This window comes from Mesocricetus auratus, unplaced genomic scaffold (assembly GCF_017639785.1).
Source record: "Mesocricetus auratus isolate SY011 unplaced genomic scaffold, BCM_Maur_2.0 Super-Scaffold_100676, whole genome shotgun sequence".
NCBI classification, from domain to species: Eukaryota; Metazoa; Chordata; class Mammalia; order Rodentia; family Cricetidae; genus Mesocricetus; species Mesocricetus auratus.
Window position 1 is genome coordinate 68,342,124 of NW_024429266.1, and position 72,089 is coordinate 68,414,212.

Below are 72,089 nucleotides of genomic sequence, written 5' to 3' on the forward strand. Positions count from 1 at the left end.
AATAGCTAAGCAGGAAGAGGTTAGGCAGGACTTCCAGGCAGAGAGAGTAAGCAAAGATTAATCTAGTTGCAGGAGAGATGCCAGAATACACAGAGAGGAAATGGGAGGTGCAAGACAGAAGAGCCATGAGGCAAAACATAGACTAATATAAATGGGTTAAGTATAAGAGCTGGTGGAACAAGCCTTAGCTATAGACGAAGCTTTCATGGTTAATAATAAGTCTCCATGTCATTTTTTTGTGAGCTGGCAGCTGAAAGAAAAATCATTCTACACATGGTTCCAACGTGGGGTTTCGAATATCCAAACATACTGCTTGAGAAAGCTAAGAAAAGTTCTGGACAAGGAGCTGGATGTAGCTTCCTAGTGCTGCAGTCTCTCAGGCAGGCTGGTGCTCAGTGACATACAGAGCATGTCATACCAACTGATGTCTGCAGGCTGGAGCCAGCCACCGGCACCATGTGCCAGTGCCATTGGCTAAACTGAGCCACATGATGGCTGACGTGGCAGGTTAAGATTTGTCTCACATGGTCAGAGAACACTGCAGGTCCTTAGCTAAGTGGTCAAGACCAAGGAAACCTTTAAACAGATATAGTAAAAAATGGGTATAGGCAACCATAGAAAAATTAAATAGTTCAAACATTTAAAAAATAATAGTAACGTTTTAAAGAAAGCAAGGTAATAAAAATAAGTCATGTAAATATGGGAAACACACAGGGAGTCTGGGTCCTATATGGTGTTTTGTTGATTTTGATTTTTTGAATGCTAATGAACATATGGCAGGGACTGAGAGACATTGGATTATGGAAGGGACTGCTGAATTAAACCAGCCAATATGCTATAGAGATTCCTTGTCTTCAAAATGCAAGTCAAAAAATGTGTTACACTTAGGAAGAGGTTGTGCTTTTGTTTATACAGAAAATGGAAAGCTATGGACTCCTTCAAAGTGAATCCAGATTAGATTTGACTGACTGAGACCACCTAAAAATCTTGGCTACACACATTAAAGGAAGAAAGAAAGGAAGGAAGGAAGGAAGGAAGGAAGGAAGAAAGAAAGAAAGAAAGAAAGGAAGGAAGAAAGAAAGGAAGAAGGAAAGAAAAGCTGCAAGACAGGTCATGTATATTTTATCTGCTCAAACATAACATAAAAAATCATTTTTGGCTTGACTGTGTGTATTGTTTAGTACATACTTGTGTTAATGCAGATATGAAAGTTTGGGTGTTTTCAGAGCAAGGGGACCAGACACCAATAAAAATGGGTGGCCCAAGTAATCCAGCCTCTCAGAGTGTCTCTGTTGCTGTTTCCTCGGAGTTCTACATCCAAAACAGCTTCAAGACTGCTGGGTGAGACTATTTTAGCCAGGACTTCAGAAAAGACTTGTGCTTTCCCATTGCACAGAGACTGAACAACAAATATTATGGCTAGCTCCCCCAGGACTTGACCATTATCCTTATTTTTTCAGGGTCCCCCAAAGATGTCATCACCCACCCTCAGACAACAGGAAGCAGTCTAGAGAACATGATGCCCACATTCCCAAGAGGTGGGGTAGGTGGTTTTGAGTCATTCAGTGGGTAATAGATATTTGTTATCATTTTGGGTGGGTTGGTTACAAATTGTTACTGGCCATGGTCAGGGAGAAAGCTGAACGGAAGATATTAAATTCAGGGATCTCTTTTAGAAGGGAAAAACAGAGAATATAGTATAGAAATGATGGGATAGAGGAGTGGATTGTTGAGTCTACTTTTGAACAACAGCTAGTCTCAAATATTTTACATTGGTATGGATTTTTGTATATTAATACAAATTTAAGGTTATTTTTGTTACACTGTAGATATGTTTCTACTCTTCTTTAAGGCATTGTATCTATACAGCTCATTAAAAAATGTAATGTGCGGGACATTGGTGGCACATGCCTTTAATCCCAGCACTTGGGAGGCAGAGTCAGGTGGATCTCTGTGAGTTCAAGGCCAGCCTGGTCTACAGATTGAGTTCCAGGACAGCCTCCAAAACAATACAGGGAAACCCTGTCTCAAAAAAATAAAATAAAATAAAATAAAAATGTAATGTATAATTAAGAAATAAAGATTAGTAATCAATCATCTATAATAATCAAGCTTGTAGTCATTGTAGGTATGTTTTCATGGTCAAATAGATATATTTTAAATAGAGAGATGGTCTTCGAACACTTCAAAGACCTGCAGAATGCAGCATTTAAAATATCTTAATAACGTAAGGCTTTTCTTGACAGTGAGACACATCTGCTCCTGGAAGCACCAATTTACTTCAAAAAAGAATGGTGGGCATCAAAGAACCCCCATAAGTAGTTTACTTTCCTTGTGGTAAAGTTAGCCACTGGGCAAAGAAACTGCCCTTGCCTCAACTGCTTACAGTATGCTGTCCAAATTGTACAAGTAGGACACACAAAAAAGTGACTGCTGAACTTGGCCTAGGCAAGGTAGGACGTCCTTCAGAATTCTTGCTTTCAGAAAAGGTTGTCATATAGTCTAAGCCAAATATGAATGTCCTAATGTTGCAGAGAAACCTTGGGTGACTGTCCAGGCAGCAAGATGTTTCTGTCATTTCTCAGTTTTGGAAGTTGTTTGCTCTATACTTCCTGTTAACTCAGCTAATATTATTTTCTTCCCTGGTCTCTGATGGAGTTGTAGATGAGACAGTTATAGTTACAGTCTTCCTTGTTGCCAAGTTCAAAAAAGAAACTCACAAAAGAGGCATAAAATGTATAAGGTTGAAAGACATAGAAGCTTAATTTTGTTCATCTAGAAAATGTTTTGAGGTCAAAAAAGATAGTTTTGGGTTGGTAACACAAGTTATGATAAAAATGTTTTACATATAAAACTTTGAACTCATCAAGATAAGACAGATAATAGAGTAACTTCTCAAAAAGTGTCAAATACAAATGGACTGGATATTGTAAATGTAATTCTCACCTGATAATTGGTTCTAATTATATACAGTTTTACTATGTTAGAGTTAAAACTCTTTCCATTTTATTTAGACAAAGGGGGGAATGTTGGGAGATATTTCATTACACTGTGTAAAGATATGTCACTGTGATTGGTTTAATAAAGAGCTGAATGACCAATAGCTAAGCAGGAGGTATAGGTGGGACTTCCTGGCAGAGAGAAAAGGAGATGAGTCTAGGCACAGGAAAGATGCCAGAGGACAGGGAGAGGAAACAGGAGGTGCAAGAAGAAAGAGAGATTAAAAAAAATCACAAGGCAAAATATAGATTAATATAAATGGGTTATTTTAAGTTATTAGAGCTAGTGGGATAAGCCTAAGTTATAGACTGAGGTTTCACAAATCTCTGTTATTTTTTGTGAGCTGGTGATCCAGAGAAAAATCCATCTACACCCATCTCCTCTCCTCTCCTCTCCCTTTCCCTCCTCTCTTCTCATCTCCCCTCCCCTCCCTTTCTCTCCCCTCCTCTCCCTTTCTCTCCCCTCCCCTCCTCTCCTCTCTTCTCCTCTCCCCTCCTCTCCTCACTTCTCCTCTCCCCTCCCCTCCTCTCCCCCTCCTCTCCTCTTCCTTCTCCCCTCTACTCCCCTCCCCTCCTCTCTTCTCCTCTCCCCTCCTCTCCCCTCCCCTCCCTTCCTCTCCTCGCCCCTCTTCTCCTCTCTTCTTCCTTCTCCCCTCCATTCCCCTCCCCTCCATCCCCCTCTCCACCTCTCCTCTCTCCTTGCCTTTTCCTTTGTGCAGTGCCAGAGATGGAAGTGAGGTTCTCACTTGCTATGGGCAAGCACTCTCCCTACTACTGTACTATACCTTCCAGCCTTACTCACTGTAGCTCTCATTTGCTTGTCTGAAATACATTGTGACTAACTTCTACAGGAATTCGGTTAGTTTAAGATGAGAAGGAAATGACCAGAAGATCAGAATTTCCAGTCAGATGTAGGAGACAGGCATGGGAAAGGGAGATCCACAGTCGGTGGCTGCCATTCCTCCTGCCTCTGCCTGAGAGGTGGATGGGACCGCCTGAGGGGTACATGGGACCAGCTGCTGCCCCCTTTCTTGGTTATGGCAATTCCTGCTTCTCCTTTAAGGGAGTGTGGTGTTTCCAGTGACCACAGGCACCACCAATAACAAGGGATTTTGGGACCTTCACTCCCTAGCTTTCAGTATTAATACAGCATTAATTCTGCTTCTATTGGCCTTCCAGCGGGGAGGAATATCCCAGGCATAAGAATGGGGCTTAAATATTTATTTGTATTTATTTATTTATTTATTTATTTATTTATGTGAGAGCACTATCTGCATGTCTTCATGCATGCCAGAAGAAGGAATCAGATCCCATTATAGACAGTTGTGAATCATCATTTGGTTTCTGGGAACTGAACTTAGGACCTTTGGAAGAACTGTCAGTTCTCTTAACCACTGAGTCATCTCTCCAGCCCCAGGAATGGGACTTAAATCCCAGTCAGTCACCTCCAACGTCTGCCCATTGTGGAAACAAGCAGAAAAAATACCTCCTTATTGGGGATCTTTGGAGTGTTCTTGACTTGACAAGTCCCTGAAGAGAGAAAGAGGGCTGTATCTGAAGCTTGTGGTGACACGTTATCATTCCCCTTGACATTTGTTCCTGATAGTGGAGTCTTATTAAAAGGTTTATGTTGTTGTTGTTAACTAGTCTACTATTAAAACAAATCACAAAACCTTACTAGGCTAAGAAGATGGCTCAGCTGATAAAGTGCTTGCCTTGCAAACATGAGGACCTGAGTTCAGTTCCCCAGAATCCATATTCTGAAGGCGGCCCATGCTTGTAACCCTGTTGCTGAGGAAACAAACAAGCAGTCCCCTGGGGCTTGCTGACCAGCCAGCCTAGCCCTTGTGGTAAGTTCCAAGCCAGTGGGGGATGCTGTCTTTAAAAAGAACATGGGTAGTACCTAAGAACTGACACCCAAGGCTATTCTCTGCCTTCCACACACAAACACATATTTATCTAACTAAAGACACATGAACATCCAAACACACACACACACATTTATTCTTTCAAAAATTGGGAACTGTTAGCAAATGATCAATAATTTGGGGCTTTGAACTGAGTGGTTAATGATATTCTTGGAGAGTGAGTCAACATACTTGTTCGTACTCCCTGGTGAGTCTCCACTACCTTGATGGGAGGCTGCTGCAGGGGTTTCCTTAGACAAAGCCAAGGGACATCCACAGTCACCAGGCACATGGACCTAAGAGGTGAGCAGGAAAAGAGAGGGCCCACTATCCTGGGAGCCCCTCAACACATGCAATAGAAGTGAAATTCAGCCAGCTTGACAAAAGGAAATTACTGCAATCATTTTGGGAACTTCCACATGACAGAAAGAACCGAGCTTAGGAAGGAAAGAAGGAGGTCACAGCAGAGGGCAGGAAGTTAGGCAGCCCAAGGTCGGGTAGCAGGAATGACCTGATCAGCACAAGCTGCTCTGAAGGAAGGCTTTTAGACTGGAGGGGATTAACACCAGCAAGGAGGCACACCATTAGCACAGCTCTGCTTGCAGGGCCAGCTCCAATTCCTTGTAGAACTGTCATAGACTGGTTGACAGTAAGGACAATGGGTTGACTCTCTCTCTCCCTCTCTCTCCCTCCCTCCCTTCCTGCCTCCCTGCCTCCCTGCCTCCCTCCCTTCCTCCCTCCCTCCCTGCATTGCTTTCTTAAAATAGAGTTTCATATAATCAAGGCTATTCTTGCTATGTGGGAGTACAGGCATGCATGCCCAAGCGCATCCAGTTTATGCAGTGCTGACTTGACCTGAGGACCTTGTACATGCTAGGCAAGCACTATACCCACAAAGCTATATCCCCAGTCAAGAAGAGGCTATTCTGATCAAGGAAACTAGGAGATTCTTAGAAGGGAAGTTGATGCTGGGAAGCTCCCAGACCTGTGGTGTCAGCTGGCTGTAGCAGCCCCAAGCAAGGATGCAGCCCATCTTCATCTGTATTGGAAGCTCGAGCTCTTCTCCATCCACCTCTGAGCTCAGCTCAGGTCAACTGCCCAGTGAGCGCTGATCTCTTGACTTCAGTTGGTCTCATCCCTGGATCTCCCAGAGCCACCCTGGCCCCTGCTTCAGCCAACATGAAGACAGTGTGACCTCAGGCTTCTCTTTACCATAACACTGATCACAAAGCTGTATTAACTCTTGGTCGCATGAAGTACAGCTGGCCCTGCTTCTCCTTGCTTCCCCAGGGCTCCCTAGGGGCCCTTGCTTCATTTCTCTTGCTCTGAGAAGTGATCCTGCCTGAAAGCAACTTAGGAGAAAAGAGGATTTACTTGGTCTGTGATTCTAAGACATAGTGCATCATTGTGGGGAAGTCAAGGCAGGAACTCAAGCAGCTAGTCCCATTATATCCGCGGTCAAGTGCAGGAAGAAATCAATGCACCCATGCCACCTGCCTGCTTGGTCCCAGGCAACTTTCTCTTCTCTTACACAGCCAATCGGGGGTTGAAGAGATGGCTCAGTGGTTGAGAAAGCTTGTTGCTTTTCAGGAGGATCTGAGTTCAGTTCCCAGCACCAACATTGGGCTGTTCACAACTGTAATTCCAACCTCAGGGGATCCAACACCCTCTTCTGGCCTTCTTGGGCGCACGCACACACACACACACACACACACACACACACACACACACACACACACACACAAAGTTTTACATAGTACAGGACCTAGCCCGTGAAATGTTGCCATCCACCTTCAGGGTGAGTTTTCTCACCTCAGTTAACCCAAATGAGAAATCCCCTCTCAGTCATGCCACAGGCCAACCTGATCTAGATAATTCTGCTAGTGAGAGAGTCTCTGCTCAGTTGATTCTAGCTTATGGAGAGCTGACTCATGAAGGTAACCAGCACATGAGCCTGCAGTGAACTCTTACCCAGAGCGCCTCTGCTCACACTACCCCAGCCCACAATGTTGGGCGCCTGATAGCAGTGTCCATAAACGAAAGGAGAAGCAACCCTGGGCAAGGCTCGCATCCCGGGTCCGCTTTCGCAAGTACCAACTTCCATTTTTGAGGTTAGGACTACTCTGTTCATCCCTAGAGTCATATGACACCAAATATCTAGTGAAAGAACTCTGCTCTTCCCCCGAGGGAGTGTCCCTCCGAACCCAGACTTCCTGGAGATAAGGGCAGAGAAAAGAGGAAGACAGATTCTCACCCTCCATATTATCTAGGGTTAAAGACCTGCTACTCAGTAAGGAATGGTAAGAGGCCATATTGGTCAATGTCACGTGTGTGGTGTGTTTGTGTGCAGAGCTGGGTAAAGTACTTGCTGCCCAGGCATGGACACCTGAGTTCAGATAGCCTCAGGATATGCTAAAGGATGAATGAGGCAGCACACACGTACAATCCTGGCACTGGGGAGATGGAGACAAGAAAATCCTTGCAGCTTTCTGACCAGCCAGTCTAACTGAATTACTGAGGCCTAGGTTCACTGAGGGACCCTCTCTCAATAATCAATGTGGAAAGTGGTTGAAGAAGATGGCTGACATTTCTCTCTCTCTCTCTCTCTCTCTCTCTCTCTCTCACACACACACACACACACACACACACACACACACGCATAATTATAGTCATCCCCCTTCTGCACAAACACCCCATCCCTACACACATACATATAATTGTAGTCATTCCCTTTCTACATACATATATGTTTATACATAGGTGTATGTATGTATTCTATATATAATTGCAGCAGAATAGACGTGATGTCGTAGGTGAACTCTAAACACTTGTAAGTGTGTATAAGTTTTGTTTTATTCCCCCTTCGATTTTTCGAGACAGGGTTTCTCTATAGCTTTGGAGCCTGTCCTGTAACTCCCTTTTTGACCAGGCTCGGCTGGAACTCACAGAGATCTACCTACCTCTGCTTCCCCAGAGCTAGAATTACCACCACCCAGAAGATTTATTTTGTTTTGTTTGGTGTGTTGTGTTTTGTCTTCATTCACCTCTTGGTGTTTTCTAGTATCTCATGTAATTTTTTTCTTCAGGGTAATTCTTTAAGAGTATGTCATTTAATTTCCACACACTTGGGAATTTTACAGTTTCCATTTAGCTACTGGCTTCTGAATCATCTTGTGATTAGAGATCGTTGGCTTATCTGCCTTGTAAAATTAATTGAGACAGAGTTTGTGACCTAACATGACCTCTCTTGGGAATGTCCCTTACTGTGTGTAGAGCCACTGTGTGGTTATGGTAAGCCTATGGTAAGCCTCGTTGGTTGCCTGTGTTGTTCAAACCCTTAATTTCCTTATTTGCTGTGCTCGTTAGCTTTAACCGTCAAAGTGATACAACCCAGAATCACCTAGGAAGAGTCTCGACGAGGCAGTGTCTACACAGGGCCGTCCTGTGGGTGCATCTGAGGAAAGATCCTGCCCATGTGGGAGGTGCCATTCCCTAGGTCAGAACGGATAAATGTTGCTGAGCACAAGCCTGCACACCCCGCCTCCCACCCCATCTCTGTACTCTCGACCCTGGATCTGATGTGGCTCCTGTCATTATGACTTCGCCACAATGATGGGCTATAACTTGGACTCATGAGCTAAAATAAACCCTTTCTCCCTTAATTTTTTTTGTCAGGGTATTTTATCACAACAGAAATGAAACCAGAATACTCGCCGCCTATCTGATTGATGGTTATTGAAAGTGGTGTGCTGAAGGACCCATTTTTTCCTTCAGTTCTGTCAGATTTTGCTTCACACACATAAATATATTTCTTTTTAAAAATAACGAATTAATTTTACAGCCTTCCCTCCCTCCTGTCCTCCCAGTCACTCCCCTTCTCCCCTCCCCCTTGCCCCCTCATCCCCCCCAATCCACCCCTCCTCTGTAATAGCTTAGAAAGGAGCAGGCCTCTCATGGACCCCAGCAAACCATGGCTTACCCAGTTGCCTTAAGACCAAGCACTTCCACCTGCCTTCAGGCTCCCTGGTTGTTTGTTCAGACTCTGTGAGTACCCATGAGGTAGTCTATCCATTTCTGTAGCTTTTCCTTCGATGTCCATGACCTACCTGCTTCCTACACTCCCTCCTTCCTCGTCTCAGCAGGACCGCCAGGGTGCAGCCCAGCGTTTGGCCATGGGTCTCTGAATCTGCCTCCATCAGTCACTGGATGAAGGCTCTCAGATGACAACTGGGTAGTCCCCAATCCCATCGCAGGGGATGACCCGTTCAGGCTATGCATCCCCTGCTGCCAGGAGTCTTAGCTGTGGCCGTGTAGACTCATGGAAGTTTCCCGTGTAGCAGGTTTCCACCTGACTCAATAAAGCCCTCACCCCACTTCCAGTCATTTGTCTCAGCACTGTCCCCTCTACCCACCCAGTCATCCTGAACGAGCTAGCCCAGACCAGAAAGGCAAACTTTCTATCTACTCTTTCCTAAGTGGATAGTAACTCTAAAGGTAAGGATAACCAGGCTGCAATCCTCAGGCCCAGGGAGGCTCGATAACAAGGACAACCCCAAGGGGAATACACAGATCTCCCTGGGAAGAGGAAATAGAGAAGATCACATACATATTTTTAAAACATAATTTTCTATATATGTGAGTGTACACATGTATTTGTGTGTGTGTGTGTGTGGTGTGGGTGTGCATACAAACATGCCTGTGCATGTGCCACTCCCCCCACCTGGTCTGTTGTTTTTAGTGCAGTTTCAGAGGGTCAAATGCAGGTGCTTGTGACTGCAAGGCACACTTTTCTGACTGAGCCCTCTCCTCAGCCCTCATCCTGACTCCCCGTGTATGTGTGACATATGTAAGAATGTAGGTGGGTGCACCCACCCTTTCCTGTGCATGCAGAGACAGAGGGTGGCACCAGGTGTCCTGCATGTCATTCCACCTTTTACATGGACATTACGGCCACAGCAGCTGGCTGTAAAGAAACGCGGCGCCACCCACAGAGGGTCTTCCTGTGTCTCCTGACTCCAGGTCCTGGATTTCACTTCTTCAAGGTCATTCGCAGGTCTCAGGTTGCCAGACTCCCGGGGTTCCATCCCCAGTACCGCATAAACCAGGCATGATGGATGACCCAGTGCCTACACTCTCAGGACTCAAGAGATGATGCAGGAGGATCAGGATCTTCTGGTCATCCTCACTTCCATAGCAAGTTCAAGGCTAACCTAGGATGTATGAGACGCTGTCCCCCAAATCATGATAACATAAAATATAATATAGTAATTAATTAATTAATAATAATAATTAATTAATATAATTTCAAGTAAGGTTGGAAGACTGTCAAAAAGTACTGTCTCTGGAAGTGACTAAAGAGATTACTTCAAGAAAGAAAGTGACCACCTGCACACAGTGCCCCTGATGAGGCGTGGTTCGAGAATGCTGCCTGAAGAGTCCGTTTATAACGCCAAAGGCAGTTTCAGCTGAATGGCGGGGAGAAGCCCTACTGCAGTAGTACAGGAGCAGAGGAGCTGACCCAGTGGGGCAGATGACTTTTGAGGGACATTTACTAGAAAGGGGAGCAAAAATGGGTGTTAGGTTATAGGGAAGTAGGCCAGAGGCTAATGCGTTAGGCTGAAAGAAACAGCAGGGTCTGTGCTCTGAGGTGGGGAGTGCCCCACCTGAGATCAGAAACCCAAGTAGAGAAGAGAAAAGCCTGTGCACTGAGGTGATGGGGACCATTGCTGAGAGCACACTGAGGACTTGGTCTTGACAGGACCAGTGCAGAGAGCACACTGATCGCTAAGATAGGAGCCTGGGCATTTTCGGGAAATTTTAGCACAGTAGGCAGGACCCTTGGACCAGATGCCAGTGGAGAGAGTGTGGAGAAGTTCTTCCCCTGGTGCCTGGGACTGTCCCAGTAAAGGAGGGCATGCATGTGTGCCACAGAGAGAGAAGAGTATTCAGAGGAGAGCACAGGGGCTGGAGGACAGCTCAGTCAGCAGAGTGCTGGCCTGGCAAGCATGTCTTGGTTCCAGCCCGGAATCTGTTTTAAAAAGACACGTGTGGTGGAGTGTCCTGGGGAAGGGGTGACATGAGGATCCCTGGGGCTCACTGGCAGCCAGTCTAGCCTAGTCAGTAGCTTCTGGACTAAACAGAAAACCTGTCTCAGAAGAGATAGATGTTGCCAGAGGAATAGCACCCTAACTTGTCCTCTGGGTTCACACAACACACACACACACACACACACATGCACGCACGTGTGCACAGTTTTCAGGTGAGCGTGAAGATGAGGGATTTAATGAAGTCAGGCCTGGAAGGCTTGCTAGGAGAGTGAGCTGAATGAGAAACTGTTATACAATTACCAGAAGGCTTAAGACTCGTTTGCAGTTTGTGTCACGCAATTAAACAAGACCATCAGACCATCTGTGTAATCTCGTCAGCTTCATTTCTCCCCCATTTACGTCCAGTTGTTGAAGGACTGGGCCTAACCAGGGTCGTGGCATTTGTCAAATGGAATGAAGACAGAGGGAGAAGGCAGCTGAGGCCGTGTACAGGGGGGGTAATTAGAAGCACAACAGTAGTACAAGCAGAGAAGGCAGGAGACAGAACATGACGTGGGCAGAGGGCAGTGGGCAGTGGGCCATGGGAGAACGGCAGAATCAGAGATCAGAGGTCAGAGGTCCTGAGACAAGCTGGTATTGGAATCAAGATGTCAAAGCAACAGAGTATTAGTAAATCCATGGCAGAGTGTCCTTGGAGTGGACAGGAGGGACAACTGGAAAAGATGTTACTGAGATGACAGGACAGGTGCTGGGGAGACAGCTCAGTCACAAGACCATTTGCCTTGTAAGCATGGGGACCTCAGTTTGACCCTCAGAACTCATGTGGATTTCTTTTAAGGCCGGAGACCCGTGGGATGGTTCATTTGGTAAAGTCCCTGCTACACAAGCATGGGGACCTGAGTCTGGATCTCTAGACCTCATGTAAAAGCTGGATGTTGACTGCATATCTGTACCTTAGTATTGTGTGTGGGGTGGGAGGGGCAGGCAGATACCCACTGCTCACTGGTCAGCCGGTGTAGATAGTTGACAAGTTCTAGAACCAATGAGAGATCCTGTCTCAAAAGATAAGGGAAAAAAACAATAGTGGAAGCTCACAGTGTTGACATCTGGCCTCTACACATATGTGCACACACATATAGCACATATGTAAACCAATGAGCAGATGGTATGGTGGTATGTGCTGATGACCCTAATACTGGGGAGACGGAGACAAGCAGATCTTTGGGCTTGTTGTTCAAGCAGCCTTACCCTTGGTGAGCACCAGGCCACCGAGAGAAGCCATCTCAGAAATAAGTGAGGAACAACCCAAAGATGTCATCTGACTTCCATATGCCAGTGCATGGGCATGCGCATGCCTGCCTGTGCACACAGACGCACAGACATGCACACATACAGACAGACACACACACACACACAGAAAATGATAGAGGATTGTGAGACTCTGAACGTGTGACTGATAACCACTGCTTCCCACCCCATGTTTTCTACAATTTGCTAAACCAGCTCCAGGAAAGGGTCAATATGGCTCATGGAATTACATGTTGGTGTCTCATAGAGACGAAAATGAATTTTTTTTTTTATTTTCCAGTTTAAATTTAGATAAGAAACGAGGTTGCTTCACAAGTCAGCTCCAGGTCCCTCTCCCATTCCCTCCCCTCCTCCCATGCCCTCCCCCCAACCCCCCCCCCCCCGTTATCCCCTCATTCCCCCAGGGAGGGTGAGGCCCTCCATGGGGGTGTCCATAGTCTGTCATTTCATATAGGGCAGGGCCTAGACCCTTCCCCAAGAGTTCAGGGTGAGAGTGCACCTCACATTGTTCTATGGGACGAAAATGAATTTTGACACCCCCTTTCTAAGTGGTGTGGTGAAAAGTGTGGTCACCCATGAAGACACTGAGGGTTCCAGTAATGAAGGGTGTGGTGTGTGGGCTCAGGAGAACTTATGTCTCTGAAACCAGCGTGGGAAGAGCTGCCTTCCTGACTATTCTAGTTTCATTTCTGTTGCTGTTATAAGATGTTGTGACCAAACGCAACCTAATGGAGAAAGAGTTTAATTGGCTTATAGTTTTGGGTTACAGCCCATTATGGTAGGGAAGTCAAAGCAGGAATCAGAAGCACCCGTCACATCACACCCGCAGTCAAGAAAAGAGATAACAAATGCATGCAGGCTTACTCGTAGTCAGCCCTCTCTGCACTTACACAGTTCAGGATCCCTGCCTAGAGAATGGTGACGCCCACAGTGGACTGAGTCAGTCCACATCAATTAACTATTAAAGTAATCACCCACAGACTTGCCCATAGACCAACCAGATCTAGGTGATCCCTCACTGAAATTCTCTTCCCTGGTGACTCCAGGTTTTATAAAGTTAATAGAAACATCACACCGGCCATGCCCTGCGTCAGCTCTAGTTGGAAGCTCTGTGCAGGGAGAGTCTCAACAGAGACTAGTTAATTCACTTAAGACAGTTGCCTCTCAGTCCATCCATTTTCTTGCAAGGGGCCTGGCTTCACTCTTTTTGACTGGACACACTCCACTGTATATATAAACATTTTCTTCATCCATCCCATGGTTGCTGGATCCTCAGGTTGAATCTGTAACCTAACTGTTGTGAATGTTGATGAGCAATGATCCTTATGACTGTTAACTTCAGGTGTTCCTGGCAGAGACCAGGGAATGGTAGAACTGGGCAGTAGCTTCTCTGTCACTTCCTCTGGTCTCTGAGCACAGCGGTGGCCCAGACCCTGCTCCCCTGTGTATGGAGGATTTTAGATTCCTACAATGTTGTCTGTAACCCAAAACAACAGGCAGAATGATCCAGGATGCCAAGGTTCACCCATCACCTTCCCATCCCAGTGGTCCAGAAGACAAACTTCAGTTGCACTAGTGTAGAGAGAAGGATTCCAAAATCTGCTGCTGCTCCTCCTCCTCCTCCTCTTCCTCCTCCTCTTCTCCCCCTCCCCTTCCTCTTCTTTTCCCCTCCCCCTCCTCCTCTTCCTCATCCTCCTCCTTCTTCTTTTTGGGTTTTCAAGACGGGGTTTCTCCGTATTGCTTTGGAGAACACACTCTGTAGACCAGGCTGGCCTCAAACTCACAGAGATCCACCTGCCTCAGCCTCCCGAGTGCTGGGACTAAAGGTACACACCATCAATGCCAGGCCAGAATCTCCTTTTTAATTTCTGTTTTAATTAACTTCCAAGGTAAACAGGAAAATGCATGAAGTTCAGTGTATTTTAAAACTAACACCTTAATCATACAGAATATTGTGATCACATCAGACACTCTCTTTGTGAGTCAGCATTCCACCAAAAGCAGGGCTCTGTTTTCAGATACGGAAAATGAGTTTTGCTTGTTCATGGAATCATACCCCATGTCCCCTTTGAAGTCTAGCTCCTTTCACAGAACATGGCAGGGTTGGAGGTTTATCCTTGTTGGGTTTTATGGTACGATGAGTAATGTTTGGACTGGATACAACTCGTGTATTCACTGTTCATGGTTGTTTGTGTTGCTGGTTTCTTTCTCATATTTTTAAAGACAGGATATCATACAGCCCTGGTAGCCTGGAACCCACTGTGTAGGCCAGAATGGCTTCGAATTTCTGGTTCTTATGCCTCCACCTCCTGAGCACTAGGATTAAAGGCGTGGGCCACCATACTCAATATTATGCTGGAATAGGGACAGAACCCGGGCTTTCCACCTGCTAGGCAGGCAGGCACTGTAGCAGCAGAGCTACACCCTTCGCCTCTGGGCAGAAGTTCTGAACATGTATTTCCTGTCTACGTTTCTCATCCAAGCAGGTCCTGCCATTTGCTCCATTGGTGGCCTGAGACAGATGACAGAACACGTGGGCTGACAGTGGGGAGGAGATGAAGGATTTTGGGTTCAATGTAAATATGTGGTGTGCCCACCTGCTGAATGAAGGTCTGGATCGCTTGGACCATTAGTTGGGTGGGATGATTATTTACACTGAAGTAATCCACTCAAGAAAGATGCAGACTCCCACGATAACTAAGCCAACTAATAGTTCAAGAGTCCCTTAATTTTGGCCAGTGATCAAGTGTGGGCTGATGCCTGAGAGTTGCTTTGTGTCAAAGCTCAGGGGACAGTGCTTTTAAAGGCAAAAGTCACAATCCCATCAACATCAGATGAGAGTCAGAGTAACCTTGTGACATTTGTTTAGGCAGAACATAGTTATTTCAGACACAGCATGACAGTCAATTTAGATTTAAATTTTCGGTTGTGCTTAGTTCATATAAACATTACATAGGGGACTGTGGTCAGGGTCATGGGAATCCCAAACATGTTGCCAAGGCAGGTGTGGCTATTGGGTGGTAGAAGGCTGAGGGGGGTCCAAGCAGACACCGAATGCAATCAGGACAAATGCTGCTACCTTAGCTACTTGCCCATCACACCATCGCTTCATTTTCAGGCCAGCATAAGGTGACCCAGGGCTCTTTTTTGTTGGACATGCAGACAGCTCAGCAGTGAGCAAATCTGGGACCCTCTAAGCGGTAGAGCTCTGCAGAGGACTTCAAGAGTGAGGTCACACCTGTCTGCGGTCCCTCATCCTCACTCCTCCCATCTTACCGAGGCAGCATGAGGCCCTCGGCTGTCACTTCCGAGGACATCAGAAAACCGGACATAACTCCATGGAGGCCTTTTGGAATGCATCTCAACACTCCAGTCCAATTAGATGCACTCTGCCTGGAAAATGAAGCCCAACCTCATCTTGAGCATGTCAGTCCCCAGATACAAATAGGCCTCTTCATCTGGGGAAGAAACAGATCTGTGTTCTTGGACGTAAAAGTATTTAAGTGGAGTGTGGGGAGAGACTGTACCTACCCCGGGAACTGTGTGCTCTGTGCCTAATGGGAGATATAAAGGATTGTGAAAAGTACCTCTGATAAGGTAGGTATGAAGTGCCCCTTACAGCCTGGCTTGGCAGGTGATGCCAGCCTCCGCAGAGGGCTCCCTTTACAGATGTGCCACACATCTGTCAGCCCCTCTGATCGTCACCTCAGCCTACAGACACACAGGGTAACTTTTAGAGGTTCCTGTAATGAAGATGCTGAAACCAAGGTTTTATATGTGTCTGGGACCAAGGCCCATAGGAGGCTGCTCTTATTTAAATGTTGGTAATTTGTTGGTGGCATACACGCAGTTGGGTTTTTTTAAATATTGCATTAAAATATTATTTGGGCTGGGGACATGGCTCAGTGATTGTGCATTTGCTGCACAAAGCTGAGGATATGAGTTTGGAGCTTGGCACACTGTGCTTGCCTACAAGAGAGGGTGGTGGAGCCAGAAGGATCACTAGGAGTTACTGGATTCTAGACTAGCTGGGAAAACTCGAGCCCCAGGTTCAGGGAGAGACCTCACCTAGAACAATAGGCAGAAAGTGATGGAGAAGGACACCTGATGCTCTCTTCTGGCTTCCAATCACATGTACACACATGTGCATCTATACTCACCAACAGACAGGTGTAAAGGGAAACCTTTTCCTTGAGAGAAGCCTTCCCGCCAGCCTGGTTCTAGAGCCACATCAGTCCCAAATAAACACACAGGAGGCTATATTAATTATGAAGCTGTTGGCCTTGCTTGTTTCTTACTGGCTAGCTCTGACTTAAGTAATTACCCCATAAATGTTAATCTAAGTATTTCTCTTACCGGAGAATAGTTCCGGGCTTCCTACCCCATGGCGTTACATCTTGACTCTTTGTGTTTCTCCTTCCCAGAGTTCTCCTGGACTCCTAGTCCCACCTATCTAGATTCCTATTGGCCCAATGGTGCTTTATTGACATAATCACAGGCCTTCCAAAAATCAGACAGGCATGCACACACACAAATGAGCAAACAAATCTTTATAGGAATACTACTCATCTTAGAGTTGGGGAAATGGTTGGGTTAACAAAGCATTTGCCCTAGACACATGAGGACATGAGTTCAATATTCAGAACCATTTTACCCCCCCTCTCCCCAAAATCAGGCACAGTGGCATGTGCTTGCAATCCCAGTGCTGAGGAGGCAGGGACAGCTGCCCCTCTGGGGCTCACTGGCCAGCCAGCCTAGCTTACTTTGTGACTTGGAAGTCAGAGAAGATCCTGTCTCGCAGGATGGTACCCGAGGAGAGACAGCAAAAGTTGTCCTCTGGCACCTGGGATGCACGGGTACACGCACCTGTGCACGAGCACACACATGTGCACGCGTGCACACACACACACAAGCACACACCCGTGCACTAGCACACACACTATCCTATAGTGTCCAGTCAACGTGAGTGTAAAGGGACATCATATGTAAGTTTCATAGAGGGTCCCATCAACTAAGGAATCCACAGAGGAGGGAGGTGCTGGGATGTCCCGCCTCCCCTATCTATGGGAACCCTGTTAGTATTTAGGCATCTGTACTGGCCTGCTTTTGGAGTTCTGACAGGACACACCCTCAGCTGCTGCCACAAAGAGCACCACCTGTGCCTATTCACTATGTTCCCTTTTAAAAGGGCCCCGCCCACCTCCCACCCCACTTCTCTCTTTCTCTCCCTCTGTTCCTCTCTCTCTCTCTCTCTCTCTCTCTCTCTCTCTCTCTCTCTCTCTCTCTCTCTCTCTCTCTCTCTCTCTCTCTCTCTCTCATTTCTCTCTCCCACTGCTCCAGTCCTTGGAGGCAGTCTCCCCCTTCCCTTTCCCCCTTTTGGGTTCCTTTTTCCCTAATTTAAAAAAAAGCCCTCTGTTTGAACTCTGTTGCTCTCTTGAGCTACTTTTCTTAAAATTACAACAAACCCTCTGGGATTCTACTCAGCAGAATTCAACCTCCTGCTATTAGGTCAGACCTGGAAACTCATGGGGGACCAGGGCTTAAGGCTCAGGGTGGAGAACTGGAAAGTCCTTCCTGGGACTCTCAGGTATAGAGGCCTGGCTTAAGCAGACAGTGGAAGCAGATTCCCGAGTTTGAAGTCAGACACCTCCTTGGTACCAGCATGCCAGACAGCTTACGTGTTGTGGGTGGTGAGTTCTGCCTCCATAACAAATCTTGCTAAAGTACTCAGAGAGCTACAGCCTGTGCTGGGCTCAGAGAAGTTAAGCAGGTCAATGAACTTGCACAGCAAGTTCATGAGAGAGCCGTTACCCAAACATAGTTTTGTTTTATGTATACGTATATTTGTGCGCACATGCATGTGTTGGGGGGGCAACTTTCAGGAGTCAGTTCCCTCCTTCCACTGTGTGTGTCCTGGGAACTGGACTTGGGCCATCAGGCTTGGCAGCAAGTGCTTTTTACCTGCAAAGCCATCTTGTCTGCCATATTTTTGAGTCAGAGTCTCTCACTGAACCTGAGCTCACCAAGTAGGTTAAGATGGTTTGCCTGCAAGCCCCAGGGATTCTCCACATGCCAGATATGGGATTACAGCCACACCACCACGCCCATCTTTCTGCATGGGTGCTGGGGACCCAACTCATGTCCTCTTGCTTGTACATGAGAACACTTCACCTAAGTTCACTTCACCCTCAGCCATTGCCCTGGTTGGGAGTCTCGGCTCTGACCGGCTCTATAACTACAGCAGACATAGGTACACACTTGACATTCTTTATGTGACCTCTCTAGGCACATAGTAGTTCACACAGCATTCTGCAGTGAGCCGCATCCCTGCTGCTGGAAGGACAGCACTGAGCCAGGGAAAGGCAGGAGGCCCCGGGCAGTCCAGTAGCAGGCCTCTTTGCTTTGGGAATTCCCCTTCTGGGGATGCCCCAAACCCTGCCACCCACTCTGACAGCCCCAGGCTTCTGGTTGGAACTGCCAGCTGGCTGCCTCTGCATAACCCAGTCCTCTCCCTTAACTCTTTCTATCCCAGCTTTCTTAATGTGTATGGGTATACATGTGTGTTCAGAGGCCAGAGGACAGCCTCAGCTGTTATCCCTCGGGCACTGTCCATCCATCTTGTTTTTTTTTTTTTAATACAGGCTCTATACCTGGCCTGATGCTCACCAAGTCGGCCAGGCTGATTTACTAATGAGTGTCAGGGATTCCTCTGTCTCTGTCTCTCAGCACTGGGATTTAAGGGCAGACCACCCTTTAATGTGGGTTCTGGGTATTGAACTTAGGTCCTGACACTTGCAAGGTAATGTAGAACAAGATACTCTGAGCAAAGGAGCCAACATCTTTATCAGATCAGCTGTTCCTACTTGCAAGAGACCCTCCTTATTGCCCAGCCCTGAACTCCTGTGATTGTATTCAGTAATACAACAGTTAGCAGTGTCTCCCATGTTATGCAAATGTGGAGGGAGAGATATGCACAGCTTGAGTGACTTTTCTACATCCCACAGCTGCCATGAGGACCAGGTAGGGTTTGCAGCAAGCATTGCACCCCTCCATCTGCATCTTAATTATGTGACCTGCCACAGATTCAACAGAGACAAGAGGAATGAGCTTAGGCCTCACTGAGCTTCAGTGAATGTACATGTACACACACACATACACACAGATGGACACATGCACATACACAGAGTACACAGAAACTCATACACGCACATGTGTACACACATTTGCATGTGCACACATATGTGCATGCTCACACAGGTACATACATACATACACAGAGTTCACAGGAAAGCATGTGTGTACATGTGTACACACAAATGTGCACACACATGCACATACACACGAGTGTGGTATGGAAAGTTTGGGCAGAAACCTTGCTGATGTGTTATAGACAGATACCTCCCAGGTGATTGTAAAAGTGTTTCAACTGTAATTGTGTGTGTGTTGCGTATGTATAAGCATGTGCACATGTGTGTGATGGTGGGCAGACACGTGTATGGAGACCAAAGGATAGTTTGTGGGAGTCAGTTCTCTCTTCTCACCATGTGGATACTGGGAATCAAATCCAAGTTGGCAGGTTTGACTACAAGGGCCTTCACCTGCTGAGACACCTCTCTGGGCCTCCGCCTTACTGTTTTAAGCAGGCTCTCTTTCTCTGTCTCTCTCTCTGTCTCTCTGTCTCTGTCTCTGTCTCTCTCTCTCTTTCTGAATCTGGAGCTCACTGATTGGATAGACTGCTGTCCAGAGAGCTCAGGGACACCTGACTCTGTCTTGCCATCTCTAGGCTGACAGACATTGCAACCACACCTGGTTTTTATTGTTGTTTTTGTTTTTAATAGGTTCTGGCGATCTGAATCCATGTCTCTGTGCTTGCCCAACAGGCACTTTCATCTTCCCAGCCTACTTCCTAAACTTTAATGTACTTTAAACCACATGGAGACCTTATTAAACTATAGGTTTGGATTTGGTCTGTGTCCTGAGGCTGATCCAGGGCCCCAGTATGTCTAAGAATGAACTGGACCTGAAGTCGGTCAGAGGAATATTTCAATGTGGGGCTAGAGAATCCTGGGATAGCTAGCTGCATCTGCATGAATGCAGGATTAGGAAGGCAGAAGGAAGGAAAAGGCCCATTAAGGTGTCACCGGGGGTCCTGAGGACAAGGAGGGTCTTCCCCAAATCTCTTCAATCCCCCTCAACAGGCAGCTTCTCCACATTAAAACTCCACATGCAAACAGCCTGATTTTGAAGCAAAAGCCAACTATACACTAAGGAACAGCCTAGTTCTATAGTCAGGAAACATTGTGCAAATTGAAGAATCATTTGCCAAAGGGAAGTCGTGCGGGTCTCCGGCTAGCTGCTGCAGTTAAATGGGAGCCCAGCTTCCTCTTGGAGAAGCATTTCTGCTGGCTCCAGGGCTTTGACCACCTATAAAACTTAGCAATGGGAAATAAAAAAGCCCTCAAGGAGGAAGCCTTCTTGGGGAGCGCAGAAGAAGGAGCTGATTTTGACCAAGCCATGTTCCCTGTGATGGAGACCTTCGAAATCAATGGTAAAGTACAACTCCTTATTAATGCGATTTCACAGAAACTTAGTCTCTGATGGTGGGAAGCAAGGAGAGACAAGACCATAGGAGGTTCAGGCTTGTACCCAGGTGCATTTTGCACCCAACTCTCACAAGCTAGACTGCATCAGCCTGGAATTCCTGGACAGCTGACCACAGGTTCTGTGTCCTTGGTGTATTGTCAGTTTTTGCTTAAGGTCCAGTCTTTTTAAAAAGTCATAGTTAAGTATTTTCTCTGGTATACATGCCAGTGCTTGTTAAGGAAATGTCCCTTCTTTAATGAGCATCTCATGAGGACACACTGGGTATGTGTTGAGATGATGCTACAAGTCAGAGGACGTGAAGAAGTCCCACGGGGGATGAGATGCAGCTCGGACAGTAGCAGGTTCACCTAGCATGCTTGAAGCCCTGGGTTCCATCCCGAGCATGGCAGAATGGGTGATGCATGTCTGTGACCTCAGCTCCGGGGAGGTGGAGGCAGAAGGATAGGCATTCAAGGCCATCTTCGGCTATGCAATTTGGGGCTAGCCTGGACTGTGTGAAGCTCTGTTTCAAAAAGAAAATCTACAGAGCTGAAATGAAACCATATACATATATATATATATATATATATATATATATATATATATATTTGGATGGTAGTTCTTTAATATGACTTAAGGGGCTTCTGTGATAGCTGAGGTGTTGACGACCTGGGAGCACGTTCTTCGTTTTCTGTCAGTTTCCCTAGCTTTGTCACTGGTTTGACTTAGATGGAACACAACTTTCAAATATTTTAAAAAATTATTACGTGTGTGTGTGTGTGTGTGTGTGTGTGTGTGTGTGTGTGTGTGATGTGATGTATGTGCCAAGGCGAGTGAGTGGAAGCCAGAGAACAACTTGAGAAGTCAATCCTCTCCTTCTACCCTGTGGAGTGCTGGGATAGAACTCAACTGGTCCGTCTTGGTGGTAAGTGACTCTACCCACTGAGCTGTGCCATTGTCCTCTGAAAATGTTTTAAATGATCTCTCTGCGTTACATAAGTGAGGCATCTTCACATCTTCAGGAATTTGTAGCGTTTAAGTCAGGGGTGGACTTGTTTGCCGCTGGAGAGCTCTGATTTCCCATTCTAGGGCATTCTAGGGGAATCATCTTTCAGTGATCAGCTAACGTTAAAGGGGACTGTGAGCCACCTGATGATGTGGGTGTTGGAGTCTGAACTCATAATTCTGAGAATGCAGTGAGTGCTGTTAGCCTCTGAGCCTTCTCTGCAGCCTCTATGCTTGGCTTTTAAAACGTGAGTTCTGGGAATAAAGCCCAGGTCCTCTGGCTTTTAAAGCGTGGGTTCTGGGGATAAAATCCAGGTCCTCGTGCTTACATGGCAAGCACTTCACTGACTAATCTTATATCCTCACCCTCCAGATTTTTTTTTAAGATACACTGTTCTAGAAAATTCAGCTGACTTTTATATTCAGTACATACTACTTTCTGGATACCACACTGGGCACAAAGAAAAGATACTTGATAAATCGGGTTCCTGGTCTTCAGGAAAGCACACTGAGGAGGGCTGGGAGGCAAGCTCTACCTCAGCTGGCCTTTCCAAACAATACTGACCTAGGCTGAAAATTTCACAGGACATCATGAATGTAACCTGGGGTGGGGTGGGGCCTCAGTTCAGAGCTGATGCCACTTCTAAAGTTGAAAGGATGGAAGAAGCTAGGTACAGAAAGAGACAGTGGGTGACTGGGGAGGGGTGGCACATGCCCAGATCTCTCTCTCTCTTACACACACACACACACACACACACACACACACACACACACACACACACACACACACCACCACCACCACCACCATAAAACAGAGAACGTCCTGGGCAAAGATTCGATGTCAGATTAGTAGGACAAGTGACAAGGACAAATTCTAGACTTGAGACTCAGATTATAATTATACTTCTTAGAAAAAAAAAAACGTGTGCCCTAGGCCAAGATCAAACCTCAACAAAATCCCAAGAAACTATGGGGGATGGAACACTTTCCCCAGTGCAGTCACAACTCCCCACTTTCTAGTACGAAGATCAGGCAATCTATGGAACCTTCTAGAAAAGTGTCATTGTGAACAGTGATTGCTGAGAGGCTTGGCAAGCATGGAGACCCCTCAGGGTTTCCTGTGGCAACTGAATTAGCGTGATGCTCGGGAATGCATGGCTCCAACTTACTTTGACTTTCTTCTGGGAAAAAAAAAGAAGACAAAATCCACTATGGTTTCCAAACAACGACGAATCACTGAAAACCATTTCTGTGGTTTCTGTGGAGGAAAACCTCCACGCCTCCTCCTCCTTTTTGCAGAGCATCTCTGTCATCTGGATTGACTTGAAACTCCCTAGGATGACCTTAAATTCTCATCTTCCTGCCTCCATCTCCCACGTACTGGGATTACCAACAGGCATCACCACAGCCAGTGTGTGTGGTGCTGGGAACAGAGCCTAGGGAGGATCTGTGCCGGCCGGCAGGCACTTCACCACCTGAGCTACACTCTAGTCTCCTCGCACATTATCTTTCTGTTGCTGCCCATCTTGAAATAGAAAATGCCACTGTCTCCTGCTTGCTGACATGTTAACATTTTCCTTTTTGAGACAGGGCCTTCAGATTCATGACCTTCACACCTTAGCCTCTTGAGTACTAGGTTTATAAGCCTGCGTCTGCTCAACAGCTTTTTATTAATTATTTTAACTACTCAGCCATACCGTGGGGTGTTCCACCTGACTGTATGCTCCTGAAACTTCCAGATGTGAGCTGCACGGATTTTTGAAATATTCCTTCCCTTGACAGCATCTCTCTGTCATTCTGTCTATTTTTCTGTCTCTCTCCAATCTCATAGCTGTGTCTCTATAATCCCATTGTAGTGTGAATATAAAATATATGCATTTTCCTATCACTTCTACTAAAAAATGATGATCTAAGTTTCGTAGAAAAAGCAAAATCTCCTTTTGTCTCCCTCTCTCTAGCCAGGATGTGTTCCCACAAGCACACACATCCTCCTATCTTTCCAGCATTGAGTTCCCTTATTAACTATTAAATGGGCTTATGGCTGGGTGGTGAGCCCCAGGGACCTGCTGTGTCTGCTTCCCTGGCATTGGGATTCTAATGTCCCCACACCTGGCTTTTTCACAGGTGCTGGACTTCAAACTTAGATTTTCATACTTATGCAGCTAACATTTCCCCAGCAAACACTTCCCCAGGCTGTCCCAGATCTTGTGAGATGTTAAGAAACATCCGGGGATTGTGAGTATGGTGAAGCGATCACACCCGCGAGGCTTTGATCTCTGAGGAGTGTCACCAGCAAGAGCTCTCATTACACAGGTCCTTTGCCGTGAACTAGGGTTGGTGGGATATTTGAGTCGAAGGCAGAGTTCCTACAGTCCCTGGGATGTGGGCATGGATGCCGCCACCTTTCCTGAGTACTGCACTCTGTTTTTCTGTTTCCTTTTCACCTCTGTCTCCACACTGGCAGCCCTTGTGAGTCAGGGGCATGCTTAGACCTTTCACACCCAAACCCTCAGCCATCACCTCTTTCCTCACATGATATGCCGTTTCCACACATCCCGCAGTCTGTGAGCTTTCTCCTTTAAAGGAATTGTCTGTGTCTATGACCCCAGCTCAGCGCTGTGCTAAGGCTCTTCAAACTCTCCATGGATGGATGTGCCTCTCCTCCCTCACTGGGGGAGCTTTGGGTCGTGGACAACAATTAACTACAGAGCTGCTCAAAGTGCAAAGAAATAGACAGTGTATACGTATAGATCCAGCCCTAAATCTGTATCACATCCTGGTTTAGGGAACTAAGAAATGGAAAAATGCTTTTATATTTAAGGGTTAGGGAACATGGAGAAAGAAGGGGGATGCTGGCAGTGAGAAGTTGGGCATGGTTGGGGTGAGACCGTGCTTTCTGGACACCACAGGACCACTGCAACCAGGAACTCACAGCAGCTGTGGTGAACAGGCAGACCTGCACAGATTAGGCCAGTGAACACTCCTGCGTGGGTGGGGGAAGGGTTCACGAAGCCCCATTCCTATCCGATGAGCCTGGGAGGAAGGGTGTGGCCCCTACTTCTTCGTGGTGTAGCTCCCTACTAGGTTGCCCATGCTCCAGTGAGTGACCACACAACCACACACACACAGCCAGTCCTAAGTAGACTCAGTGAATTAAAAAGGGGGGGCATAATATTGGGAGGGAACTGTGGTTGGGGTCTGGGAGGAGTTGTAGGGGGGAGTAGGAATGGCTATGTTCAAAACACATTATATGCATGCAGAAATTATCAAATAATAACAATTTAAAAATCTTGTTGGGAGTAGGTGGAGAGGTGACTCATGGGTCACAAGCACTCGCTGCTTTTCTGAAGGACTTCAGTTCAGTTCCAAGCACCCACAACATGTGTGAATTGGGTGTGACACTCACCCTCGGGTGTTGAGACAGGGCCTGTTGTTCTCACTGTATGCTCCAGGCTAGCTGGTCACAGATGTTAGAGGTTTCCTAGGCCCCCTCTAGTCTCTCAGTCAGGATACTGGCCTCACAGGCATATACTCTGATGTCCTGTTTGAAGTGGGTTCTGGGGATCTGAACTCATGTCATCAGGCTTGCACAGCAAGAACTTTACCAAGCGAACCATCTCCCTAGACCCCCAACATTTACCTTGACAGAGAGAACCCTCCAAAATGCTAATAGAGAAGTTAAGGCTTTGTGATTGTCATAATGCTCACCTTTGACCCCCAGAAGGGACCCCGAGGTGTCCCTTCTTCCTGATCTAAAAATAATCTACGATACCTTGAAGCCTCCTGACATATCTTCACCCCAAAGTTCCTTCAAGTTGTGACATGGCTGCTGTGATTTTACACAATCACTCTATGCTCTCTCTCTCTCTCTCTCTCTCTCTCTCTCTCTCTCTCTCTCTCTCTCTCTCTCTCTCCCTCTCTTCTTCCCTCCCTCCCCCTCTCTGTTTTTTCAAGACAGAGTCTCACTACATACCTGGCTGTCCTAGAACAAACTATGTAGACCAACCTACCCTCGAACTCACAGAGATCCTCCTGCCTCTGCCTCCCAAGTGCTGGGACTAAAGGTGTGTACCACTTTGCTTGGTTGTTCTGTCTTCAAGTCTTAAAACACCTGACTTTACCATAGAAGTTTAGAAAACAAAACCTTTTTGTTGTGAAACAATTAGGCAGAGCCACAGAAAGTAAGGAAATACGTTCAAGAAGGCCTTTTGTGGCTTTTCACCCAGTTTCTTTCATTGGGTATCCTGGAACTAGACAGTTGCAGACAGTTATGAGCTGCCATGTGGGTACTGGGAATTGAAAACATATCAAGCCACCACAAAGTGGGCTTTATCCTAGGCATGCAAGGATGTTTTAAGAATGGTTATTCTACAGTTTGACCTTTCCACAAAAGTTTAATATTAGCTTGTCTATTACTACATAAAAATCTTGCTGCCGTGTTGTGTTATACCTCTTAATGAATGTGTGAATAATGAACACCATTATCCCATACAGGTTTAACCTATGAACATAATACGTCTCTTCACTTCTTGATTTTAGTTTTCCAAAGTAGAACTTTGTAATTCCCAGTATGCAAATCCTGTATCTGTTTTGTTAGGTTTACATCTGAATGTTTTATTTTCTTTGGACTGAACATAAGTATTACCATGAGGGGTTTAATTTTTAAATTAAAATTTTTATTATTTTAAGTTAATTTAAATTAAATCCCAAATTTAATTTACTTTTAAAATAAATTTAATAATTTTTAAAAGTTTAAATTTAAATGATAAAAATATTTTGTTTTATTTATGCATGTGTGTTCATGCACATGTATGTGCATGTGTGCATGCTTGCAGATGCCCAAGGAGGCTGGAAGAGGGCACTGGATCCCCTGTAGAGGTGGTTTTGAACCTCCTGATGTGGCTGCTGGGTTCTGAACTCTGATCCTCTGGAAGTGCTTAACTGTGGAGCCATGATCTCTCCAGCACTATGTTTAATTTTGGTTACCAGTTGTTTTTTATTAGGATATAGCAATGTCATTGAATTTTATATGTTGATCATGTATCCTATAGCTTTAAGGAACTACTTGTTAGCTCTAATTTCTTTTGAAGATTATTAGGGATTTGATGTACTGACACTTGCTTCTGCAAATAGGAAAATATATATTCCTTCCCAAACTACACCTCTTATTTCCTTCTTGTTCTTCATTCCACTGGAACTCTCCATGACTGTACTGAGTAAAGGTACAGGAATGGACATCCCCACCTTGTTCCCACTCTTAATGGAAAACACTGTGTCTCACAATTGTTTGATACTAGCTGTAGATACTATTGATAATTTTAAAAAGTTATTTACTTTATTGTCACATGTGTGTGTTCCTGTGTATATATGTACACATGTGTGTAGACCCACAGCATCCAGAAAAGACCATCAGATTCCCTGGAACTGGAGCTGGACACAATTGTGGGTCACCCGGTGCGGGTGCTGGGAACTGTACGTGGGTCCTCTGGAAGAGCAGCAAGTGCTCTTAGCTGTTGAGACAAGCCTCCAGCCCCCACTGTTTGGAAGTTTCTCACTGAACTCGGAGTTTATAGAGTCAGCCAGACTGACTGACTAAGAGGAGTCCTCCTGTCTCTGTCTCCCTGCACCAGGATTACGGAAGAGCGTTACCACACCTGACTTTTTACATGGGTTCTTGTGATCTGAATACAGATGTCCGTGTTTGTGCATCAAGCATTCTACTGGCTGAGCCATCTCCACAGCCCCCAATCTTCTTCTCTTCACATCTTATTGAGGTCTGGTTTTGACCCAGGATATGATCAGTCTTGGTGAATGAATGTTCTGTGTGTGATGAAAAAGTACATGTGTTTCATTGTTATTGGATGGTTCTGTAACTGATCATTAGATGTTCATTGATGGTGTCCTGTCTTTCTGTGTCTTTGCAGGGTTTTATCAGTTGTCGAGATCAAAGTATTAAATTTTAAATCTCTAATTATATTTATCAATTTGTATTTTTCTCCTTTCAGGTGTATCAATTTTTTTTCTTTCTGTACATAATATGTAGTTGTGTCATGTGGTGTAATTCAACTTGTCAACATGTGTGCTCAGGTTGGTAGACTGGGACTGTTTACAGGTATATCAATTATCAATATTATAGGCATTGTGGCAGCTAGGATGGAAAGGGATTCTGGCACTCGGGAGCCAAGGTTATGGTAAGTGTAGCAGCTTACAACCCTGCTCCAGGGGAAGGCTTCCCTAGTGTAACAGCTCTGCTCAGGCAGGGGAAGGCTTCCCAGGCAAAATTGTTACAGTTCTGCTCAGGTCCTTTGGAGTGTAGCAACTCTGCTTAGCTAAGGGAAGTCTTCCGGCAGGAAAGTGTTACAGCCCTGCTCTGCTCCCCTCTGTTCTGGCTCCAGTGAAGTTACTTCTCTCCTTTGCTCCATTCTGACGAAGGAAGGTCTCACCCAAACCTCATTCAAGAGATTTATTAGGAGGGAAGAATCCAGGAGAGTGGTTGCCTCTGCCAGGGTGGAAGAGGGTAGCCAGACAGCCACAAGCTGAACAGGCACAGGGGTTCCATAGGTCTTCTTAGGGGTGGAGCTTTTCCAGGGAGGAAATTTTCAGGGTGGGGATTGGTCAGATTTCAGTACCTGAGCTCAGACTGGCTAGATCTCCTGCTCAGGAATTGGTTGGTTTTCTGCTCAGGTTCAGAGTCAGATTTGACTCTGGTTTCAGGGCCAAAGTGTGTTTCTTTCACTGGTCCTTTTTAGCCTTTTGGTTCTAATTTGAGGGCCGGGGTGTATTTCTTTCACTGGCTCTGATTCCAGGGGCAAAGGAAGCACAGTGCTAATAGGAAGTGGGGCCAGGCTGTAAACCTCAAGACCCACCCCCAGTGACTCACTTCCTCCAGCAAGGTTCTGCCTCCTAAAGGATCTACAGCATTCCTAAACAGCATCACTAGGCAGAGAACAGGTGCTCACACTCTCGAGCCAATGTTTAAACTACAGCAGTTTCTTTAGGGGCTTCTCTAGGCATTGTGATATACTTACAGAATATGCCACCTTCTGTTGGATTAGTATTTTCCCACTTAAGAGCACATACAGAAATTTTATTTCTGCACTTCTACACTTTAAAAATATAATTATCTTAAAATTTTCCTTGCCATGCATTTCACACAATGTAAGAAGACAGCATATTTATTTTCAACCATGTGGTGTGATTTTAGAAACTCAAAGTGTGTGTGTGTGTGTGTGTGTGTGTCCTTGTTTCTAACCAACCCATTGTTCTCTTTCTGTTTAAAGCCATAGGCCTTCTATTCTCATTTCCTGTTTGGAGGAGTTCCTTTAAATTCTCCTGGTCTCCCTTCATCTGAGACTGTCTGCATTTCCCATTCATTCCTCACAAGAGAAGTCATGGTCGGCAAATCTTTCCTTTCAGCACAGAGAACACAGTGTGCCACTTAAGTCTGATCTCCATGGTTTCAGATAGGGAATCAGCTGTCATACTGATCAGTGTGTCTTTGCAGATAGTGTGTCCTTCCTAACTGCCTTCAGTCCTTTCTCTTTAGCTTTTAAATGTTCTCCGCCTTTAATGTCTCACATTTGCATGTGTGTGTTTCCATGTGCAGTTTGCTCTGTGTGTGTGTGTGTGTGTGTGTGTGTGTGTGTGTGTGTGTGTCGTGTTCATGTATACGGAGCTAGCAGAGGTCAAACTCTGGGAGTGGTCAGTCCTCAGGCACTAATTACCTTTTCTTTTAAAGACTGGGTCCCTCTCTTTACTGGAACCCACAAAGTATACTGTCACAGTCTGGGATGTGTCCCTGAAATTTCTGCCCAGTCTCCCTCTTTTAGCCCAGGGATGGCCCTGGGGATCTACCAGAGGCCCCTTTCCATCTCTCAAATAGGGAAGTTCTTTCTCAGGAGACAAAAATTACACAGAAGAGACTTTTTCTTTGTATTTCTTCCACCTTCAAAAATATGAGCAAGTAAATTTGAGTGTGATAACTTCATCGGCCCCTCTACTGTGGATAAAGTCAGTTGGATACACATCCAAAGCCAAGTCCCTAGTTCCTAAAAACCTGTCTCTAGGTCAGATGAAAACTCTGAATTCTTTGGGGGCATGTTTGTGTGTGTGTGATGCATGTGTGTATGTGTATTCACATATATGTGTGTATGTGGAAGTGTATGTGCACACCAAAGGTTATACTGACGTCTTCCTCAATTGCTCTATACTTTACTAACTGAGACAGAGTCTTGCACAGAACTGAGAACTCTGATTCAGCTAGTGTTCCCAGTACTGGGATTACAGATGGGGGTAACCACACCCAACCAACATTTACATGCATTCTAGGGATCGAAACTCTAGGCCTCACACTTGCAAGACAAGCACTTTGCCTCCTAAGGCTTCTCCCCAGCCCAGTTCTGAAAACATTCTGAGTCAGGGTGCACATCCATGACCATTCCCTCAGTGACACGTCTGTCAGCTCTTCTCTCCCGCTCTTGCAACATAACTTTTTTCGTGACTGCTCTTACTGTCCCTGCCCTGATTTCTGATGCCTGGGACACTGGCATAGGTTACTTTCCTAGCCCATTGCACATGACCTCTCACACATAACAGTGTGGCAGCTAAGAAACCCCCACAACATGTTGTATGAGGATTCAATGATCTCTGTATTTTGATACTTTTATGTGACTCTGGAACCATCCTGCATAGGCATCGAGGAACCACTTATATGTGTCTGTGGGCACAGAGGGGACAATAGCAAGAGCACACCCCTGATGCACACTCCAGCAGGATGGGACAAGGTCATGAATCCCTGTCATACCTGTTGCTCCATTTAATTGCTTGTTTCAGGCATATTTTGCATGTACACACACCTTCATATATGTAAACACACATATGCCTGCATATGCTCACATACATACTCATGTACACACACACACACAGACACACACACACACACATGAAACCAAAGACCAAAGAAGTAAATCCATGAGCTGCAGACCTGCATCTTATATCCTAGTAAATTGCTCAGTTCCTGTTGGTGTTCAAGATCTACTCATCTGGTTAGCTATGTGTGGGCATAAGGCCAGCAGTCAACCTCAGGTGTCCTCCAAAGAGCTCAACTCCTTCATTCCTCCCTTCCTTCCTCCCTTCCTTCCTTCCTTTCTGCCAGCATGCATGCATGCCCTCCCTCCATCCTTCCTTCCTTCCTTTCTTTCTTTCTTTCTTTCTTTCCTTCTTTCTTCCTCCTCCTTTTCTTTTGAAAAAGCATCTCCCACTGTCCTGTAGTTCACCAAGGAGGCTAGGCTAACTGGCCAGAAAGCCCTGGAGATCTGCTTGTCTCTACCTCTTGCTTTGTGGAAAAACTTCTTGCTTTGAGGCAGAAACAGAAACAAGAAAGATTTGGGTGCCTTTCCTCCTTTCCAAGGAGTCCCCTGTGGCCCCACGTGTGACCTGGTCCAGGCTGCCTCCTTCTCTGCACCTCTGAAGCCATGACTTCTCTTCTTGTATTCCAGATCCCATGCCCAAGAAGAGAAACTGGGGGAGCTTTTGCACGGCAGTCATGGCCATCCACCTGATCCTGCTCACGGCAGGCACCACCCTGCTGACGCTTAAAGGTGAGGTGCTCCTGGTCCTGTGTGGCTCTTCATGGAGCAGCACCTAAGCTTCTCAAGTGCAGAGTTCAGGCTGAGTGGAGGCATCTTGAGAGTACTCTTGCTAGGGCACAGTGTTAGACCCACCAAGGTAACAGAGGAGTGGAGGTATGTTTGTGAGTGTGTGTGTGTGTGTGAGTGCATGCCCGCATGTGCGTGCGTGCATACAGAAGTTGTTCCTCACTCTCCACGCACATGTGTGTAAGGGTATACATACACATGTATGCATATGTGTGTGTGTGGAGGACAGAGGACAATCTTAAGGATTATTTATCAGACATTGTCCATTTGAGACAGCGTCTCTTTCTGGCCTGGAGTTCACCAGATGGCAAGGCTGACTGGCCAAAAGGCCCCCAGGGACCCACTGTGGGGAATCCATCCTGTCTCCTTTTCCCCACAATGCACAGAGTTTGTGTTTGAGACTCCATGCCCTACAGGAGCCATGTACATGTGACACAGAATTTCAGGAACTTGCCCTAGTGTCTCAGGCTTCCATGAGGCTCCTAAACGATGCTTTGGGTTTGGATTCCAGTTCTCAGTCTGCAGAAGTGGATCCTGGAGAAGTACTTAGACAATGAGACACTGGCTGCTGAGGACAGGTCATTCTTCTCACTACAGCTGGCAAGTCCCGAAACGCACCTGGTACCCAGAACACCGGGGCTGCAAGCCCTGCAGGTCCAGCTCACGCAGGTCCGCACCAGCCAGGAGCAACTGCTTCAGCAGGTGGACAACCTCACTCGGAACCCAGGTACCACCACACCCTTTTCTGCAATGCTGGGCATGAAACCCAGGGCTTCCATGCATGCTGGGTGAGCACTCTACCAACAGAGCTACATGCCCAGCCTGCAAAACAGCCCTTTTGACCGGCACGGACAGGCTTTCCCTTAGCCTCAGGGACCTCTGCAAACTGATTTGGGGGTAATCTGAGTATTGCTGTACTTCCCTGACTTCTGGGGATCCGGTTCCTGGTCTCTCGAAGCTTTCCTGAACACATTCAGGTGTTGTTCAAACCTCCAAGGCTGGAAGACCCATGGGGACCCTGCCTTCCAGTGCAGTCTGTGAGCTCTGTGGGGGGACAGGAGCAAAACCAAGCTCCACTCCATGCCCGGGCTCAGCCTGCAACCCTCTCTCCTTCCCTCACAGAGCTGTTCCGGATTAAGGGTGAACGAGGCTCCCCAGGTATGTTCAATTCCTGTCTGACCTACCGTGCCATTCCCTGGAAGGCTCCTTAGCTGGGAACCCTCTATGTATTTCCTAAGTTTAGCTCACCTTCCAATGATCTGCTCAGTGTCTATGCTGCTGCCTTCATGGGCCTACCTGGAGAACCCCCAGCTCTGGGCCTCTGCCTTCCCCCTTGTTCCAATGATTGCCTTCTCTCTCCAACATCCAAACCTTGCCATCTTCCCTGGATGGTCAATCTATCTCCCCCTCCCTTCTTCCCCAGATGTCCCAGATTCCCAGAACTTTCTTTGTCTCCCAGAAGCACTCCTATCAAGTGCCTCTCTCTCTGACTTTCCACTTGGTGTTGGCATAAGCCTCACTTTCTCATGTGTTAGGCTCTGCTCTCCCAGAGGGCTATGATGACAACAGTGTTGTGTGCTGTTGACTCAACTCTCACCTAAAGAGAAAAAGAGATGGTTTATTCTGCAACCAAATACAAATGGTTGTGGCTTGTGAAGATGGACTCAGGTGACCTCATGTTCCATGTGTGATGCGTTTCAAGAAATTTTGATAGTAATGGAACAAAAGAAAATCATAAATCAAGGTACTTTAAAATTTTTGAGGGGAACACCAGGTAGGTAAGTAGGTTACTCCAAAGCAGGAAAACTACTACCTTAGACTTCAGATACTATCTGATGACATTCTTAGACTTTGGGTTGACAGAAACTAAGGGGTCTGCTAGTCCATTCAGAAGGCTTTGATCTCATAGACACACAGAGATGAATGGTAAATGACTATTATGGGGCAGGTCCTATAATTTGGCTCTGGACCTGCAACATTCCAACTCTCCACAAATCATGCACTTTATACTTGGTCAACAGCTGTGTAGAATCTTTACCATAGGCATGACTTATTTCTGGGAACTTCATCTCCCATTTGGAAGACCTAAGCAGCGCTGCTGGGAGCCAGAGCTGTGGGAGTCTGGGCTTCTCCAGTCCCATCCATCAGGCTACTATCTCTCTCCCTTAATTCATGCCTCGCCTAGCTTGGTCAAGGCCCAAAGGCTTGTTTGGCAGCTACTGAGGGCAGGAGGAAGGCATGGAGCTCAGATGTCCTGGCTTTGCCTCAGGTAGAGGCAGGTATTACAAGTAGCAAGTACCTCTGCCCAGAGCCACAGGCTTCCAGACGCAGTCACAGAGCACAGCCTCCCAGTCAAGCTTGAGTGGTACTTGAAGCTGTGTCTTAGTGGCTGTGCCTTCCTCAGACATCATCTACAAGATTCTCTTTAATTTCTTCCTTGTCTCCCAGACCACATACTTCTCGGAGAAAGCAGTATCACCCAGGGTTTTGTTTCCTTCATGGGCTAGTCGTCTTGCCCTTGAGACTCAGTGGGTGTTTGCTGAGAGTCCGAGTGTATCGTTATCTACTATTGCTCCACTAGTTGCTGTCTCTGCTCGTCTTCATCCTCCAAGTCCAAAAGGGGCCCTGGGCGTTCCTGGAATCCCTGGCCTGCCTGGACCACCTACTGAGAAGGGAGCAGAAAGGGTTTTGGGTCGTGATGGAACCCTAGGTCCAGTCTCTTGTCTTCTAACCCTGCATTCTTTCCCCTTCTCCCCCAAGCTATACTCTTAACCCTTTCTTCCCTCTGTCATGAATGGGGCGATGTCTCCCTCTGAATTCCCTCTGATCCCAATTATGGCAGGAAGAATAAGTCACACCGGGACACGGGTAGAGTGAGTAGCCAAACTTTATTTTTACCAAGCAAGGAAGGAGAAAGGGGACCTGAGGGAAGGCTCAACAGCGAGAGTGCAGGCTGTTCTTGCATCGGACCCAGGTCTGGTTCCCAACATCCATGTCCAGTGGCTCAGAATCGCCTGTGACTGCAGCTCCAGAGGACTTGGCAGGCCTTTCTGGCCTCCAGTGTCCCGTGTGTGACATATGACAAACACATATACACATAACTAATGTGTGTGTCTGTGTGGGGGCATATGCCTGTGAATGCTGGGCTGGAAGAAGCCAGATAGACAGCCTGGAGCGGGGGATATAGGCGTATGTGCCCAACATGGGTGCCAGGAACTGACCTCAGATCCTCTGCAAGAGCATCTTAACTGCCAAGCCCTCTCCCAGCCCTGGAGGTGGAGGCTTGCCCACCGAGCAGTCTGTTGCAATTAGCTGTGTTAGCTGTAGAAAATGAGTTTCAAGGTGTACTCACTTGAAGTTCATTAGGTGAAAGGGCAAAGGCGCCTTGTGTGTGAACTGTGAGAACAGGTTGGGGGGAGGCCATCCTGGTCCTGCTGAGACCAGCTCTGTTGGTTTTGGTTTTCCCAGAATCCTGTTCTCCCTGTTGAACTGTTCAGCTTGTCTGTCTCCCACCCAGGCAGCTGCAAACCCTCTTATTTATCCTCCCCAGGGTCCCTAACTTCATGTTTTAACCCTAACATCTCCAGGTATCCCAGGTCTCCAGGGCCCGCCAGGCATCAAGGGAGAGGCAGGTGAGTAGGTGTCACAGTGGACTTTCTCAGTGACAAGGACCCCCATGGGATGGGTTTTCACAAGGGGAAGCAGCAGCTTGTATGGGATCTGGGGTGGGCTCAGATGTGAGGGGGGGTCACACACAGGAGTATTGCCCAATGGTGCCTCAGCCTGGTCAGGTCGTAAGCTTCTCTGTTGAAGCTTCTCTGTTGACAAGTGCAAGCCTGTGAGCCCAAGGGGGAAAATGCAGTTCCATGGTCCAGCGGGGGCTGAGCCATCCACACACCTGTCTTTGTGGCCTGGCCTACCTCACCTCCATGCACTCCAGTTTCCTTCTGTGTAAAATGGAATCGAGACTTCTGTGAGGTTCTGTTATTGTACATTCTTCTCTCCCCATCTCTCTCCGAATATCTCTCTCTCTCTCTCTCTCTCTCTCTCTCTCTCTCTCTCTCTCTCTCTCTCTCTCTCTATCTATCTATCTCTGCATGTGTGCACATATGTGTTGAGTCCTAGAACACGTGCCCATGTAGATGTCAGAGTCTACCTTGGTGGTATTTCTCAAGTGCAGTCCACCTTGGGTTTTGTTTTTATTTTTGTTGTTTTGAGACAGGATCCCTCACTGGCTTGTAACTTACCAAACAGATTAGGTTAGCAATCCAGTGAGCCCCAGGGGTCCACCTATCTCTTCCTCCTAAATATTGAGACTGCCAGCACACAGCGCCACTCCTGGCTGCTTTACACAAGTTTTGGGAGGCAAACTCAAGTCCTCGAGCTTGCAAGGCAAATCCTTTACTTAGTGGGCAGTCATCCAAGTCCATGTTGTTACTGTTCTTCGAGCCCAGCAGTAATACTGCCTAGCCCTGAACAGGCATGCGTCGCCACACCCACTTCCAGATAATGACTGAAAGTCCACTGTTGCTGCTAGACCATGTATTAGGTTCCATTTTTCAGGCTGAGACTGAGGCTGGGACCTGCCCAGCTGTCTTAGTCACTGTCAAAGCTCTGTCAGAAGAGTACACTCAGAGCTCTCTCTCTCTCTCTAGGGAGAAAAAAACCTGGGCAGGGGTGGGGGGGGTGACTGAGAGCCTTCGAAGAACTCTCCCAGTACTCCATGGCTGGGCCTGCTGCAGCAGAATAATGGGGAGTGCTAAGACCTTTTAACAGCAATGAGCAGAGCCAGCTGCTTTAGGTCAAAGGGGAAGTAAATAAAAGAACAGGCTCACCCCTCCAGAAAGCTCCAGCAACCACAAAAGGGGGCTGGTGAACAGAGAACGCTGCTTCTAGGAACTGACTCCATTAGGAAGGCTGATGGATCCCAGGGAACCCACTGTTCTGTGTCTAGGAAGGGCTTCTTCCGAGAGACTTTAAACATTGGAAAGGAAGATTATGGTGTGATGAAGAGCATGCGTAGACACCGCCCCACCCCGCACCACCATGTGCTCTCACACACTCGCATTCACTTACAAGCACAGGCCCACACACACCATTGTGTCTTCACACTCATATGCTACACCCAGAGCCAAACACTCACTCATGCACACATATGAACACTGGTCCCCGAACATGCATGCATCTTCACATTCACAGAACACACTCTCCCGTGCTGCACACTCATGCATATGTGCGAACACATGGGTACTCATGCAGGAATACTCACACCATATACTCCTGCACTCATACATGTGTAAACACACATTTCGGCACACATGCCTCCTCAAAATACACAATAATGGAACTACAGGCTCACATATCCATGCATGTGTGTAAGCACATGTTTATGCACTCCAACATCCTCTCCGTCCGGTGCTCACACACTCATGCACACATGTAGGGTTCTGTACAGACTCTAGTGCTCACACGTGTGGACAGCACACTGATGCTCATGAGTCTGCACCTGCAGATACCCACATGCCCTATACATAAACAGCCTCACAGCCACACAGCAGGCAGGCCACCCAGAGGGGAGCTAGTCTCCCCTCTTTCCACCCAGAGAGAAAGAGGCACGGAGTAGGTTGGCCAGATCCCAGAGACTGCAGCCAACCAGGCCACTTGGGAGGACAGACACAGGCCATCATCCCTCGAAGCAGAATCTGGAGTCCCACTCTTCCTCTGGCTCCAACAGGCACCTGCAGAGTACAGGAGAAAGCTGGGAAGTCTTACGGACTCCCAATACTCCTCTCGTGTTCCATGGAGCCCACAAACCTAACAGGCGGGGGAACGGTGGCGTGTGTGATGGTGACACGGAGATTGTGAGCCAAGAGCAGCTGGCACCCCAGGAAAAGCTGGGGCTCAGGCATCCCGGGGGGGCTTGTCTCCACACTTTGATTTGCACTCTCTTTCCTTCGCCTCTTCAGTCGGCCTCCAGGGTCTCCCCATTTCTCTCTGTGCTCGCTCCCCTGCCCCAGCCCTCTTCCTCCGAGGAATGGCCTGCACTTTGAGCTGTGTCCTGCATGCTCACCTGTAGCACCCTGTGTCCCAGGAGGGGGCTCTTACTCCCTCACTCCATGTTTGTCCTGGGCACAGGAGCATAAGTGAGGCACCTGCAGAGGGCCCAATCATCACTATCGCCATTTTACAGACGAGAGCATTGAGGCAAGAGATACTGAGGTGTCTTTTCCAAGGTTATGTACCTTGCTTGGAGAGACTGCTATGATTCAAACAGACTTGCCTTCTTCTAGAGCCTTCTCCCATGGCCAGGCACTGGCCCCAAGCCTTAGATAAACAGTCCCCTCTGTCTGAGCCTGCCTGGTACACTGCCACACATGTTTGCTTGTGCGCTTGTGTACAGAATATAGGGAGCTTCTGATTGGGTGCCTGCACTGCCTCAGGGCCCCCAGAACGTCAGCTAACTGAAGAAATGAAACCACAGTGACTGAGTCCTTCTTCTCACCCCACAGGCCTCCAGGGACCCATGGGTGCACCAGGGAAGCCAGGAGCAACTGGTAACTTGGGCTTCCTCTCCGGGGACCAGCCACGCATGGCCAGTTCCCATAGGGCAGCTGCCCCAATGCGCTCTCTCTACAGCCCTGCCCTGACCCCTGAGGGTCAATGTCCTCCTACTCTCCTTTTTGTCTCAAGACTTCTAAGAGCTCACCAAGACCGTCAAAGAGACCAGCTAATGAATGTGTCCCGTCCCCCCGTCCCCCGGTTTCCCCTAGAGATCCTTTCCCTTCTCTGCTTCTGTCCCTGGGAGCCCATCCCCAGTAGGGCAGCTGGTGCCTAACCTCATTCTTGTTCTTGCCACAGGTGCCCCAGGACCTCAAGGAGAGAAGGGCAGCAAAGGTGACAAGGGTCTCATTGGCCCCAAGGGGGAACATGGCACAAAGGGAGACAAAGGAGACCTAGGCCTTCCAGGTAAGGGCTGTGTTGGGGAGTTGGTATCTATGGGGAAGCTGGAGGGATCAGGAAGCCTGTGTCTACCCACTCTGGATGAGAACAGGGCTCAGACCTTCCAGGCTGTTTACGAGAAGTCTCAACTGTACTCCAGTTCTTCTGAAAAAGAATAAAGCAGCTTCAATTGATGCATAATCATTCACATTTGTGGGCTACAATGTGATATGTATATTATACACTGATCCCTCCCAAGTCTTGAACTAGGATCACTCACTCAGACCCAAGGATGCTGGTTCTTGCTCTTTCTGTCCTCTGCAGAGTCATTTCATGAATCAATCGTTAGCCCATTCTGAGTTCACTGGGAGGAAGCCGGCATGGCACCCAGGGTCTCTCCCAGGCCCTTGTCCAAAAGAAAGTAGAAGGTGGGAGAGATGGCTCACTTGGTGAAGTACTTGTGCCAGTACAAGGAGCAAGAGAGCTCGATCCCCAGAACCTATGTGGAAAAGCCAGGCAGGTTAGCATAGGTATCTAATCCCAGGGCGGAGGAGGCAGAGACAGGCAGACCAGCAGACCCCTGGGACTAACTGGTTAGCCTGTCTGCTGAGTTCCAAGGCCAGTGAGAGACCCTGCCTCAAAAACAAACAAGATAGATGGCAGCTGAGGAACTTCCAAACTCAGGTCCACAAACACCCACACATACATGTGTACCCACACACTTGAGCATGCATACACAGGTACACACATCACAAAACCAGTGCATTTCAATATTAGAGAATGAAGCTATAAATTCCTTTTAGTGAATTTCCTGCCAGCTGGCCTAGTAGAGAACTGAAAAGGTTGCTTTGGGGTGACAGTCCTCTTTAAGACCTTCACCCCATGTCAGTCCCAGTGGGAACAGAGCTGGGTATCCACACCTAGTGGACAATGTGACCATAATAGGCTCTCAGAGCGGATACCACTGAGCAAGCCCACTGCACAGCCCACTCCCCAGCTGACCTGCCCTTCTGGAAGGAAGCTGCCCTCAATTGATATGCACCAGGTACTAAGGGAAAGGAGGAGGGAGAGACGGAGGACTCAGGAGAGGACTGGCTGAATGAGTTCCGAATGCTGATGACAAGTGGAAAATTTGAAATCGTGGGTGCCAGGAAAGCTCGTGTCTGCACCACAGGCGGGCGCAGAAATTACTGCATTGTTTTTCTCTTTCCCAATGACCTTTGCTATTCTCAGCATCTGGGAGACAGTTTCCAGAACATTCAGATTTCAGTCTGAGAGGCTATGAAAGATAATACCCAAAATGCAGACGGTAAAACCATCCCCCAAAGTACTGGATGACCCCAGACTGTGATCCTTCTCGGGGATTGGCAGTTCTGACTGGGGTCCTGAGAGCCTAACTGTCACTGCTGTCAGGTCATCTGGTCAATCTGTCATGAATTTGTATCCTGTCAGTGGGGAAGGGGCTCATTCCTGGAGGGCAGAGGGCATTTGAGTTTGGAGTTTGGGTAAGATGGCTAATGCATAAGTGGGCTGTTTCCCCCCCATGTCCAACCTTGTTTTCCTTTTTTGTTTGTTTGTTAAAGGGAGCAAAGGGGACATGGGCATGAAGGGAGTCACAGGGGTCATGGGGCCCCCTGGAGCACAGGGAAATAAAGGCGATCCTGGGAAACCAGGCCTACCAGGTAAGAGTTTGCATTGTAGTGTGACCTGGAAGTGTGCCCCTCTCTCTGGTAGCCCGTAAAAGTGACAGCATCCTTAGGAGTCCTTATCCATTGCAGGTTTGGCTGGGTCTCCTGGAGTCAAAGGTGATCAAGGTAGGAACTGTGGGAATCTGGGCAGAGGGGCTGTGATCCCCAGAGAGTTGAGTGGGGATTTACCCATTGTCTTTCTTTCTCCCTTCCTCCCTCCTTCCTTCCCTGCCTCTCTCCATCCCTTCCTTCCTTCTTTTCTTCCTTATTTTCTTTTCTCCTTTCTTTCTGACAGGGTGTCATGTAGCCCAGGCTAGCCTAAAACTCACCATTTACCTAAGGATGACTTTGAACTTCTGATTCTCCAGCTCCCAAGTGCTGGGATCGCAGGCTTGTGCCACCATGCCAGATATCATCTCATCATAGTGTTAGCCCAGAGCACTCCAGGGGCTTAGAAACCCGACTGTTCCTAAAAGGAAGATATCAGTTGGTTGAGGGCAGACTCTGACGATAACCCTCTTTACATGTCTGCCTCCCTTGCTGCTGAGTGCAGAGCTCGGTGGTCCCACCTGAAGTCCTCAATCTGTCCACCACCTTAAATCCCACAGTTGTGATGGAGGAGACAGAGTTCATGGCATTGTTTCTCTCACCCATAGGGCAGCAGATGTCTTCTAAAGATGGTGGCTGAGTAGTGTTAGGATGTGTATGTCATGAAGGGTGAGGAGCCCTGTGCCACTCACCCCTAACTCCAACATCACCATTTACTCTCCAGGACAACCTGGATTGCAGGGTGTTCCAGGCACTCCTGGTGCAGCAGGACCTTCAGGTGCCAAGGGTGAGCCAGGCCACCCTGGTCCTCCTGGGCCAACAGGTGAGGCCCTTTATCCCTGCATTGGGAGTGGTATTTCCAATGCCTGTCCAGCCCAATCCTTATGCCCATGTGGTTTCTATTGTCTAGGACCCCAAGGGATCTCCGGGAGTCCAGGAGCCGCAGGTTTGAAAGGAAGCAAGGGGGACACAGGTGAGTTGGTGTGGGAATGGGGATTCTGGATATTCTGGATGGACAGGAAGGAGAGATGCCCCCCAGCATTCTGCAAGAGGCAGGGAATTCATGGCAGCTAGTTTACAAGCCTTAGTACAGTTTAGCTGTACAGAGTGGGTCTGAGTGTTTGTCTCAAAGTCTGGTTCCAAAGAACCTCTTTTCCAGATTCTGTCATGTAAACTAACATTCTATTCTGTCATATAGACTAACATGGAGTCCTTCTATTCTGTCATGTAGACTAACATGGAGTCATTCTATTCTGTCATGTAGACTAACATGGAGTCATTCTATTCTGTTGTGTAGACTAATGTGAAGTCATTCTATCCTATTGTATACACTAACAGACTTACTCTATTCTGTTGTACAGACTGTCATGAAGTTTTTTTGTCTGGGTTATAAACAACTTGCCAGTTTTTCTGTGTCACATGGCCATTTATCACATGGGCCCCTTGCTAAGCCCCTGAGATAATATGTCTGATCTCTGAAGTCCGGCTTCTACACTATGCTCACCTAGTCTAGAAAGTTCAGGTACCGGGGTAACTCTAGGGTTGTGGGTGCCTGCAGTAGACAGACTACAGGCATGTTCCAAGTGCAGACTCTGCAAATGCCATTTGGAAAGACTTTTGCAGTCAGGAGTGGCAGGTGAGAGTCTGTGAAGATGGAGGGCAGAGTAGTGAGACTAGGCTCCTGCCTCTAAAAATGTCCAAGGACAGACCTTGACCCCTTCCTCTGCTAGAGAATAAGATTGAACAAGGTTAAGCAAGTTGGGTGCCCTTGCCTTTGGCAGGCCTATGGACACACATAAAAGATGACTCATCCCAGTTTCAACTGGTCAAGTGGTTGGCTGAGTCACTCATTCATTCGCTCACTCATGCATCTGTACCTACTAGCAAGTCTTGAACTCTGAGTGCATGATCTTTGTGACTTTCCGGAAGACAGTTAGGAGCCATGGTCTTTAAGTCCCTCCAGTCCCAGACTCCCCTACCAGGATTGGGGAGATAGCTCAGTGGATAAAATGTTTGCCTAGCAAGCTCAAGGACTTAAATTCAATCCCTAGAACTCATGTCAAAATAAAACAGGCTTGGCAGTACTTGCTTTTAATCCCAGTTCTGTAGAGGTGGAGATAGGTAGATCCCTGGAGTTTGATGGCAGGTCAGCTTAGCCTACTCAGCAAGTTTCAGGACAGTGGGAGACACTGCCTCAGAAAACAAGGTGGGAAGCATCAGAGGAACAACAGCTGGTGTCCTTTGCCTGCCACATGCATCCATGTGTACACACACACACACACACACACACACAGAGGAATCCACACCAATTTCACACACAAGTATCCACATACATACTCACACCTGCACACACACAGACCCCCACGCCAATTTTATTACAGACATGTTAGTCTGTGGCTCATTGGTCTTCATGTGCCTGGTAGAAAGCTTTATGTGGTGTCTATACGTGTGTGCATCCCATTTTTCATCCAGGTGGTAAATACCATAGCCCAATCCCATGGGCCACCCATTACATGTGCCTCCTTAGGTAAAAAGGGTGAATTATATATTCTGTTTACAATGTCTGACAATTGCCACTTGGGTTGGCGGCTCACCCAAGGCTGAAGCTTGCCTTCACGCAGCATCTGCTGGCTTATGTGAACTTCCCACAGAAGGGACTTCCCAGAATTCTGTGGACTAACGAATGGCTGTGCAGATTAGATTTGGTGATTTCTAGGATGGTCATCCAGAAGGGTAGATGAGAGATGTGATCCAGATGTTTGAAGACAGCATCCCCTTGTAACCTCACTGCCAGGAGGCTGGTAATCCCCAAGCTAGAGCTTCAGTGGCAGTCATCCAGGTTTGATAAAGCACTCCAGGTTTCAAATCCGTGGCTTTCCCATTTTGTAAATAAAACCATGAATCTCTCAAACCAATATCTAGCTGATTTAGATGAAGACAGAGGAATGCCATTGCACTGGTTTAGCCCAGATGTCACTATTATGGGTTAGTCACAAGCAAGGAGAGATCTGTTTGCTGTGCTTGGAGCTTTTACCACCACACTCTTGATCTCTCATTTTGTCTTTTATGCCTAACAGTCAAGAATCAAGGATGGGGCTGGGGAGATGGCTCAGTCTGTAGAGTCACGCTGCACCAGCATGAGGACCTAGTTCAGATCCCCCAAATCCATGTCAAAGCCAGGCTGGCATAGAGGCCACCTGTAATTCCAGCCCTCGGGAGACAGGGACAGAATCACCAGGGCAAGCTGACTAGCTACACTAGCATGAACTGGAGAGCCTTGGGTCCAGTCACAAACTCCCTTGATAAAGAGGAGAAAGATCAAGAAGAACATTTGACATCAGTTTGGGGCCTCCAAACGGGGGCTCACACATACATATGTACCCATACATGAAACATGCGTGTTATATGAAGGCTCAGTGACTGCCACAGACTGCTAGTGCCCAGTAGATCTAACAGTCCATCCCAATATCTGATCCCGATTTTGTTATATGGAGTAACACAGGTTGTAACCCGAGAGAAATCAAGTTGCCCTTGTTTAAGGCTGCCACATTAAGAGGGGCCCTGGACCAGCAACATGTTAGAAACATGTGTTCTTGAGTCCCCACCTGGTAAGATGATTCTGTGTAAGCACTTGTGTGTGTGGGGGGGGGTGTATGAGTATTCATGGAAATGGGTGCCTTCGTGAGGCATGTGTGTAAATATGAATGTTGGTCCTCAAGTGTGTATGTGTTTGTGTGTGAGTGTGTGTGTGTGTGTGTGTGTGTGTGTGTGTGTGTGTGTGTGTGTGCAGAAACCACCAGCGGGGCTTGTCAGGTAACTTTCCCTACCACTTTTTTTTTTCTTCTGAGACAGAGCATCATTGAGTCAGAAACTTGCTGTTTAGGATAGACTGTCTGACAGTTTACTACCAGGATCTGCCTGTCTCCATCCCCCAACACAGGGTTACAGCCATGCACAGTCCATGCCTGCTTTTACATGGGTGCTATGGACTGGTACTCAGGTTCTCATGCTTGCACAGGAATTGTTCGCATCCAGTGAACCATCTCCTAGCCCCACATAAGCCTCATGCAGGAGAGTCTGAAACACTGAAGTTCAACAGTGATATCATTCAAGGGAGCCCAGAGAGGTCATTCAGACCAAGCTAAGCCACATTCCAGGAAAGGCAAGCCGGCTCACCGGTGGACAAAAACAGCTTCAGGGTACAGTGGGAGCTGAAGTCTGGGGAGCTGCCAGATTGTACTGTTCACGCCTGTGTGACCTTGGATAGATCACCTGAAGTCCCTGAGAGTCATCAGTAAACTCCATCGTCTGTGGTACAGGGAAACAGCAGGAGTCCTGGGGGGGGGGTGAATGATGGGAGAAGGCAGAGCTGGGCTGTGGAGACAGCTCTGTTGGTAATGTACTTGGGGACTTGAGTTTGACCCCAAAACCCATGTGAAAACACACTGCGTTTGGTGGTACCCATTTGTAATCTCAACATGGGGAAGGCAGAGACAGAAAAGTCCCTGGGGCCCAATGGCCAGCCTGAATCAGCGAGTGAGTTCTGGGCCAGTCAGGGACTTGCTGCTGACCAACACTTCTCTCAGGAATCCCTTCAAGAGGCTGCCCCCCATCCCCTACCCCACCCCACCCCCCAACCCCCCCCACCCCCGTTCTCCTTGCTGGCACTGTGTGAGGTGGGGCAGTCAGGAAGGAGCCTCCCTCAGGCCACTGCAAGGAGGTGATGGCTCCACATGGTCTCTGGTGCTGCAGGATGATGGATCCGTGGTAAGGCTGACTTATGTCACAGGTGGGAAGCCTGTCAGGCGCAGGTGGCTGTTAATAGCTGCTGTATCATCTGCTCCTCTTAGTGGCCCACAAATAGCTTGCACTCCCCCAGTTTTGCAGAGCGGTCTGGGGGAGCCCCACTGATTTGAAAGAAGCCTGTATGAGCCTTTAAAGTGCTAAAGGAACAGATTATGACCCACCATGGGGATACTTGAAGGGTACTGGAGACTGTGGGCCTTCTGTGAAAGGTCAGTTCATAGAGGAATGAATGAATGGAGGGGAGTAAAGAGTAGGGCCCAGTGAGAAGGGTCATGGGTCATTTTGTTTGCTGCCAAGTCAGACAATCTGAGTTTTATACCTTTCTTATGGTGGAAAGAGAGAACCGACTCCTGAAAGTTGTCCTTTGGCCTACACACACACACACACACACACACACACACACACACACACACACACACACACACACTAAAAATGTGGGTTGAAGAGAGGGAGGAGCAGGAGACAGACACATTAACCTCAAATGGAATAATTTCCAATGGTTGCTTTATTATCTTTTCATTTTGAACATTGAAACTCCTTTCCCATGCAAATCTTTACACATCTTGGAGACATAGTGAATAATCCAAGATTAGTTAATAGGTGCTGGCCTTGCAGGTCATGAGGATATAAGTTTGATCCCCTAGAATCCACACTAAAAAAAATTGACCAGGCATGATTTTGTGCACCTGTAATCCTAGAGTTGGGGATGTAGAAACAGAAGGATCCACAGGATTCGCTGGCCGGCCAACCTAAACTACTTTGAGTGTTCTAGACCCCAGTGAGAGACCCTATCTCGAAATACAAGATGGACAGAGCCTATCGAGGAGGATGAAGGTTGTCCCCTGGCCTCCATGTGCACACACATACAAACACACAAATTATTTTGACCCATGTGCTATAGGTGATGACCTCCAAAAATCTGGGTGGCCACTCCACAGTCTTTGAAACCAAAACGTTCATTTACAAAAGATTCCTAATCTATCTTCATGAGAGATAAAACAATAATGACAAGGGTTCTATTCAAAGTCAAATCGGGTCACTGGTGGAGAGGGAAGGCAGGCCAGGGCATCTGGACTCTGCCCCTCAGGCTTCCACACAGCACATCACCACTTCAGCCAAGCATGCTGGTCTTCATTGGTCTGCAGTCTGTCTCCCCTCCACCCCACTGTGAAGTTTGAAACAATCAGGGAAACCGGTGTACCCTTCCATCTGCATTAATCAAAGGTAGAGGCTGTCTAAGATTAAAAGTGTCTAATATCTAAGTTTTATTATCCTCTCCCCCTTTCCTGTGTTTCCATCTTAGGAATTCAAGGACAGAAAGGCACAAAAGGAGAATCAGGAGTCCCAGGTAAAGAGCTGGCTTTATTTTAATTTCTCAGGCTGATGACTGGGAGGCCTGTGTGTGTGGAAGCAAAGCCTTATTGACTTTGAACACTGTGACCTAACCCCTCAAAGTTGAGGCAGAGACTCTGAAGTTTGTCACCCAAACCTCCATCCCTTCCCTGGAAGATCCTGGGAAGTGTCAGGAACTCGGTATCCTAAAATGATTAAAAAGCTAAGCAGAGCCAAAGGAGAATAGGCAGCAAATGTAGCCATGTCAGGCTATGCCCACCAATGAACTGGGAGAGCCCCTTCTCCCCTTAGGGGTTAAGGCTTCCCCATCTCTGCTTTGGTCTGTTTTACCCTTCTTGGCTCCTCAAGCCCCTTCTCCCCTCCTGCTGCTACTTCTCATTTGGATATCATCATCTTCTTCTTCATCAATACCCAAAGCAATCTACTTTATAAGGAAACAATCAACTGGAAAATCAAAGGCATGGTGCCGGCTTCCTCTCAGCCTTGGTAAAGGCCAGGTGGTGGGTGGTGTCAATGGTGGCATAGCCCTGATCGTTGCCTGTTACTACAAACACCAATGAGCAAAAATAAGAACTGAATCTGGTTTTGTTTGTTTTGTTTTGAAATAGGGTCTCACTATGTAGCCCTGGCTATGTAGAGCAGGTTAGCCTCAAACTCACAGATATCTCTCTGTCTCTGCCTCACAAGTGCTGGCTGTAACTGAACCTTGAAACTGACTGAAGTTTACTCAGCCAGCCAACATGCTGGGAACATAGGAAATAACATCCCAAAGGACCGGCACTCCCTACTCTGTCATCTCTAGCTAGCAAACTTTATAGAGAGCAGGAGGAATTGTGGTCAGTCTAAAGTTTAGTTCTGCCCCTCTAACCAGGAGGTTAGCCTTGTCTCTGAGATGCCCCTGTCCCATCGATGCTCTCTGTGCAGCTGAGTGTCCTGCTGAGATGTTTACAGTATGTTTGTGGGGAATCCTTTCTGCAAGGATGTAAGCATGCTCTTCTCATGCGTTGCCTAAAAGCCCATCTATCCATCAGTGGGAGTAAGGCAGGACAGGAAGCCAGAGAAGCAGGGTCCCAGATTCTCTTCTGCAGACAGTGCCTTCCCATGGCCTGGAGGACTTCCCAACCATGTCATGTCCTCTTAACGCCCCTTGCCAGAGGCTTAATCTCCCAACACAAGAACTTAGTCGGATTGCATAAACAATGCATGCACATGCCACAGCAAACACTACAACAAACTCAGGCAGACTTCTAGAGTGATGTTTCCTCCATGTGAGCTATGTATTCTATTACAGTCTTAATTTATTAATCAGACACAGGGACCTAGAAACATTCTAGCAAATTCTCACAGAAAAACTAAAACTCCCACATAATTATGTCATTTTCTGAGGACTCTACCAGTCATATTTTCCTGTGCATTCTCAGTGGAATTAAGGTGGGAGACCAGATAACCGGAGCAGCCTGCAGATGGACCAGAACCCTAGCTGCAAGTTTACACTGCCCGTTACCCAGGGATCTGATAGTCAAGGGTCACTCATCCATTAATCAGCAAGGCCCTTGTATCCACCTAGGGAGCAGAGTGGGACGTCTATGGGGCTAACTATCTCCTGTCAGGCCTTGCAGGTAGAAAGGGAGACACTGGAAACCCTGGGCTGGCAGGCCCCAAAGGAGAACCAGGACGACCCGGCCTGAAGGGAGACCCTGGAATGAAAGGTAGGTGGGGCTTTCCTTTGACAAGGACTCACAGGTTAGTGGTCTTCAGAGCCCAGGCTGGTAGAGGTATCTTTATTGAGTTGTCAGCTTACACGCTACAGATTGTCCTGGACAAGCATAACCAAGTTTCCTCAACATGCACACAACCTTCCCGTCTGTGCTCAGCCACCTCAGGCAGCACCACAACCAATCTTTCCGTGAATCATTGCTTACTACATGTCTGTCACTGGTCTAGCTTCCAACTACAACTGAGGCCTGTGTCCCCTTAACCAACCATCAGTGCACATGGCACAGGCAGCTTTTCCCAGAGATGCCAGGTCACAGACAGAGCTGGAGGAGGGCACTGAGTCCTCATTCCTCTATATGTTCTCATGTGGGCAAGATCTTGGATCAGACTGTGTAGTTTTTTTCTTCTTGACAGGGTCTTCTGGCCAGCAAGGACAAAAGGGAGAGAAGGGTGAGAAAGGTAATTGATGTTTTAATTGTCTTTTTGAGCTAATTCAGTGTTGTATAATCTTGTATAATCTTGGTGGCGGGGAGGGGAGGTGCTTGCTTATTTCCCAAGGACTTACTTATCTCTGACCTGAGCCTATTTGTGGCAAAGCATCTCCCATCCCTTCTTTCTCAATCTTTTCTCCCTCTCCTCATTCCTAACTTGTTTTCTTCCTCCTCCCTCCCCCCTCCCTCACCCTCACTGACTTCTTTCCTTTTATTCCTCATCTTCTCAATTTCTCCCTCTTCCTATTTACCTCATCTCTCCCTCTGCTCTCTCCTTCCGTTCCATTTATCACCCTTTTTCCCCCTTCCACAACACATGGCAAGATATGGTCCCATAGAGGTGTCTGCCCTTGTGACTTGTTGCCTCTAGGGCAGAAGGAAGGAGAGCTGGGCACCGACCAGGAAGTGTGGGTGCTGAAGGAGAATTGTTGCAAGCTTTGATGACAAGATCCTGCAAGCAATGTTTGTCCCCCTCCACAGCTGTAGAACCTCTAAGAGCAGCAGCAGAAGGCACTCCAGCCCTGGCTAGCATTCACCTCACCTTACACACGTGCGTTTTTTTTGTCCAGGCCAATCCTTCAAAGAGGTCCGGATTGTGGGTGGCACCAATCGAGGCCGAGCTGAAATTTTCTATAACAACGCCTGGGGGACAATTTGTGATGACAACTGGGATAATAACGATGCCACTGTCTTCTGCCGCATGCTCGGTTACTCCAGTGGCAAAGGATTCACCTTTGGTGGTGGTAAGTGACAGCAGTCAGGGACTTTTTCCCTAGCCATGTCCAAGTGGCTCTTTGGTGAAGTGATTGTAGTATGACCGGGGCTAACGGAAACCATTGGTTCAAGGAACGAGAAGTCCTGCAGCTTAGCAGTGGGCAGAGAAGCCACAGCTCCGGGCTCTGGGCTTACCCCTTTGCTTGGCCACCTGACTGAAGGACACTGTTACATTCCCAGCAGTGACAGCAAAGCCTTTCAAGGGCTCTGGATACTGCTGTGAGCACTGTCCATCCATTCTTGGAGTCAAAAATGCCATGTAGCCAGGCCTGTTTATGGAACGGGGCCAAGTGTGGCTTTTGAAACCTGAAAGAGAGCATGGAACCATGGCGAAGCCAGATGTTCATTTCCATGTCTGGAAACCCAAACCACTAGCTGCCAAATGTCTTAGCCCTGAAGATATCCCCCACTTCTGTGTGTATGCTCATGTGTGCACATACGCATGCACGTGTGTTCATGTGGGTGAACACGCATGTATGTGCACTTGTGTGTGAAAGATAGAGGTCTGTAGGGGTAATCCATGCCCCCTTTTGGGGCGTGGACAAAGGTATGGGCACAGGTGAGAATAAAAAGGAAACGAAAGAAAAAAGTAAGCTCTCTCTTTGGAAGCCTGCCATACTTCTGATCGTTCAGCTTGTGTGCAAATTCTTTCTCTGGTAAATAAATGTATTATATTCCATATTGCATTGACCTCCCTTGTCAGAGGACAACCTCAGTTATTTCTCAGTCCTCACTTTCTTGAGGCAAGGTCTCTCCCTGGCCTAGAGCAACTGACTTGACTGGGCTGCTTGACCAGCAAGCACCAAGGAGCTACCTATCTCCACCTCTGAAGCACTGAGATTACAAGCCCACACCAGATCCTGGTTTTTTGGGGGGGGGGGCCTTTGTTGTTGTTGTTGTTGTTTGACATGGATCCAGGCCTGAGTGGTAGCACTTTACCCACTGAGCCATCTCCTCAGCCCCTGTAGAGATCTTTGTAAAGAACTTCTCGTGTATTCTGTTATTCAGGTCTTGAGAGTCTGAAACAGTGTGACGGAGAGTTTGAGACCATTCTGAGCTACATAGCCGAGCAATGTCTCAAACAAAACCAAAAGTAGAGAATGAGAAGAAAGAAAAGTCATGGCAAGACTTACTCAGTTGGGGGAAGCTGCCCTGGGACACTTGAAATCAGTTTACACGCCCTGTCCTCCCGCCTCAGCAAAGGCCATGGCTGGACAACAGGGCCCAAGTCCAGCTCCTCGTGTTCCTGTCCTCGGGTGTTCTCTGCTCTACCCCACCCCAGAGCACAGACCTGCTGCTCACGCAGAGGCCAGAGACAAGGTGTCTCACTGCACCCGGGGCTGGAGATCTGTACGCAGGTCCTCGTGCTTTTACAACAAGCATTCTTGACCACTGAGCCATCTCCCCGTTTCATACCTGCCTTTCAATAAGGGTCTAGCTGGGATGGGAAATGATCTGTTCACTATCAGTGGGAAGGGGGTTGGCAGAAGCATGGCTACCCTAACCGTGAAGACACACAGATACAGCACGAGGGAGCTGAGCTAATGGGGAGAGAACGGGAGGCTGTATGCACACATAGCGTGTGGATTAAGTAGTAAATATTTGCACGAGGCTTTCACTGTGTGGTTGAGGTCACAGAAGAATCTGAGACATTGTAAGATACTATAGAAGCCTTAGAGCCCTGGGCTATCCTGGCCTCTCTCCCTGTCTGGGAGCTCCTGGGAACCGGCACGTCACCCTGACCTCTCACCTGATACCCTTCCTTTCTCTCTCCTGCTTCCTCTGTCTCAGGCTCTGGGAACATCTGGCTGGATGACGTGAACTGTCAGGGGACAGAGGACAGTTTGTGGAACTGCAGGAAGAACAACTGGGGCTCTCACAATTGCAACCATAACGAAGACGCAGGCGTGGAGTGCCGCTGACGTGGGTGCCGCAGATGTCACCCTGCGTCCCCAGGTGTCTTTGGGCTCCACCCTCATGGAGATCTGTGGGCTCCATCACTCTGTTGAGGGGAGATTAATAAAGCCCTGCTGGGGATCTGCTGTGTCTGAGTGTCACTGAGCTAGTACCGCACATGATAGGCTCACAGACATGAAACATGTGAAAGTTACTGTCACTATATTTCGTCTCTACTATCCCTTCAGTCATTCGTCACTTTTCAGTGATGAATCTGTCCCTCCTTCCCTCCCTCCCTCCTTCCGTCTGTCCCTCCCTCCCTCCCTCTCTCCCTCCCTACCTTACCAGCACATGGCCCTATCTTTGGCTATCTGCTGCCTAGGGGTTGGTTAGCTTGTAGATGGTACCAGGTCATAGATACATGTGAACTGTGCTTTTCCACTCAAGGACTACTCTGAGCTCCATAACTGTGAGGACCTTTGACAGCCCCCACTCCAGAATAGAAAGTCAGAAAATACTTACTGAAGGCTAGGGAGATGGCTCAGTATATAAAAACACTTGCTGTTCTAGTGGGCGGGTCTGGAGTGATGGCTCACAGTGATCAAAAGCACTTACTGCTCTTACCAAAGACCCAAGTTCTATGCCCAGCACCCATACAGGGAGCTCATGGCTACCTGCAACTCCAGTTCCAGAGGCTCTGATGCCCCTTCCGGCCTTCACAGGCATCATCAGAGGCTAGAGAGGTGGCTCAGCAGGTAAGAGCATATACTGCTCTTGCAAAGTAGCTGGTAACCATTCCCAACCCCATCTCTAGGGACTCTGACCTCCTCAGGCACCTGTGCTCACCTTCAAACACACACACACACACACACTCACACTCACTCACACACACTCACACACACACATACACACACTCACACACACTCACACTCACTCACACACTCACACTCACTCACACACACATACACACTCTCACACACTCACACACTCACACTCACACACACTCACGCTCACTCACACACACTCACACTCACACACACTCACACACACTCACACACACTCACACACACACACACTCACATACACTCACTCACACACACATACACACTCTCACACACTCACACACATACACACTCTCACACACTCACACTCACACACACTCACACTCACTCACACACACTCACACTCACACACACTCACACACACTCACACACCCTCACACACTCACACACATACACACACTCACACTCACTCACACACACACTCACACTCACACACACACTCACACACTCATACACACACTCACACTCACTCTCACACACACACTCACACACTCACACTCACCCACTTCATAAACAGCTGCACAGTAAGTCCCAACTGGGTCTCAGCTTCCCAGGCTGTAAAATGTTGTGAACAGTTCCTCCCTCCTTGTGAGAATAACCCAAAATGGTAAATGAAAACAAAAGTTATTTTAAATAATTCCTGATCGGTTAGTGGAGTGCCTGCCTGGCATGCACAAAGCCCCATTCCATCCCCAGCACCACATAAATGCAGTGTGGTGTTGCAGGGCCAGGAGTTCAAGGTCATACTCCACCACACAGTGTGTGAAGGTTAGCCTGGGTTACATCAAGCTGTATCTCAATTTTTAGAAAATTCTTAAGACTCAAGTGGAATTGTACCTCCTTTAGGAAATGATCCATGTATCCTCACCCCAAAGAGTGGTTCCCACTCTCTAAATTTTCATAACCTATTTGTAAGTAGGAAAACTCAATGCTGAATCTAAGGCTTGATGTGTGCTTGCGAGGTTAGCCCGTGTGCCAGCTGTGCCAGCTGTGCTGTTTGTGGAGGGCACAGTGCAGCAGCAATGCTTGTGATCCGTCATTCCATCAGCATCTCCCCCTCACAGTGCAGCAGCAATGCTTGTGATCCGTCATTCCATCAGCGTCTCCCCCTCACAGAATGGACACAGCACCTGTATCTCCGTCCACTGGACCCAGCTCCCACGCTTGGGAATTCTTAGTGCCTTTTCATTTGTGCGATGTTGGACTCCAGAAGCATTCAGGAGATTTGCATTGCTGCTAATGAGTGAAATAGTGTTCAGAGATCTTTGTTAATATCGTACACAAACACAACTCATCTGATGAGGTTATGCTAGGTCTATGGCAACAGGCAGGTAATCATATGCATGGATTTGTTCAAACACTTTTTAGTTCCCCTTTGTAATGGGGTAATCAGAGGGAAAGGAGGCCATGCCCCAAGCATACAAATAACCAATGCACATGGGAAAAAGAGCCTATGGGGGGCTGGAGAGATGGCTCTTTCAGAAGTCCCAGGTTCCATTCCCAGCTCCCATGTGGTAGCTCACAACTGCCTTTAACTCCAGTTCCAGGAGGTCCAACACCTTCTTCTTCTGGACTCTGTGTGTACTGCATGCATGTGGTACACAGACATATGCAGGCAAAACACCCGTATACATAAGATAAAATCAATCTTTTTTAAATGAACCTGTAAGGTAGTAATTGTGTACACATGTATGTATATGTGTTCATCCTTATTTACTGTAAAAAATGCTAACAAAACAATGTATACGTACATGTGAAATTGACTGATTGGTGCTGATGTTGGAGGAGGTAACAGGTGTTACCTGTGGTCTAGGTATTACCCGTGGCTCAGTTGATGGAGTGCTTGGCTAGCATTCACAAGGTCCTGGGTTCAATCCCCAATACTGCATAAATTGCACCCAATGGGAGTTGACTATAATCTCAGCACTCTGGGAGTGGAGACAGGAAGGTCAGAAGTTTAAAGTCCTCCTTGGCTACATAGCAAGTTCACAGTCAATCTGTGATAAAGGAGACCCTGTCTTGGGGAGTGGAATTCCTTAAAATACCAACAACTACCATTAAAAGAAAGACCCTGGTGATATATAGGACCCTGTTATCTTTCTCCTGTTTAAATCGCTGTTTTCCCTGAATTAGAGCCTACTTTCCAACCTGAGGAATTTCTTTCTGTCCCTTGTTGGAAGTAGGTATTAGACCTGATCCCCAGGGCCCAAGCTTGGCTACCCTCTGAGCTTGGCTACCCACAATGGGACAACCTTGGAATAGAGTAGCTGTTAACTCAGTGTGCTGAAATGGCAACTGTGGTGCACTCTCTTCTTAAGTGGGAGCATACCACACACACAATGTGTGTGTGTGTGTGTAAGCATGGGTTCATACATGTGTTCATATATGTATGCACAAATGTTTCCATGTGTGTCTGTGTGTGTGTGCATGTGTGTGTATACGAGTGTCTGTATGTGAATGTACCTATGTGTGTGTGTGTGCCCAAGAGTCGGTGTGTGCATGGACTGTTTACATATAGTATCTACATGTATGGGGGAACTCTGTACGAAAAGACAGGTATGGCGATGTGAACCTGCACCCCAGAACTGGGGTGGGGGAGATGGGGGTAGAGACAGAAGGATCTCTGAGACTCTATGGTCAGCAGTCTAGACTGAACAATGAGCTTCAGGTTCACTGACAGGCAATCTCAAAATAAAAAGATGGAGAGAGACTGTAGGATGATGTTCCCATAGCAACCTCTGACCTCCACGTATACCAGCACAGGAAGGTACACCTGCACACTCATGTATACATGTACTTACACCACACACACACACATACACACACACTTGTCTTCAGTGTTTGGATTATGGCTGCTTTCCTCCATTGGTGAGTGTTTAATATGTTGGGCTTTTGTTGTTGTTATTGTTGTGTTTTTAGACAAAGTATGTAGCTCTGGCTGACCTGGAACTTGCTGCATAGACTAAGCTGGACTCAAACTCACAGAAATCTACCTGCCTCTGACTTCCTAGTGCTGGGGTTAAAGGTGTGGCCACCAAACCTATCCCTCTGCCACTTAAAAATATTTTTCGTGGTTCTGTAGTTGGCTGCTATGGTATTTATAAGCAGATTATATATGTTTGTAAATAGACATGTATGTATTTATATGTAGAAAAATATTGTTAGTTCAAGTAAACTCTTAACAGTATAGTATGGATCATATAAAGGATAGACTCCTGCCCCTCCTAAGCACAGATTCTCAGTCCTGGTTTCCCTGGATCTCCTCTGTGCCCCCCTCAGAGGATGGGAAGAGGGCAAGGTCTTGAAAACCCTTGGGTTAGGAACAGAGATGGGTTGCCACTGGTAGAGAGGTGGGTGTGGGGAGATTGCGGCATTTTTTTGAAATGACACAGTGAGTTTGTTTGTGTGTTGATGTGTAAGAGGAGGATCAGTTACTAAGGAGAAAAGACATCAGTTCTTAGGCGTAGAGGCCTTCTGAGAAAGCGTCAGAAGGTCAAGCAATCTCCGCAATTGGAGAGAGCAAGGACAAAACTGACTACAGATGCAGTATCTAGTAGATCTGGTGCTGGACCAGAGAGTTCTTTCATTGTAGTATGTGTTCCCAGAGGACAAGAGCCAAGGGCAGCAGCCCTGCAGACGGGGAGGGACCGGTGCTGATGGGAAGGTGTATTCGCTGCTATCTTGATTGGAAATGTCAGTAGTCGGGCTCTCACTGTCTCCCTCAGTGTGCAGAGGAACCTGCAAGGAAGATGCCGAGGGCACCACTGTACAGCTGGGGAGAGGAAGAGGCAGGGCGTGGGCTCACAGGGTTGCCATGGTGACATGTGTCCCTGGAGAAGATTCCTGACTGTACCTCCATGTCATCTGCCTGCTCACTCAGCCTCTCTAGGCACCTGGTCTGGCCACCACCTACCTATCCCGATCAGCCTTCTGGTCCCTGAGGACAGTTTAGTGTCTACCCCAAGGGTACCTCACTGAATTTAATCAGTACCTTATTTCTAGTTTCTTTCCGTCTCCCTCTCTGGGGACCTAACAGGCTATGTCTTCCTCAAATGTTACCCGGAGCCCCCTGTTCCCTTTCTGACTGAAGAACTCCCTAGGTTTCTTTCTGCAGCAGGCGAGCAAAGGTCGCTCGTTTCCACTCTCCCAGCACGCGGGGGCGCTGCAGGCCGCGCTCAGCCTCCAGGCATGGCTTGGGCCTCCCTGCTGCACATTAGAGAGCAGAGGCTAGGTTCCCGCAAGGGCTTTTCTGGAGGCATCTTCGGGCTGTGTATCTTCCACCCGGGCAGAAAGACACTCCTATATATGTATCCAAGAAGAGCTTTCCGCAAACTCCCTCCTTAATCTCCCCTCCCCAGGTTCCATAGTTGCCAGGACAAACGGCATAGAAAAGGGCCCGGAGGGAAATTCCCATTTATTATTAAACACTAACTGTGACCAGGGCTTTTCCACACACATGAATTCCTCAGAACCATCCTATGAGAGTCCACAGTCCTAAGAATTCCAAGTTCACCTCCCGCATTGGCATCCCTTTCTCAATCCCTGTTTAAGGTAAGAACTTTGGGCAGGAAGACACAGCTTCTCCAGGTGGTCGATGAGAGACTGCGAGATGCGTGATGTGTGGCTGACAACCCCAGCCACTCAGAGCCCAGCTCTAATCCCCACTGCTCCGTGGCTCCTGGTAGCAGCCTACTCCCTGTCTTTCCCAGGCATCTCTTCCTCCCCTGGATGAGAAAGGGTTGGACTAGGTCTTTTTGTTAGTGTTGGGACACGGGGGGAGGCGGGGGGGGGTTGCATAAGCATGAGTGATTCCAACTAGCTAGGTAAGGGATAGCCAAGATGTCCAGACAGAAGGAAGAAACCGGCTCTGGGCAAAGCAGCAAAGCTCCAGCCGACTCCGGGAAGACCCTGCAAGACACCATGGCCCTTTCCTCTCTAAACTTCTCAACTGTATGGGTAATTGCAGCTTTACACATAGTAAATTTTTGTTTTTTTGAGACAGGATCTTTCTAGCCTAACCGGCAAGCTTGCGCTTCTGATCCCATGTGCTGAGACTACAGGCGTGTACCACCATGGCCACTTTATGTGGTACTGAGGATGGAACTCTGGGTTTGGGGCAGGTACTCTCCCAACTGAACTACAGCCGCAGCCCATTTCTGCTTACTTTCCCATATAATCCATCTAATTGTAACAGGCTGGATTCTGGGTAAGGAGGGCTTCTAAGGACACCTGAGCCTTTTCCAAGGAGGAAGCCACACCAGATCAGTGCTGGCCAGAAAGGATGGAGGAGAGTCAGGAGGGGCCTTCACACACTTCCTTGAGGCAACTGAATCTGGGAATGGCACTATGGTGCCCAGAGAACAGAAAGTGCCCCTACCTCAGAGGTTCTGAGAAGGTGCAGCTGCCCCTCTCTCTACCTAACACCCCCACACCCTCTGTCCTCATGAGACCCCCAGTTTTGCAAGTCCACCTGTCCCTCTACTTTTTCCTCTGACTGTCCTGTGTATACAGTTTGTGTTTCAACAGACTGTACCTAGCACATTCTGCCAGACCATGCCACGCAACAGGTGTTTGACCTGGAGTAGGGAACCATCCAAACATTCAAAGGCCTTTGGTCTAGCTGGCATGAAGGTTTAGTCCAATCCAGAATGGGGTTGTCTAAGGACACAGGAGGAGGAAACACAAGGAGCTTCCTCTTTCCTCTCTGATCCAACCCCAGAGGCTACTGAACAGTGGGAGGAGGGGGGAGATAAGGAAGAGCAAGAGAGGGAAAGGGCAAATCCAAGACTACCAGAGCTGCATGACCCAGGAGAGTTGGCTGGTCATTGGGGTAAGGCAAGCAAGGAGCCCAGTGCGGCTGCCTAGCTTAGAACAAGGACTGAGCGAGGAGCACGGGATGGCGGGGTCCCACAGGCCTGAGGTGCAGGGGAGGGGTCAGCACTGAGTGATAACACACTGGCTAGTGGCCCAGGAGCAGAGCCCTGTGAACCACAAACCAGAGAACTCCCTGCAGGGGCAGGACAGAGACTGGCTTGGCTTCTACTGTGGGGCATTGTGCAGCAGTTTCCGGAGAAGTAAGGCATTTGCTCCCGGAGGGAAGAGGGAAACTCATGCAACTCCAGACAAGGCTTACTCAGAAGCTCAGACTTACCACAGTCATGGCTGCTGGGGGGAAGAGACTCTAGCCAAGGGAGCTGTGCGGGAAGCCCCGAGGACACAGTTTTCACAGTGTCACTCATGTTGAGTTGGGGCTTTGTTTTTTTTTATGAGCAACTCCTTGCCCCTCTAAGGAACTCCAGTAAAATCACTGGTTCACTAAGCTGGACTTTGGTGCCATGGGTGATTTTTTTTGGGGGGGGAAGGCTGGGGGAACTGTCATCAGTGCCCTAGTTAAAGTGGGTATAAAGTTATTCATGTCACCTCAGGAAAAGCCATACATAACAATAGACCTGAGAGGAGCTATCTAACTGCCAGGAGAGGAGGGACCCTCTAAGGCTACCTAAACCCACTGAAGAGGTTCTTCTAGGCAGCCTGAAGTGCGGAGAGCTCTCAGAGGCAATTAAAGCGAGGACCCCAGGATTCCACAGCATGGACTGCCACTGTGCTGTCATTAGTAAAAGAGGGAGCTGCAATTAATTAAAAACTGGTTTTCTCCCTGTGAGCCTTGTTTTTAGGTGTTTCCTGGTCTCCTTTGATGGCGTATATCTCCTGGATGGCTAGAGCTGCCTGTCTCCAGAGCTTCATGGATGCTCTAGTATCTCAAGACCCAGTTCCCACTGGGCCAGGGAACAGAAGGGCCGCTGCTTTCATCAGTCTCCTGGACAGCCTCCGCACACTCATCCACACCCTCATGAATGTCTTTGCTCCATCAGGAGACAGTCTAGGGATGCGGCTCTCTTGTTCAAGCACTTGCTGTCTTCGTGTCTCAGTCAGGGCTTCTATGGCTGCGAAGAGACACCGTGACCACAGCAACTCTTATAAGGAAAACGTTTAATTGGGGTGGCTCACAGTTTCAGGGGTTCAGTGCATTATCATCACGGCAGCGAGCACGGCAGCCACGCAGATGTGGTGCCAGAGTAGTAGCTGAGAGTCCTCCATCTTGCAGGCAACAGAAGTCAGCTCTGACACTGAGCGAAGCTTAAGCAAAAGGCCTCAAAGGCCCCCTCCACGGACACACTTCCTCCAACAAGGTCACACCCACTCCAGCAAAGCCGTGTCTCCCTTTGGGGGGTCTATTTTCTGTCAAACCACCACACTCAGTTAGGTTGACCATTGCTGTGATGAAACACCATAACTAGAGCAACTTGGGAAAGTGTTTATTAGGCTGACACTTCTATGGACCTGTTCATCATGGAAGGAAGACAGGAACTCAAATGGAGCAGGATACTGGAGGCAGGAGCTGATGCAGAGGCTATGAAGGGCTACTGCCTACTGGATTGCTCCTATGTCTCTGCTGAACCTGCTTTCTTATAGAATCCAGGACTATCAGCCCAGGGATGACACCACACAGCATGTCCAGGGCCCTCCCCCATCAATCACTAATTAAGAAAATGCCTTATAGACGGATCTTATGAGACATTTTCTCAATTGAGGCTCCCTCCTTTCAGATGACTCTAGCTTGTGTCGAGTTGACATAAAACTAGCCAAGACACTTGCCTAGCAAGCACGAAACATAGTTCAACCCCCAGCCAGGCATGGTGGTGCGTGCCTATCATCCAATCACTCTGGAGCTGGAGGCAAGAGTATCAGAAGTTCAAGGTTATCCTCAACACACAGTGGCTTTGAGGTCGGCCTGTGCTACATGAGACTCTCTCAAAACAAAGAAAGCAACAGAAGCACATTTTAACAAAAGGAGTGTTTCTGTGTCACTTATCACATCCGATGGGTCAGCCCTTGCTGTGTGCCTTTGGCCATAGTGGTTACTAGTTCCACACTCATCCTCCAGTTACCAGAGCTGTCAGGGTCAGAGCCTGGGCCCTGCAGCACTAACAAGCCAGGATGGGTCGCCATGTCAACAGGCCAATTAAACATACACGTGAAAGTAAAAACAAAGGAGAGTCATTCACTGTGGCCACATGGGGAAGAGGGCAAAGCGGACCAGTGACTCCTCAACCCATGATTAGGGTCCTGACGTGAGGTTCAGGTTTAAACAGAGGGTAAGAATTGGGTCAGAGAGGAGGCTCAGTGGTTAAGAGCACTTGCTGCCCTTGCAGAGGACCCAGGCTTGATTCCTGTCACCCACATGGTGGCTCACAAACTCCATACCGGGGGTTACAGCAACCTCTTCTGACCTCCTAGGTCAGCAGATAAGCATATGGTACACAGACATACACGCAACCATAGTACCCATATACATACAATAAAATTGATAAAATATTTAAATAAAGGGCAAGAGTAATTCAGAGCTAAGCAGTCCTCGCCAGGCTGTGGTCCAGCCATCAGTCTGTGCTGCAAGGTGACAAGCTCCCTCTCTGGCTGGCACCAGAGCCTTTCTTTCTTCCATCATGAGTTTCTTGGGGAGCAAATTCTATTTTCTTAGGGTACATTGTCTCAATTGCCTGGTAGCCAAAAGGAGGGGTACAACGTCTCTTTAGACTAGCTTCATTCCTGCCAAGAGCATTACGCTTGCCCAAAACACTTTGGGATAATCCAGACAGATATCAGCTTTTCCTTAACATACATGTGTATCCCACTAAGCATGGTTTTTGCTCAGAAGAGTTATGTCCCTCAATGGTCACATGACACTCTGAAATACAGATGTGGCAGAGTCACCCCGAAACTCCAGGTTGGGGGTGCGGGTTTGATGCGGTCATTGAAGTTGTAGCTGTGCTGTCATGACTGTCCTTGCACAGCCTGGAATGTGTGTGCACACACACCTGGAGCTCACTGCTGGGGATGCAGCTGTTGCTTGGTTGAGTGGAATGCGGATTTGAAGGGCTAACCTGTTCCTGACTTACCTTCTGAAAACATGGTATTGCCAGGTATGGTGGCACATGCCTTTAATCCCAGCACTCAGGAGGCAGCGGCAGGCTCCAGTCCAGCCTGGTCTATATAGTGAGTTCCAGGACAGCCATGGCTAGAGAGAGAGAGAGAGAGAGAGAGAGAGAGAGAGAGAGAGAGAGAGAGAGAGAGACAGAGAGAGAGACAGAGAGACAGAGAGACAGAGAGACAGAGAGACAGAGAGACAGAGAGAGACAGAGACAGAGAGAGACAGAGAGACAGAGACAGAGAGACCCTGTCTAAAATAACAAACAAAGATGGTATCACTGGCTCCCACAGCAGAGAGTGTCACGTCCCCAGGCTTTGATGTTCGTGCTAAGACCCAGCAGGCTCATTTGTCATCAGAGGTGACTAAAGAAGCCTCATTGCTATTTACAATATGTCTCCGATTATGTGTCGGGTTCAAGATGTTTTCCTACTGGTTTTCATCAGTAAGAGCTTCCTGCTCACATCTGCTCATCTAGAGTCTTTCTCTCAACGACTCTTTCAACATAAATTAAAGAAATTGGCTGTTGTTTGTCTTCTGCAGATACCTTTACTCTTTGTCCCCAAGCTCTCTCCTCAGTTTTTACTTTTTTATGCAATCAAATGTATCATTCTTTTACTTTGTGGCTTCAGGGTTAAGCTGTTCCTTAAATATTGCATAGCTTCATTGCAGTTTTCACTTGAATAAAACGCTCCGAGCATTGTCTTCAGGTTCAAACACAATGCCTTATGCTTGTCAAGCATGCCTCCAAGTAGAGACAGAAGGAGGATGGTGGTACACAGATATAGATAACAGATATGGAAGATCAATGGATGATAACATACACATCAGTAGATCAACAGATAAATAGATGATGACATACACATCGATAAACAGATCAATAGATGGTGACATACATATTAACAGATCCACAGATAAATAGATGAACTACACGTAGGTAGGGTAGGTAGGTACCTAGTTAGATGCATAAATCATAGATTTATCTATAGATTGATTGATAGATGTAGTAAATGGACAGAAAAAGAGAGCAGAGGTAAAGTTTAATAAATAAAACTATTGAATGATTATTATTAATAAATAATAATAAATCCATGTGTTTATGATGGAGGTACACTTGCCATGGCCTGTATGTGTAGGTCAAAGGTCAACTTTGAGGAGTCTCAAAATTCTCTCCTTCCAACTTTCTCTGGGTTCTGGGTATTAAGTTCAGTTCATTGGACTTGTGCCTTTACCTGCTTAGCCATCAGGCTGGGCTTAAAAGAATTACTTTTGAATCAGAGCTTCCCATTGAAACTGGATCTTGTCATTTAAATAGGCTAGTTAACCAGGAAGCCCCAGAGATCCACTTGTCTCCATCTTCCCAGGACAGGATTATAGGCATGTGCCATCATGCCTGACATTTTTACATGAGTCCTAGGGATCAAACTCAGGTCTTCGTGGTTGTGCAGCAAGCTCTTTAGCAACTGAGCCATCTCCCCAGCCCCACTTCCAACAGTGCTTATGAGCTCAAAACGTGTTCTGAAACACTCTTTCTCCTTGATTTTCTGGCCCTCCCCTGGAGGGTCTCATTCGTTTCCTGTCACTGGCTTCCTCTTTGGTTCCTTCCTCTTTTCTGCCCCTTAAGAATGACACCAGTTCACCTCCTCTCTCTTCACTGTTCCCCATGTCCCCAGCAGGGATGGCAGCATGAGAAGGGTGGGTGGTTTTCCCCGGCTTTGCTTCCCCTCAAAGTCAGGAGAGAGGACAAACGGAAAAATAAACAGAGCGTGTTTCTCTTGTTCTTAAGTAAAGCTTACATTTAAAAGTGTCTTTTGAAGACTGGTCTGATTTCATTTTTTTGGGAACAAATGCACTTGGGGAGGAAGGGGGTTTGCTTACAGTTCCTAGCTACAGGAGAGTCACAGGGGCAGGAGGGCTGGTCACACTAGAGCCACAGTCAAGGGCAGAGAAGAACGAATGAGCCCATGGCTGCCTGCTTGCATTCTTAGAGCTCAGTTAGATTTTTCTACTGATTCAGTCCAGGGTCCAGCACATGAAGTGGTAGCATCCGCATTCAGGTGTCATCCCTCCTCAGTTAACTATCACGACAGTCCCTCCACATGCCTACAGAACACCCAAATCTAGACAACTCCTCACTAAGACTCTGTTCCCAGGTGACCCAGGCAAAAGTAAGCAGTACAAAGACTTTGCTATTTCTCCTGGTGTCATCTAAGCAGAAACAGGTCACTGTCTGTGTTCATGCAGCCTGGAGCTGAGTCTTGGGCCCTCTAACTACGGATGCTTTTGGTATCAGTCCTGTAACTGAACACTGTCCACCTTGCCTAGTGCTGTGGCCTCACCATCCTCCAGATGCTACCCCTACCTTCAAGCCAAGCTAGGACCATTCCTTCCCATTCATACCTCTGCTCTTTTACTTGAAGGTGCTCTATTCATGAAACCTTAGATAGGAAACCAAGGGGCTCCTTCTTCTTCCTCCAGTGCTTCTGGTTCTGTGACCAGATTCTGCTGAGATCATTTCTTGTTTCCAGAAGCCATTGTCTTAGTCCAGATCTCTGTCCCCTGTCAACCCCACCAACACATTCCAGATGTGTTCTACTTCCATAAAGGCACAGATACATACCTTGCCATGCAGTCATCAGCTCAGAATTCAGCTGGTCCAGTAGACACCTGGGCATCTCTCTGCTCCTCTTTAGCTCGAGTTTTCTAAAGACTGAATTGAACACCCTAGTTCCTTCACCAAGCTCGGGGGCCAAGCAGAGGTCTGAACCTGCAGGCATGTCCAACCTTTTGACACTGACCATTTAACACTGTCGTCTGCAGAGTTCATACTCAAGGACCATGCAATCAAGTTCCAAAACCAAATCATAAGATGCAATTTCATAATGTGTGAAGTACGTTTTCAGCCTTGTGTTGGGCTGTATTCACATCTGTTCTGAGGTGTGCATACCCTGTTGGCCATGGGCTGAACAGGCCTGGGTGTGAACCAGAGGCTCTAAAGAGATGTGGACTCCAGTAAATGTTCTTCCCCACTCCAGAGACTCCAAGCTCTGCCTCCCAGAGCCTGTCCATCACTGTTGCCTGCCTGGGCTTGTTGAACAGATGAATAGATACCTAGGTCTTTGAGCACCTAGGAGGAGAGGTCCAGGTGGAAGAGAATCTAAACAAGGTCTTCATGTGTGCTGGTGTGATTATTAATCTTGATTACCAAACTGCAAGGCATGTCTGTGGGAGAGTTTCCAGATCAGGTTAACTGAGGACAGAAGACTCTCCTTGAATGTGGGCAGCTCCATCCCATGAGCTGGGGTACTGGGCTGCATACAAAGGAGAAAGCGAGCCAAGCACCCAGAGTTCTCTGTTCTCGGCCTACCCACTGTGGCTGCAAGGTGGTCAGGTGCCTCACACCCCTGTGACCACACCTTCCCCACCTTGATGACTGCATCCTGGAAGGTGAGTCCAAATAAGCTCAGCCTCCCTTGAGTCGCCTTTGTCAGGAATTTTGTCATCACAATGTGAAAACTACTGAATACAATGGGGTTGCATAAAGGCTCAACCTGCCAAATTCTTTTACTGAGAAAGCACTTCTCACACAGGGAGAACATAAAAGCAATCATTGGGATATGCTGAGGAAGGCTGGCCTTGCCCTGCTCACTTGTTTCGTTTACAACCTCAGACTCCATGAAAAAAGTTACAAGGAGTCACTCCAGATGTGTTCTAGTCACACAAAGGCACAGGTACCCACCTCTCCATTTGGTCATCAGCTCAGAATTCAGTGTGTCACATTGCCACTTAGTACAGTACCTGGGTGGAGGCATAGACTGCATGTCCCTGTACCTGACATTCAGGTGACAATCTAGGGAATAAGTGTATCATAGAAAGCCTAAAGTCCATCAGTAATGAACAGGCAGGTCTTTGGGGCTGAGAGACAGCTCTATTGGTAAAGTGATTGCCTTGAAAACATGAGGACCGGAGTTCAAATCTCAGAACCCACATGAAAACAAAGCTGGTGGTAAGTGCTTGCAATTTCAGCACTGTGGAGGCAGAAACAGGACACCTCATAAACCAGGTGTGGTGACAAATCTGTAATCCCAGCATTCAGATATACACCACCACCACCTCCCCACCACACACACACACACAGGAGACAGAGACAGTGGCGCAGACAGAGACAGACAGACAGATAGCACAAAGAGGGAAACAGAAAGAGAGGAAAGGAGGAAGGCAAGAAGGCCAGCAGGCTGGCTGTGAAAGTAGCTCAGTTTGGGGTGCTTGCACTGCTTCTGCAAAGCCTTGGGTTCAACTCCCAAGGAGCACAAAAAAATAAAATAGAATAGAATTTAAAAACTAAAAATAAAGTGCTATTTGGTAAATATTGCCACATCACCACCAGAGAGGCTCACTTGACTGACAGCCCATTAACAGCACTCCACGGTGTCCCCTCCTGCTGCCCTGACTCACTGAGCACTGTCACCATGATTTCGACAATAAACGTATGGAAAGTGCATGTCTCTATGAAGCTGTGTCTCCCAGTGATGAGCTGGGATGAGCCTCTTTCTGTCCCCCCCCCCTGGTTGTGAGCTACCCGCATGTGTCCATTTCCTATTGATACTAAATTGATGCATTGTGCTTCTTTACTCATTTCTAAGCATCCCCCTTCCGGTGGCACGGACATGAATATGTAAAGCTGGTTCCTGGCTTTGTCCTTCTGCCTCCTTTCTGCTACCTCTCACCATGAAGAATGGCGTCCTCACTTGACAAAGGCTCCTGAAAAGGGTACTCATCCTGGGTTGGCAGCGAGGAGGGGGACCCTTCAGTTGCACCTGACAGGAGCAAAGGCTCGGAGATGAGAAGGAACATGGAAGATTAATATGACTGGAGCAGTTAGGGGAGAGAAGGATTGATGAGCGTGTGTGCTGTCAGGGCAGGAGACTGCAGGCAGCCACAGGGGAGATGGCTAAAAGCTGGATGGAGAATTCCAGGCCTCCACTCCTTTCAGGCAAGGGAGGAGCCCTCTTTTTAAAAAAAATCTGTGGGCCACCTAGCAGGTCACGGTGCTTGTCACTGAGACAGGTGACCTGAGTTCAGTCCCTGGATCCCACAGAGCAGAAAGAGAGAACCAACTCTCACAAGTTGTCCCCTGATGTCCAGAGTGGAGAGCTTTCTGAGCATACAAGAAGACCTGGGTTCCAGTCCCAGCACTGACTGAAGAGGGAAATGAAGAAAAAGATTGTTTAAGATTCGAGGCTCAGTCTGGAAACAGCTCAGTGTGTGCATGCTTACCTCGCAGGCACAAAGTCCTGGGATCCATTGGAGCACCACATAAGCCAGATGTGGTGGGGCACACCTATAATCCCAGGGAGGTGGAAACAGGAGAATAAGAAGTTAAAGGCCGTTGTCATCTATACAGAGAGTTCAAAACCAGTCTGCGATACGTGATACATTGCCCTTTTTAAAAAAGTATTTATTCTTAAACATGAGCTGAAACAATATACATGCCAAAGCAGATGGGGGGAAGGGAGGTGCATGAGGCCTCAATTCCACAAAGAGAACTATGGGCACTAAATGTTAAAATGTCTAGGTTCCCGGTCAGGGAACCAATGTTGTTAAAATGTCTAGGTTCCCGATCAGGTAACCAATGTTGTTAAAATGTCTAGGTTCCCGGTCAGGGAACCAATGTTGTTAAAATGTCTAGGTTTACCCAGTAAGGAGACACAGACCATGACTCAACGATCCCACGTGGAGTTTTATTGGTAGACAGGGAGGGAAAGGGGGTTGAGAGGTAATCAATCCATGCAGAGCTGAGAGAGATAAGATATGAGAGAGAGAGAGAGAGAGAGAGAGAGAGAGAGAGAGAGAGAGAGAGAGAGAGATGAGAGTAAGAGAGAAGATGAGATGGAAAGGAAGACTAGAGTATAAGAGAATCGTAAGCGGGCCAGGGGTCAGTCCTTTAAAGGGGTCCTTTGCACCTGCATGTAGACTGGTTCTCACAGAACTCTGGGCTGGCCAGAGTGTTGCCTGAGAGCATCTTGCCAGGTAACAGGGCAGGCCAGCATAATACCTGAACCTTTCACTAAAGAATATTTAGAACTGGACAAATAGTCCTCCCTAGGGAAGAGTACACCAATGTGTTGTCCAATGCTGGACGGTTAGCTCTTAAAGCATACATTATACACAGTGAGCAGGTTATATTTAGGAATATATGCATAGACATATACCTATAGGCATGTAACAATGACAAAAAGAGACCATGGACTTGAAAGCAAGTGGGGAGGAGTATAGGTCAGTGTTTGGAGGGAAGAAAGGGAAGGGAGAAATGATGCAATTATATGATCTCAAAAATGAAGGGAAAAAACAGAAAAACGTTTTTAGCTCCTTGTAGTGTTCTAGACACAGTGTTGTGTGTTTAAAAGGTCTGATTCTGTTCCTGCTTCACACCCCTGGGATAGAGCACTCTTCTGTTCATTGATAAGCTGGTGAAAAAAGGTTCAGAAAGATTGGGTACCTTACCGATGGTCACACAGCCCAAAGAAGCACACCAGCCTGAACTCCACGTCTACCGTTTCCATTGCTGCCCTTGCTGCCCTTGTGACAGCCCTGGGACCTGTTTCCTGAGCCTGGAGTGGGGGAAATCGCTTGATCTCACACAACTTGGAAGTGAGGGAATTAGGAATTTGACTCTGACTGCTGACTCCTGAGATCCTGCTGTTCTTCCTTGGCATATACCCCTGAGCAGAGTCCCCAGACTGGCAAAGCATAGGTTTAAGAACATCTCCACTTCTCTCTGATGTACCTCTAAGTTTAGAAATCCTGCCCTTCTTACCTTACGCAGCACACAACTCCCCCGAGAGAGTCAGCCATTGTCAACCATACCAGATTCATTTGCCCATCTGAAACCCAGCCTGGAACAAGAAAGTGGCCTGGATTCCTAGGGCCAGATAGGGCTGGGAACTCTGTCGAAGCAGGCCACTGAGGTCCAGACTGGGTCCCATGCGGATCCTGGGTCCTTCTCAAAATTCCCTGAAGTCCCATATGGCACCCAAGACCCTCTAGGGCTTATGGAGATGTTTTCAAAGGGTCCCTGAGCCACCGTGGGCTGCTGCCCCAATTTCTTCCCTTCCTGTAGCTCACACGCCCACTGTTCCACTCACAAGATCTAAGAGACCATCAATGGTGACCCAGGGCTCAGGCTCAGAACTGCTGTCCCTGCTCCAGGTGGGGGTGTGCTGAGGGATGACAACCCAGAGGGCTGCAGCCTGGGCCTTCAGAATCTTCTGGGGCATTGACTTAGGGGCATTCTGACACTACCAGCTGGCTGGAGGACTTGTCCCAAGCTCCTTGAACACAAGCCACTTTTGTGGGATGTGTGTGGGTCTCAAGACTGACACCAAAGGTGGTGAATGGTGCTAGCAGGTGTCAGTTACTCAACCAGATGATTGTCCCCACCTTCTCCTTTACAGGTAGCCTCCAAGGGTGCCATGCCCACTTCCTTAGCACATTTGGGCCCTGGGCAACGAACCTTTTCAGCTGATGTGTGCTCTTTTCACTGGTGAATGTCGTGATGCCAGGCTGTCTGGAGCTCCCTACAGTGAACCACAGAGCACAAAGTCTCCTTGCACAAACACACCAATCTTCCCCATGAGGGCCAGGGTGCAGGCCACATTGACAGCTATCTTAATCTAGGGATACGGCTGCTGCAGCCTGGTGATTTAAGAGATATCCCCAGGCTATCCTGTTTATGTTTCAAAATTACAAGTGGTGAATTTAACATGACAGGAAAGAGATTTCTTGCTCTCATTTGCCTGCATTTTTTGGCAAGACATGTACACATAGTGTTAACCGTATTGGAATCACCATGGAAACATACATCTCTGCACATGGCTTTGAGGGTGTTTCCAGAAAGGTTTAACTAAATGGAGGAAGACCTACCCTAAATGTGGGTGGCACTGTCCCTTGGGTTGGAGTCCAAGATGAAATAAAAAGAAGAAAGTGAATTGAGCACACACCAACATGCAAGAAAATACCTGTCTTCATGTGCGTGCAGAGACCTAGGAACAACTGTTGCTTTAAGGGCACCATACACATTATTTTTCAAGACAAGATCTCTCACTGGCCTGGAACTCACCAAGTAGGCTAGGCCAGCGGTCCAGTAAGTCCTAAAAAGCCACCTACCACATCCTCAGCACTGGGACTAAGTGCAATGTACAACTTTTCTTAGTTTTGGTTTTTTTTAACAGGTGTTCTAGGAACCTCATGTTTGCAAGGCAGGCACTTTACTGACCGAAGCATCACTCTAGCCAGTGATTTGGTTTCCAAAGCCTCTCTTCAGCCTTGTGATTAGCTACAGGCTGAACAAGAAGAAGCCTACTGGATGTTTTCCATAATAGACAGTTCAGCACCCCAAAGGAGAGTTTCATTGATAACAGTCTGGAGGCCAAAAGGTAATACCTGTGACACGAGTCCCTGAGCTGCCTTGTTGTCTTAGTCAGTAGCTGGCTGGATATCCTAGTTTCCTTTCTGTTGCTGTGATAAAAATACCCTGACAACAATCAATTTAAGTGAGAAAGAGTTTATTTGGCTCCCAAGTCCAGGTTACACTTCATCAATAAGAGGAAGTCAAAGTCATAAGTCATCCATACTCAGTAGCAGAGAGATAAACACATACAGGCCATGGTTTGCTCCCAGATATCTTTTTCCTCTCTTACACTATTCAGGACCTCTGCCTAGGGAATGGTGCTGCTCACAGTAGGCTGGAACTTCCCATATCAATTAACAGCCAAGACAACCCTCCACAGTCATGATGACATGCCGTCTACATCATTAAGTGTCTCTTCCCAGGAAAACTGGCAATTAAAACTGACCAGCATGCCAGCCTTCTCCTAGCAGAGCCAACTTGGGCTACGAAGCACCCGAAATGTTCACACACTCAAGACAGTCATCTCAAGCTGGTGGGTCACCTACATGTCTTTCTAGAATGACTACGTTCTTCTTTAGATTCTTTACAATGCTGTTACCCACTCTGGCATCTCTCCAGCCTGATTACTTTCCCTCCCCTTCCCTTTCCTCTCTTCTGCTCTCCTCCCCCCTGCTCCCCTCCCCTCCTCTTCCCTTCCCTTCCCTCCCCTTCCCTCTCTTCTGCTCCCTTCCCCTCTCCACCCTTTCCCTCCTCTTCCCTTCCCTTTCCTTCTGTCCCTCCCGTCTCTCAAGCCTAATTTCTTTCCTTGTCTTTCCTTTCCCTCCCCTCCCCTCCCCTCCCTCTCTCCATCCTTCCCTCCCTCCCTCCTTTCTTTCTTTCTTTCTTTCTTCCTTTCTCCTGTTTTCTCAGTCCGTCTGCCTATAAAATAAGATTTGCACAGTATAAGAGAGAACTGAGTTGCTAGTGATTTAAGGATGTAAATTGCTTTTTAATTTGGAAGAGAAAAACTGCTTGGTCTTGAACCAGTCTTCTCTCTAGACATACAGCCAAGGCTGGTGAATTACTCTTCCGGCTACAGGGCATTGGTTAAAGACTCTCTGGTGCACCCTATAACTCTGGGAGTGCTGTAATTGCCGCACTAACTCCTAAATTTCCCTCTGGCCAGATCTAAGCAATCCATTCTCATTTAGCCAATCCACTCAGGATTTACGATTTCCTTTTAGATTGACTTCACCCTTAAATTTTCCCTTTTCATAAAGTCCTTGATGTTCAAATACATCGGTGTCCTGGGGGCCACCACCACCTGCCCTTGACATAAGCTCCTGCTCCCTCTTCTTGAAGGGAGAGATGATGGTGACCCCAGATAAACAACCACCACCAAGAGTCCTGCTTTCAGTACCCAGGACACTGGCATATCTGCCAGGGTGCTGTTCATGTGTATACATTATGTGTATGTGTAGGCACAATGTGTATATCATATATACCTACATATTACATCTATAAACATATACAGTAAGACCGGATCTCACTAGGTAGTCCTGGCTGGCCTGAAATCCCCTATATAGATCAGGTTAGACTTAAAATCACAGAGATATACCTACCTTGACCTCATGAGCTCATGAGTACTTGTATTAAAGACATCTGGTACCATGAAAGGCACACACATACATACACACACACACACACACACACACACACACACACACACATTCAAATGCTGTATTTTACAAGTAGCAAAAATGTATGTCTGGGGCTGGGTCTCCTTCAGTGAAGTGCTTGCCATGCAAACACAAGGCTCTGATTTTAAGCCCCAGAACCCAAGCATCTTAAATCCCCATGCTGGGAAAGCAAAGACAGTACAGCTTTGGGGCCCACTGGCCAGCCAGCCCAGCCTACTTGGCAAGTTACAGGTAAAAGTGAGAGACTCTGTCTCATTTACAAAAAAGGACTAACATGGATGTCATCCTGAGGAATGGCATCTGAAGTTGGCCTCTGGGCTCCATGTACACCTGAGCACACACACGTACATACACACAGAAGTCCATGTTCATATACACACATTCAGACATGCATACTTGCATATTCATACACATGTGTGCATATGTATAGTCTGTGTGTGTGTACCTGTGAGTAATTTTCTAAATAGAAGTAAATATGTTGTCCCATTTTGCAGCTGGAAAAGCTGAGGAGAAACAGCAAGTTAATTGACCTTGTATAGCAGTGATGGGGCTTCCCACAAGCTAAACACATACTCTATTGAGTAACAGCCTCAGCCCTAATTTTCCGTTTTGATTCCCTAATCCTGCTAGTGTGATTGAGCCATTATCTAAGTATAAAAGGCTCATTCAAGTAAGAGCATGTGTGTTTCATCACTGTACTTACCTGCCCTTGCTGTGTCACCTTTTCTGGGAAAATGTAAGCAAATGTCTACTCACCCCACAGAGAGCATAATTAAAGGATTCTACCCAAGTCTAGTCTGATGAACAAGTGTTTTCTGAGGCTGTTTACAAGAGTGTGACTCAGAGGTCACTGGCAAGAGCATGGGTGACTCAAAGGCAGCTTCATCCCTGAAAAGCCCACTGCAGCATGGGTGATGACTGCTCCCTGCCTGACTTGAGGGCAGTTCTACCAGATG

The 72,089-nt window shown here is 47.5% G+C and overlaps 1 protein-coding gene across 1 annotated transcript; it reads left to right on the forward strand.

Annotated features, from left to right (window-relative positions):
- The first annotated feature begins 20,672 nt into the window (after positions 1-20,672).
- On the forward strand, positions 20,673-51,356 carry Marco (macrophage receptor with collagenous structure). Its single transcript, NM_001281606.1, is given in 16 exon segments — positions 20,673-20,809; positions 31,347-31,448; positions 32,017-32,232; positions 32,628-32,663; positions 35,093-35,137; positions 38,015-38,059; positions 38,364-38,471; positions 40,028-40,126; positions 40,223-40,258; positions 40,905-41,003; positions 41,091-41,153; positions 46,290-46,334; positions 47,950-48,048; positions 48,470-48,514; positions 49,116-49,289; positions 51,112-51,356. Coding segments are annotated over 16 exon segments (1,452 nt in total). The 5' UTR covers positions 20,673-20,700; the 3' UTR covers positions 51,243-51,356.
- The last annotated feature ends 20,733 nt before the right edge of the window (positions 51,357-72,089 follow it).